A 63,305-nucleotide genomic window follows, 5' to 3' on the forward strand; every position below is an offset into this window, starting at 1 on the left:
ATATATCTTTTGGAGTATTTTTTGGGCCAACAATATGTGGACAACTTTTTTTGTGCATTTTCCTCCTATTTTTTACCATGTGTTGTGTTATAAAGAAGCTATCTTGGGTATTGGGTTTTATAAAAATGTTATTTTTGATTCAATGAGACAAACTATTTTGATGAATATCTAGAAAAGTAGGTTCTTAGCTATTTTTGCTAACCATATTGTAATCTAGAGAGGAGAATTGATTTAATTTAACTATGACATTATTTTACAACTTGCTTCTTTGGGTTCTTAGCTAAAGAAGTAAGACCTCTACAACAAGTGGCTAGAATAAATCAAATACCATTTTTTGCAACTAGATGAAGACAATGTTAGATGCTCTAGACATCTACAAAAGTTCTTCAATTTTCAAGTATAGGTTTTGTTTAGCTAGTTTATATTTTGTTTCTAGTTGGAACTAGTTTCCTTGTAGATCCAATTGATGTATAGTTGCATTTATTCTTGTAACTTGTTCATTACTATTTGTGTTACTGATGCTATGCAATGTACAATAGTTTCTCTTTATTTTTCCTTTCCTTTTGCAGTTATATTTGAATTGCCAATGTTATATTGTAATCTAATTTGTTCTATACAAAAAAAAACTACTTGGCTTATTTATTCTACTTGCATAAATAAATAACACAACCCAAAATAATGGGACCTACCTCCACATTGTTATCTTTTAAAAACCACTCTCTAATAATAATTGTAAATGCTAAAGCACTTGGCTCTACTAATAGGTTGTGTATATCTAGTCCCTAATATCACTTACAAACCTTCCAGACACCTCAAGTCTTCTATTCTTTTCCAAAACCTAATCTATTTAAAAATTTACAATGTACTCAACTTTTCTCAAAATATTTTAGTTATGTGTGTTGTAGATGTCTACTTTGATGACAATATGAAGGAATTGATTATGTGTTGCATTGATGTTTTATCATTGATGTCAAAACTAGCTGTTATGATTGGTTTCTGGAAAACAGGTTTTGGTTACGAGCAGAAGATCTAGTGTTATCGGCAGAAGGGACTATCAATTGGACACTATCGACATGTTTGGATCAATGGAGTATGTTTGGTTTGATGTGTTACATAATTCTAGAGCATGTATGGTCAGTTAGTATTGACTTGGTGATCAGATGCTATCATACACTCGAGCAAGCCTATACCAATACAGGTTTAAGGTTTTAACAGCAGAGCTTTTATTAAGAATCTTTGACAGGATGCATAAGTAGTGATTGTGTAGATTCTAGATGGAATTCAAGATGCGAAAGATGATCTTTGTTCATTCCTCAACTGATTGAGACATTGCTTTGGCGTGGTGGACCCAGATTAGGTCTGGTACCTATCTAGGTTATGGACCGGTATCATGTATCGTGTTCTCTATATGTTACCGCGATGATTTATGGATTGGTTAATATTGTTTTGTACTAAAGCCGACATGGCATATCATTGTAATGTGGATATATGTCGTGATCTTATTGTAATATCTTTTAGGTGGCCGACCTGATTCATTTAGGTCTTAGGGTTTGTATAAATTGATGTAAGATCTCATTGTAGATCATGGTGATGAAATGCAATGTGTGAATAATATAATATCATTCTGGCAGGAGATTTGGTTGATACTTGAAGATCAAATTGGGTTAATGTAAGAGGTCAAAGGCTTTTAGTATTGAGTTGTTACTGTGTCATTTATCCTTAATGAAAAGAGTAAATCACCCTATAAAATTTCACTTGGACTCCCTATTTTTCTTGCAATACCTCGGTTCAAGTCCTTAGTCTTTTCAAAAATTGTCTTTAAATAAAAAATGTTGAGCTTTGGTAATTGGTTGAACTCTATGAACACATGGAACCATCTTGAATTGGGTTCATTAGGTTCATTTAGGTTCTGCAAAGTTTTTCGGTGTCTTGGGGGTTTTTCACACTAACATTCTTTAAAGTGTTTTGCAGCAGCTCTTTATTGGTCTTGTTCAGTGATGTGTTATGTTACCTCTCTTCAGGTGTTGAACTCTTTGAACCTAGTTCAAATTGTTCAAACATGTTCAATATGTTCAGCACTATTCAAATGGTCAGCGACACATGACATAGTTAATCTTCTCACAAAAGTTTTATCTTGGGTGCGATGTACGCCTTGAACTACTTGAAGCAGTTCAAACAGAATTTCTTCATGTCTTCGTATCTTATATACTATTTGGTGTGAATTAAGGAGATAACCTAAAGCAACCGATGCTGTCAATGAATTGAGCAAGGACGCTTATATGTCGCTTAAGCTCTCTCTTTTCTCGCCCATCTTTCTCTGACCTAGTGAACATTTTCTTTGCAAATACCTAAAAGAAATGATTATCTGAGTCTCTACTCATGTTTCCCAGCTCCACCTTAGTGACCTCAAAATCTTCTACGCTAACTTCCTTGTCTTCTTATTTGGGCTTGTATGAGGCAATCTTGGCAACCCACTTTCCGGTCCCTTTGTCACTATCCAGTCAAGCAGTTGTTTTGAACCTTTTTAGCTTGGGGCCCTTCTCTGTGTACTTAACGACCATATCTTGAATTGGAATAGTCATGGGAATGGAACTCCATTTTTTGTTCACTGAAGTAGTCAGCCACTTAGGAGTTGCAATGGAACTAGTTGTTCCTGCAGTCATTTTAGAGGGTGGTGTTATAGCTACGGTGACCACATGGGAATCCAAGGCATTAGCAATGTCACTGTCCAAATATTCAACCTCAAATATCTGAGCTTCAAGAATCTTATCCTTCATCTCTATATCCTTAGCTTGATCCATCCTTCTTTGAGCATCACTTCGTGACTGGGTATGTCGAGGAGTGGAGAAATCCAAAGCTGGATTAGACTTGTGCCTAACCCGAGGTGGCTTTTTATCCTTACCTACATGAACAGGCATAGAAGCATTATTAGAAAAATGATTTGGTGAACATAGAGCAATCTCATTATTTCTCGCAGAGTTAGACTTGGCACCTAATTTCACTGCTTTCTTTATTTCAATCCATTATGCGGTTCTCTCCAAAACCCCTTTTGTTCTCAACTGTATATCATCCTCTTCTTCTTCATCCCAATTGATATAGGACACTTTGGTTTTTGCTTGAGCTAGGTATCCAGGTTCAAACAATTCTAAATAATCTTCTTCAAGTTCGTCTATATCAAGCTTTACTTGCAATGAAATAACTTGCTCCAATACCATCCTCATTTTCCCCCTTTTGAACACCTCGAGTTCATCATTGCAATCCTCCCAGAAATCCTCTAATTGTGGAATTGGGAGACACAGCATTAGACCAAGACTTTGGGAGAAACCTTTCTTATCAAAACCATTCCTTTCATGGTACATGGGAAAATTAAAGTTCTTCAAGTCTGCTCCAATGCTCAATGCATCCGACATTGAACTGTAGGTTAGCATACCTAATTGAATGGGAAAATGACCTTCCCATTTGTCCCTGGGTTGAGCCTTTTTATCACAGTAGTCAGTTGCCTACATATTTCTGCTAATAAAAAACAATCTGAATAGAAATGAGGAAGCTTAAAGGGCTCTTCCTCAAAACCACCTATCCTTATATAACAGAAGTAGGGAAACTGGGTAAAGAAGCTTCCAAACCTTTTCACCAATGCTTGTGCATCATCAAAAATTATTTTGGTTTTCATACTCTTCAACTCATAGCACAAATCCCCTAGAAAGGCATTGTGTACCCTCTGAAAGTCCTCCAAGGCATTATCCCTCTGCAACATAGGGTAAAAATCATACACGGGGACCTCCTCCTTAGTGGGATGTCTGGGTATTCCAATTATCTCCTTAATGCACGCCAAACAGTATATAAGATACGAAGACATGAAGAAATTCTGTTTGAACTGCTTAGCCATACTCAGCTGCTCCCTCATTGAATCAGTAATCAGCTCTGCCCAGTCAAGGTATCGCTTCCCTTCTAATACCAGCTGCACATAGCAATAAATCCATTCATCGAAACTGCATGCTTCCGCAAAGCCTCTAACTCAATGCAATAGTAACATGATGTTGTGAATGTGAAGCAGCATATGATTCTTATTGGGATTCTTGGGCAATCTAGAACCACCCCTTTGAGGAACCTTCAACCAATATTTGGCTACATTATTTTGATGCCCAGTTCTATCTACATTCAAAACACAAGCAATTACTTATCGGTTAATGGCAAGGAGAGTTTCACCATTGTCTCTCCTAATGGTTTCAGAGGCTGGGTCATACCTAGCAATACATTCCCTAACCAATTCCGGGCAAGGGATAGTTGGGGGAAAGGTTGCCGCCTCTATGAGACCACTACTCAGAACCTCCACTCCAAAAGAACAATTAATTCCCATAAAAACTCTTTCTTTTAAAACTTCAAGATTTTCCCCTTTTAGGTCGGTATTGCTGACTATGGGCTCTGTACATGCAAGGCTAAAAATATTCCTGAACAGGTACAACATGGACTTCAGAATTCATAAATGGAAAACCTTATTTTCTTTCAACAAATCTTACTATGAGAGAAGAAAATCAGGTAAAAATACTAGAGAGAACAAGAAATGGACTCACCTTCACAACTGAGAGAAACCAGATGACTACCAGGAACAAAACTTCTATCAAAGAAAAATAACACCGCAACGATGAGGAACAAATTTTCAGAGAATAAATCTTCTCATACCTTATAGCGAGAGCAATAATACGGATCTGTTAAGTGCAATAATTCCAATCATCAATTTGAGTGTATTGAGCTTGTGGATTGGACATCGCACGCATGCATTGAATGCATGGTGGTGTTTTTGAAGTAATCGCCAGTTCCCATAATGATTACTTGCTTTCAAAACTCCAACAATTGTCATCACCCAAGATATGGTTCGCCTTCCTCATACTCGACAATAAATGCACCATCAAATCCTTCAACTCACGGGACCCACCAAATTTGAATACAAAAGAACATTCTGAACAAACTTCATTGGGGTTCAAGTACTTCAAGGCATACATCGCACCCAGGAGAAAACTTTTGTGAGAAGATTAACTATGCCATGTGTCGTTGACCATTTGAACTGTGCTAAACATATTAAACATGTTTTAACCATTCAAACTAGGTTCAAAGAGTTCAACGCCTGAAGAGAGGTAACATAACATGTCACTAAACGAGACCAATAAAGAGCCGCTGCAAAACACTTTAAAGAATGTTAGTGTGAAAAACCCCCAAGACACCGAAAAACTTCATGAAACCTAAATGAACCCAGTTCAAGATGGTTCCATGTGTTCAGAGAGTTCAACCAATTACCAAAACTTGACATTTTTTATTTAAAGACAATTTTTGAAAAGACAAAAGACTTGAACTGAGGTATTGCAAGAAAAACAAGGACTCCAAGTGAAATTTTATAGGGTGATTTACTCTTGTCATGAAGGATAAATGACGTAGTAACATTGGCTCTGACTGGGGATTGTATTTTGTGAAGAAAAATGCAAAGAACTCTAAATCTGTGGTTTCGCATGATCAAAAATGGATAAAGGAACGAAGGGAGACCTACACCTCCACAGACATGAAACAAAGCACCTAAACTACTATATATAGGAAATCCTAGTCACAGGTTTCACAATTTGTAGAGCTTGAGATCTTGCCCATTGTAAGTATAGGGCATAACCGTTCCATCGGAGTAGTTGAGTCTAAAAGCATTTTGTCCCACCACTTCGCAGATCTTGAATGGGCCTTTCCATAATAAGTCAAATTTTCCCTAGGTACCCTTTGGTTCTCTCCTTTTATCCCATAACAATACTTCATTGCCTTTAAGGAAACCTCTTGGTTGAGCTCTCATGTCAAAAATCCTCTTCACTCCATTCTGATACTCCATAATTCTATCCACCCACTTCTCTCTTTCTTCCTCCAACTTCATTAGATACATAACCCTCTTCTCTAGAGCATTCTGAAAAAATGAATCCTCCACTACTGTCTTAAGCTTGGCTGCTGACAATTCCATGGGTAAAGAAAGTTTCACACTGATCCCATATACAAGCTCAAAAGGTGCCATTCCAATGGCTCTTTTAGGTGTAATCCTGTCTGCCCACAAAGCTTTGTATACCTTCTTATGCCAATTTCAAGCATTTTTGTCAGCCAACTTCTTCATAATCGCTATCAGGTTCTTGTTGCTTGACTCTGCTAATCTATTACCTTGTGGAAAGTAATTAGAGGAATGCGAGAGAGAGATTTGATGTTCATAACAAACCATAGTGTGTTCTTCAGAGAAGAAGTATGATGCATTATCGGCAATAATCTTTTGAGGGACCCCAAAATGAACCAGAATGTAATCCTTGAGAAAATTACACAACCTCTGAATTCGCCCTTTTAGTGGGAATGGCCTCCACCCACTTGGTAAAATAATCCGTTGCTATCAGAATGTACATGTGACCAGCACTTGAATGCGGATTTACTAGCCCAATGAAATCAATACCCCACTAGTTAAAAGGTTCATCTATTACTACAAGCCTCAAAGGCAGAGCGACTAAATGTGGTTTCCCAGAGAAAAGTTGGCACTTTTCACACCCCTTAACATGAACATATGCATCCCGAAACATACCGAGCCAGTAAAAAAAATTTCTTAGAATCTCAAAGGCGGTCACGAAGGAGGAAAAATTCCCACTACAGGCTTCATTATGATAAACTTCCAGGAGCTTTTGCTGTTGAGGCTTGTCCACACATCTTAGATAGGTACTGGATCCAAACTCTTTTTGTGTAGGACATCCTGCCAAATAACATACTTAGCTTCTTTTAACTTAAGATTCCTTTGCTCTTTGGCTGACAAATGACTTGGGCAACTGTCGTAAGTCAAATAGTAGGCTACATCAGAAAACCATGTATCTTGCAACCCAATAAATAGAGTTAGTGGTAATTCTTTTTCTGTTTCAATTCTATTTTCTGCTATTAACTTGTGCAAGCCTTGTCCTTTAACTGTCTTTGTAGGATGAATGTTAAAGGACAAGGCTTGTGCCTAACCGGAGGCAGCTTTTTATCCTTACCTACATGAACAGGCATAGAAGCATTATTAGAAAAACGCTTTGGTGAACATAGAGCAATCTCATTATTTCTCGCAGAGATAGACTTGGTGCCTAATTTCACTGATTTGTTTCTTTCAATCCATTCTATGATTCTCTCCAAAACCCCTTTTTCTATCAGCTATTTATCATCCTATTCTTCTTCATCCCAATTGATATAGGACACTTTAGTTTTTTCTTGAGCTAAGTATCCTACTTCAAACAATTCTAAATAATCTTCTTCAAGTCCATCTATATCAAGCTTTACCTGCAATGAAATAACTTGCTCCAATACCATCCTCATTTTCCCCCTTTTGAACACCTCGAGTTCATCATTGCAATCCTCCCAAAAATCCTCTAATTGTGGAATTGGGAGATACGGCAATAGACCAAGACTTCGGGAGAAACCTTTGTTATCAAAACCCTTCCTTTCATGGTACAAGGGAAAATTAAAGTTCTTCAGGTCCACTCCAATACTCAATGCATCTGACATTGAACTATAGGTTAGCATACCTAACTGAATGGGAAAATGACCTTCCCATTTGTCCCTAGGTTGAGCCTTTTTTATCACAGTAATCAGTTGCCTACATATTTCTGCTAAAACAAAATAATTTGAATAGAAATGAGGACGCTTGAAGGGCTCTTCCTCAAAACCGCCTATCCTTATATAACAGAAGCGGTGAAACTGGGTAAAGAAGTTGCCAAACCTTTTCACCAATGCCTATTCATCATCAAAAATTCTTTTGGTTTTCATACTCTTTAACTCATAGCACAAATCCCCCAAAAAGGCATTGTGTACCCTCCCAAAGTACTACAAGGCATTATCCCTCTGCAACATAGGGTAAAAATCATACATGGGGACCTCGTCCTCAGTGGGTTGTCTGGGTATTCCAATTATCTCCTTAATGCACACCAAACATTATATAAGATACAAAGACATGAAGAAATTCTGCTTGAACTACTTGGCAATACTCAACTGCTCCCTTGTTGAATCAGCAATCAGCTCTGCCCAATCAAAGTATTGCTTCCCTTCTAATACTAGCTACACATAGCAATAAATCCATTTGTCAAAACTGTATGCTTCCGCAGAGCCTCCTGAATGTTCAGTAACATTGTCCCTTTTTCTTTTAAGTTGCATTTTAAGAATACTAATAATACTACAGAGTATGAGGCATTACTGCTAGGATTAAATGAAGCCAAGGGTAAAGGTATTAAATTGCTCAAGGTAAAAGGGGATGCGGAGCTGATTGTCAAACAGGTGAGAAATGTTTATTCAATCAAGAATGATAGGTTGAAACATTATAGAAACAGGGTTTGGGATGAGATAGAGTTTTTTTATACTTTTTCAATTCAGGCAATACCAAGGGATCAGAACACTAGGGCAGATTCATTGGCAGTTTCATCTTCTCTTTTGTTGCCGCACCTGGATTTTGAAGATGACTCATATAGGATTGAAATGATCTATAGGCCTAGTGTTCTCGATAATGTAGATAATTGGCAGGTTTTTGATTCAGATGTACAGATCAAAGACTTCCTGGAGGGCGTTCATTCTTTTTCTCAATCTTATTTTGAAGGATCTAAAGATAACTGCAAGGAATTTAGTCTAGATTCGAGTGTTGATTCTAAAAACAATTTCATTCAGCTTAAAGGGAACAAAATTCTGAAAGGGCTAGTGACTTTGGAGAGATTTTTCACCCGAAATGATGCATTCACAAGCAAGAAAGTTCTTGGGGATGATGGGAAAGGAAGTTATGAAAAAATTAATCTCGGTGATGAATCTAATCTTAAGATGGTAACAATTGGATTTAATGTTGCTCCTCTGAGGAAAGACGAATTCTTGGTGAGCTATTGAAGGAACACATTGATGTTTTTTCTTGGTCCTATGATGATTTAAAGGAGTTTAGGGATGGGCATTTTCAAATTTTAACCCCATGATGGCAGATGCAATTTTTAAAGAGGTAGAGAAAATGCTTAAAGCAAGAATTATATATCCAATTCATCACTCTACCTGGGTAGCCAATATTATGCCCGTGAGGAAAATGAATGGGGAAATTCGGATTTATGTGGATTTTTGCAATCTGAATCAGGTGAGTCTTAAGGACAATTACGCCTTGCCCAATATGGATCACATTCTGCAAACCGTGTCGGGGTCCGAGATGATGTTGATGTTAGACAGTTTTTCTGGTTACAATCAAATTAGTGTTGCAAAGAATGAACAGCACAAGACAACCTTCATTACTCCATGGGGAACATTCACATATAATTGTATGCTGTTTGGTTTAATAAATGCTGGAGCAACCTTTCAGAGGGCTATGGATTCTTCTTTTAAGGATTTTCATGATAGGATTATCATTGTTTACTTAGACGACTTGACAGTGTTTTTTAAGAAGAGGAAGGATCATCTCAAGGATCTGAGGGCGGTTTTGCAACGTTGTCGTGAGCATGGAATCTCCTTGAACCCAAAGAAGTCAGTTTTCTATGTAATAGAAGGTAAGTTATTGGGGCATATCATTTCAAAAGAAAGGGTCAAGATTGATCCTAAGAGGGTCAACGTAATTCAACATCTCAATTTACCTTCAAACCGGACCAAAGTAAGGTCTTTCTTCGGCCAGATGAATTTCCTAAGATGGTTTGTGCCTGAATTTGCAAAAACTACGAAGCATATTATCAGCTTGTTAAGCGAGAGACATCCTTTCAAATGGACTGCAGAAGCCAAGGAAGCTTTTGAAAGAATCAAGAGTTTGGTTGCTAATGCGCCCACTCTTATCAATCCTGACTTCAAAAAGGATTTCATTATATATTGCCATGCCTCAGAACATACAATGTCAGGGATGTTGTTACAGGTAGATAAATCTGGGATTGAGGTACCCATTGCATTTATGAGCGTTCCTCTCAAGAAGCATGACCTTAAGTATTCACTCTCAGAGAAAAAAGCCTTTGTTGTGGTTAAAGCAGTCAAACAATTCCAATACTACATTTTGCACTCTCATTCTGTGGTTTTTGTTCCAGATTCAGTAGTGAAAAGTATTCTAACTCAGCAGGAAGTCAGACTCAATAAAAGGGCGACATGGGTAATGAATATTTAGGAGTATGATTCATCCTACAAAGATAGTTAAAGGACAAGGCTTGTGCAAGTTAATAGTAGAAAATAGAATGGAAACAGAAAAAGAATTACCACTAACTCTATTTATTGGGTTGCAAGATACATGGTTTTCTGATGTAGCCTACTATTTGACTTACGATAGTTGCCCAAGTCATCTGTCAGCCAAAGAGAAAAGGAATATTAAATTAAAAGCAACTAAGTATGTTATTTGGTAGGATGTCCTGTACAAAAAGGATTTGGATGGTACCTATCTAAGATGTGTGGACAAGCCTCAACAGCAAAAGCTCCTGGAAGTTTATCATAATGAAGCCTGCGGTGGGAATTTTTCCTCCTCCGTGACCACCTTTAAGATTCTAAGAAATTGTTTTTACTGGCTTGATATGTTTTGGGATGCATATGTTCATGTTAAGGGGTGTGAAAAGTGCCAACTTTTCTCTAGGAAACCACACTTAACCACTCTGCCTTTGAGGCCTGTAGTAATAGATGAACCTTTTAAATAGTGAGGTACTGATTTCATTGGGCTAGTGAATCTGCATTCAAGTGCTGGTCACATGTACATTCTGACAGCAATGGATTATTTTACCAAGTGGGTGGAGGCCATTCCCACTAAAAGGGCCAATTCGGAGGTTGTGTAATTTTCTCAAGGATTACATTCTGGTTCATTTTGTGGTCCCTCAAAAGATTATTGCCGATAATGCATCATCCTTCTCCTTTGAAGAACTCATTATGTTTTGTTATGAACATCAAACCTCTCTCTCGCATTCCTCTGATTACTTTCCACAAGGTAACGGATTAGCAGAGTTAAGCAACAAGAACTTGATAGCGATTATGAAGAAGCTGGTTGATGAAAATGCTTGAATGTGGCATAAGAAGGTATATGAAGCTTTGTGGGCAAACATGATTATGCCTAAAAGAGCCATTGGAATGGAACCTTTTGAGCTTGTATATGGGATCGGTGTGAAACTTTCTTTACCCCTGGAATTGTTAGCAACCAAGCTTGAGATAGTAGTGGAGGATTCATTGTTTCAGAATGCTCTAGAGAAGAGGGTTATGTATCTAATGAAGTTGAAGGAAGAAAGAGAGAAGTTGGTGGATAGAATTACGGAGCATCAGAATGGAGTGAAGAGGATTTTTGACATGAGAGCTCGACCAAGAGGTTTCCTTAAAGGGGATGAAGTATTGTTATGGGATAAAAGGAGAGAACCAAAGGGTACCCATGGCAAATTTGACTTATTATGGAAAGGCCCATTAAAGATCTGCGAAGTGGTGGGACAAAATGCTTTTAGACTCAACTACTCTGATGGAATGGTTATGCCCTATACTTATAATGGGCAAGATCTCAAGCTCTACAAATTGTGAAACCTATGACTGGGATTTCCTGTATATAGTAGTTTAGGTGCTTTGTTTCGTTTCTGTGGAGGTGTAGGCCACCCTTCTTTCCTTTATCCATTTTTGATAATGCAAAACTAGAGATTTAGAGTTCTTTGCATTTTTCTTCACAAAATACAATCCCCAGTCAGAGCCAATGTTACTGCATCATTTATCCTTCATGACAAGAGTAAATCACCCTATAAAATTTCACTTGGAGTCCTTGCTTTTCTTGCAATACCTTAGTTCAAGTCTTTAGTCTTTTCAAAAATTGTCTTTAAATAAAAAAGCCAAGTTTTGGTAATTGGTTGAACTTTGTGAACACATGGAACCATCTTGAACTGGGTTTATTTAGGTTTCGCGAAGTTTTTCGGTGTCTTGGTGGTTTTTCACACTAACATTCTTTAAAGTGTTTTGCAGCGGCTCTTTATTGGTCTCGTTCGATGATGTGTTATGTTACCTCTCTTCAGGCGTTGAACTCTTTGAACCTAGTTCAAATGGCTAAAATGTGTTTAATATGTTTAGCACAGTTCAAATGGTCAGTGACACATGGCATAGTTAATCTTCTCACACAAGTTTTCTCCTGGGTGCGATGTATGCCTTGAACTACTTGAACCCCAATGAAGTCTGTTCAGAAAGTTCTTGTGTATTCAAATTTGGTGGGTCCCGTGAGTTGAAGGATTTGATGGTGCATTTATTGTCGAATATGAGGAAGGTGAACCATATCTTGGGTGTCATCAATTGTTGGAGTTTCGAAAGAAAGTAATCATTATGGGAACTGGCGATTACTTCAAAAATGCTGCCATGTATTCAATGCATGTGTGCGATGTCCAATCCACGATTGGAATTATTGCACTTAACAAATCCGTATTATTGCTCTCGCTATAAGGTATGAGAAGATTTATTCTTTGAAAATTTGTTCCTCGTCGCTGCGGTGTTATTTTTCTTTGAGAGAAGGTTTTTTGCTGGTAGTTGTCTAATTCATCTCAGTTGTGAAGGTGAGTCCATTTATTGTTCTCTCCAGTATTTTTACCTGCATTTCTTCTCTCGTAGTAAGGTTTGCTAAAAGAAAATAAGGTTTTCCATTTATGAGTTATGAAGTCCATGTTTCACCTGTTCGGGAATGTTTTTAGCCTTGCATGTACAGAGCCCATAGTGTTCAAAAGAAAGAGTGTTCAAGGGAATTGATGGTTCTTTTGGAGTGGAGGTTTAGAGTAGTGGTCTCATAGAGGTGGCAGCCTTTCCCCCAGCTATCCCTTGCCCAGAATTGGTTAGGGAATGTATTGCTAGGTATGACCCAGCCTCCGAAACCATTAGGAGAGACGATGGCAAAACTCTCCTTGCCATTAACTGAGAAGTAATTGCCTTTGTTTTCAAGCTACCCGATTACCAGTTCTCAAATTTTTCTCCCGCTCAATCAATCACCGAGTTTAATGTAGATAGAACTGGGCATTGAAATAATGTAGTCAAATATTGGTTGAAGGTTCCTCAAAGGGGTGGTTCTAGATTGCGTAAGAATCCCAATAAGAATCATATGTTGCCTCACATTCACGACGTCATGTTACTGTTGCATCGAGTTAGAGGCTCTATGGAAGCATACGGTTTCGACGAATAGATTTATTGCTATGTGCAGCTAGTATTAGAAGGGAAGCAATACTTTGATTGGGCAGAGCTGATTGCTGATTCAACGAGGGAGCAGCTGAGTATGGCCTAGCAGTTCAAGAAGAATTTCTTCATGTCTTCGTATCTTATATACTGTTTGGTGTGTGTTAAAGAGATAATTGGAATACCTAGATAGCCCACAGAGGAGGAGGTCCTCGTGTATGATTTTTACCCTATTTTGCAGAGAGATAATGCCTTGCAGGACTTTCAGAGGGTACATAATGCCTTTCTAAGGGATTTGTGCTATGAGTTGAAGAGTATGAAAACCAAAAGAATTTTTGATGATGAAAAAGCATTGGTGAAAAGCTTTGGCAGCTTCTTTACCTAGTTTCCCCACTTCTGTTATATAAGGATAGGCGGTTTTGAGGAAGAGCCCTTCAAGTGTCCTCATTTCTGTTAAGATTATTTTGTATTAGCAGAAATATGTAGACAACTGACTACTATGATATAAAGGCTCAACCTAGTGACAAATGGGAAGGTTATTTTCCCATTTAGTTAGGTATGTTGACCTGCAGCTCAATGTCGGATGCATTGAGTATTGGAGCGGCCCTGAAGAACTTTAATTTTCCCCTGTACCATGAAAGGAAGGGTTTTGATAACAAAGGTTTCTCCCGAAGTCTTGGTCTAATGTCGTATCTCCCAATTCCACAATTAGAGGATTTCTGGGAGGATTGCAATGATGAACTCGAGGTGTTCAAAAGGGGGAAAATGAGGATGGTATTGGAGCAAGTTATTTCATTGCAGGTAAAGCTTGATATAGACAGACTTGAAGAAGATTATTTAGAATTGTTTGAACCTGGATACCTAGCTCAAGAAGAAACTGAAGTGTCTTGTATCAATTGGGATGAAGAAGAAGAGGATGATAAATAGCTGATAACAAAAGGGGTTTTGGAGAGAACCGCAGAATGGATTGAAAGAAAGAAAGCAATGAAATTAAGCGCCAAGTCTAACTCTGCGAGAAATAATGAGATTGCTCTATGTTCACCAAAGTGTTTTTCTAATAATGCTTCTATGCCTGTTCATGCAGGTAAGGATAAAAAGCTGCCTTCGGTTAGGCACAAGTCTAATCCAGCTTTGGATTTCTCCACTCCTTGACATACCCGATCACGAAGTGCTTCTTAGAGAAGGATGGATCAAGCTAAGGATATAGAGATGAAGGATAAGATTCTTGAAGCTCAGATATTTGAGGTTGAAGATTTGGATAGTGACATTGCTAATGCCCTGGATTCCCTTGTGGTCACCGTAGCTATAACACCACCCTCTAAAACGATCGCATGAACAACTAGTTCCAGCACAACTCCTAAGTGGCTGACTGCATCGGTGAACAGAAAATGGATTTTCATTTCCATGACTATTCCAATTCAAGATATGGCCGTTAAGTACATAGAGAAGGGCCCCAAGCCAAAAAGGTTCAAAACAACTACTCGATTGGATAGTGATGAAGGGACCGGAAAGTGGGTTGCCGAGAATGCCTTATACAAGCCCAAAGAAGCAGACAAGGAAGTTAGCGCATAAGATTTTGAGGTCACTAAGGTGGAGCTTGGAAACATGAGTAGAGACTCAAATAATCATTTCTTCCAGGTATCCACAAAGAAAATGCTCACCAGGTCAGAGAAAGATGGGCGAGAAAAGAGAGAGCTTAAGCGACATATAAGCATCCTTGCTCAAGTCATTGACAGCATCAATTGCTTTGGAGCACTTCCTATATCCCATGCTACTGAGAGCTTTGATCCAACTTCACCAGAGAATAAGAAGCTAATGAGTCAAGTTCAACGGGCTAAGAGTATTGCAGACGCTATTGAAAAATGGATTGAAGGAGTAATTAAGGATGGAGAAAAGTATATCACGCACTCCTGAAAATTATGCGATGAGATGCAGAGCCTCATTGCGGAGATTCAAAACTAGGTTTCACCATGGGAGAAAGAGGAACACAAATGGGAGAACATCTTGCCTATGTTCTCTAAAATAGAAGAATATGGAGTTACCAAGTTTTTGACAGAACATTCAATCAAGCTGGTGACAGATGAATGTCAACTCTTCGTGCTGAAGAAGACCATAGTGTGGCAAGTTCTCACTTTTAAATCTGTGATCTCTGATGCTAAGACCTCTGTGTATGAACTCCAAGACCTCCAATGCAGTTTAGTAAATGAAAACAAAGTGGTTAATCCTCACCACGATTGGCAGTTGGGAATTTGCAGGCTGAACACGCAGGATGCGATTAAATTTTTCAGGATATACATGGAGAAAATCAAAACCAAGTGTAACTTCACTCGTGAGGATATAACACGGGTTGCTCGGATCGAATCCATGATGTTCGTCGATAACATTCAGTTACCGAAACATGCTGAAAAGATGGTAAAGCACAAATGGAACAACGAGGCGGCAAAGGCAAAGCTCAATGTGATGAAGATCCTGAACCAATCAATAATCCAAGAACTTGCAATGACCCATGATGCCCAGGAAGGCGGAGAAGAAAATGATGATGGGAAAGCAGCATAACCCATTGATCAAGGCCCTATTTTTATGTGTTTTTCATGTTTATGCAAAAGACTTGGGGACATCTATCCCAATTATACTCTGTTAGTTTCATAACTAATTTAGAGGAGGTCGAGTTTTTAGGCAGACCTCCTCTATTCTAAGACTATAAATTAGATCAAGATGGACGGAATAGGGGTTAGATTTTAGTTAGAATTTTGGTTAGTTTTTGTTTCATTTTTATTGTGGTTGGAAAGGTTCTATTTTGATGAAGGAAGACATCAGATTTTAAAGATCTGGAATTGGAAAGGGTTTTATACTTATATTGATTGTGTCTTTGTTACATGGGATATATAAATATATATATATATATATATATATATATATATATATATATATATATATATATATATATATATATATATATATATATATATATATATATATATATATATAAAGGATCATACTTTTTTGGAGAAATAAAACTTGTGAGTTTTTGAATCTGCACCATAGCATATCTTTGTTTATGTTAATTAAATCAGATGACAGTGATCACCTTTTTAATACAGAATGTTATTTCTTATCTGAGATTCCTTCTTGTGAGATTTCAAGGGATGTGTGTTTGAAAAGAGATTTTGTCTCTCTTTTTTTTATGAACCGTAAAACTGGTGTCCTGAAACTTTGTTTGAGTCACTTCTATTTCTCATGTTGAAATATTTAGAAAGCTTATTTTTCTCTGAAATATTTGTAAATCATTAGCCTCTCATCAAAGAATGAAGTGGGCAGCCTTACGTGCTTTCAGGTTAAAAGCATACTAGTCAAAAATTAATTAGATTATTTTCCAAATAACTAATAAAGGGAGTTGTACCTACAAAAAAAAATTCAGAGGGAAGTAGTATATTACACTTACCCAACTATTTAGTTGAACTTTTTGTCTTTAAAGAAGGTGACAGAGTTTGAAATTTATCATTTATCATAAAGGCAAAATCCGTTCACTAACATGAGCTTAACCGAGACTATAATCAAGCATGGTAGATGCTATCTCTGGCAGTTCATTCTTCTGTATTTTTGTCCAATTATATCACGGTGGTTATAACCTCTCTGTAGTCAGTGAGAATCCTTTGTAATTAGAAGTACACTCTAGGCAGTGTGCCTTCCTGCATGTGCAGTCCCCTCATTGTATCACATACTTTCTACAGAAGTATTATTTGACTGGGGTTAGGATTCCCACCATGGTTTTTCCCTTTACTTGGTTTTGCATGCACAAATCATGCTATTATATGGTATGGTTGTATTGTGTTAATTATTTATTCCATTCTTAAGTTTTATTGCTTACCAGTATATGTTTTTTCTATTTTGATATTTAATGTTTATGTGCTCTAGTTAAAGGTTATAAAGTGGTTTGATTAGTATAATTTATTGACAACTGATTCACCCCCCCTCTCAATTGTCCACTGGTTATTATAACAATTGGTATCAGAGCTTTGGTCCACTTTTGTTGAAGCTTAACTGCTTGAGGTAGATCCTATGGCAACTAATACTTCAAATCCACCGGCAACTATTTTCAGAAGAGAAATCCCTAAGCTTGATGGAACAAATTATGGGATATGGAAAATCCGAATGGAGACTCATCTTATATGTCTTGGCAAGGATGTTTGGGAGATCACAGAGAAAGGATACACATCTTATGATCTGGCATCTCACAATCCTTCTCCTGCAGACTTGGACAAAAAGATTCAAAATGATTGCAGAGCTAGAGAGGCCCTCTTGTGTGCACTCACTAATCAGAAAATCATGGGATTGACTGATAAATCATTTGCAAAGGTTATGTGGGATAAATTAAGAACTCTGAATGAAGGTGACCCTATTGTCAAAATTGCTAAACTTGATGGTTACCAGGTAAGATATGAGAACTTGAAGATCGAAGACAATGAAATAATTGCTACATTTATGGAAAGAATAAATGAGATTGTCATGGAAATTCAATGTTATGGAGGATCTCTGAGTGAAGATGAAATAGTTTCAAAATTTTTGAGGGCCCTACCACCATCTTACATATGAAGGCTACTACAATTAATGAATTTAGAACAATGACAAACACTTCGGTTAACAGAGACATTCTGATTGGGAAATTATCTACTTTTGAGATTGAAGAATTTGGATCTTTTGGAGCTACAAAATCTGAACCTTCTTTTCATGCATCATCATCTTCAAGAAAAAGTGATTGGAAAGCCCTATATGCAAAAGAATTGGAAGATATGAGGAAAGAGAATGAAGAATTTGATCAACTTGAAACCTTATTTTCTAGAAGAGAACCTAAAGGACCGACAGGAAGTAAGTATGAAGGAAAAGCACCTTTTAAATGTTTTGCATGTAATAAGATTAGTCACTTTGCATCTAGATGTCCTGAAAGGAATGAAAGATTTGAAAAAAGATTTAAGAAATCATTTAAGCCTAATAAGAAAAATTATAGATTCAAGGAAAACAAACAATGCTACATAGCGGATGAGGAAGCAGTAAGTGATGATTCAGAGGATGAACCAATAGGATACTCTGCTAGTGGATTCGGTAATGAAAAGGAATGGGTGTTCTATGATTTAAAGGAAGATGAACCGAAATCGGCTATCACAAATGAGGAAAAGGCCCAAGTAGCAAAAGTTGACGAAAAGGATCAATGAGTATTTGATAGTGGATACTCACATCATATGACTAGAGATCAAATAAAATAAATTGTCCTTGCAAGAATTCAATGGCGGTCAAGTTAGATTTGGAGATGACAAAGCATGTATGATCAAAGGTAGAGGTATTATTTCTCTAGATGGTAAGCATAATACTAATAATGTATATTATGTAGAAGGTTTGAAGCATAATCTTTTAAGTCTTAGTCAATTGGTGGAAAAGGGATTCCAACTTCAGTTCAAAGATAAAAAAAAATCATTAACAAAACTGGTTTGGAGATTGCAACCAATACTCGGACTAGTGGTAATATCTTTCACTTGAACACTGGTAATAAGACATGTTTGATTTATCATATTGATGAGAGTTGGTTATCGCATAAGAGGTCATGTCAGGTTAATTTTGATTGTATTGTTAAGATCAGTTCAACAAAGGCAGTTATAGATATACCTAAGATTATAAACCCTCATAATCTGGTATGTAAGGAATGTCAATTGGGAAAGAAATTTAGAACTTATTTTAAGAGCATAAATGATAAATATAATGATGTGCTTGATTTGATTCATACTGACTTATGTGGCCCAGCAAGGACCAGAAGCTTTCAAGGTGATAGATACTTCATGCTAATAATTGATGATTATTCTAGAATGATGTGGGTAACTTTTCTAAGGGAGAAATCTGAGAAATTCAAGATCTTCAAAGAAAAGGTGGAAACAAGAAAAGGATTGAAGATCAAATGTCTAAGATCAGCTCAAGGTAGCGAGTTCACTTCTCGTGAATTTAACAGTTATTGTGAGATAAATAAAACTAGGAGATAATTATCTGCACCCTAGACTCCTCAACAAAATGGAGTAGTGGAAAGGAAGAATATAACCATTTTGGATGCAAAAATAACCATGATGATGGAAGCCAAATGGCCTCACATCTACTGGAGAGAAGAAGTGAGTACAACAGTCTACACATTCAATGGAGTTCATATTAAAGGTGAAACTGGTAAGTCTCCTTATGAATTATGGTTTGGACATACACCTATTGTTAAATATTGCAGAATTTTTGGAAAAAAAATGCTATATCAAAAGGGATGATTCAATTGGGAATTTTGATCCTAGATGTGATGAAGAGATATTTCTTGGATATTCAATTCAGAGAAAAGCATATAGATTTTATAACAAAAGATTGCAGAAAATTGTGGAGAATGCAAATATGAAAGTGGATAAGCAATACAGAGATCAATCTATATCATATGACATAGAACTAGCAGTGGAAATGATCATAATTGAATAAAAAATGCCTTAACTAGTACAAGACACTGAGACAGTTACACTGGTACAATCAAAAAATTCAACTATGACTGATGATCAAAATAATGAACCTGAAGTTCAAAACACACCAAGGTATGTAAGGTTAAATCATTTTGAAGATCAAATCATTAGAGATAGGAACAAGGGTCTTATGACAAGAAGAATATTGGCAAATAAAGAGGTGTGTCTTATTTCTCAAGTTGAACTTATTGAAGCTTGTAAAGCTAAACATTGGTTAAAGGCCATGGAAGATGAATTAGATCATATAGAGAAGAATGAGACTTGGACTTTAGTTCCCCGGCCTACAAATAAGAATGTTATTGGAACTAAATGGGTTTTTAGAAATAAACTAAATGAGTATGGTCAAGTTGTAAGGAACAAGGCTAGACTAGTTTGTAAAGGATATTCTCAAATGGAAGGAAATGATTTTTGGTGAGACATTTGCACCTCTAGCTAGAATTGAAGTTGTTAGACCATTTCTTGCCTATGCAGCATACAAGAACTATAAGGTATATCGAATGGATGTTAAATGTGCATTTTTGAATGGTGAACTTGAGGAAGAAGTATACATTAAGCAACTTGATGAATTTTCACTGACATATGAAGAAGATATGGTTTGCAGGTTAAGGAAAGCATTATATGGATTGAAACAATCTCCTAGACCTTGGTATGCAAGGTTGGCTAAATTTCTTTTGAAGCTTGGTTTTACTAAAGGCAATGCTGACAGTAGTTTATATTATAAGATCACTGCTGATGATATTCTGATTATTGAAGTATTTGTTGATGATATCATTTTTGGAGGTGAAGATAAATTGTGCATGGAATTCTCTAATAATATGAAGGATGAATTTGTAATGTCTATGATTGGTGAAATGAGATTTTTCTTAGGTTTGCAGATTACTCAAACTGACAAAGGAATTTTTATCTGTCAAACTAAGTATCTAAGGGAATTGGTGAACAAGTTTGGTATGGATGATTTCAAACCGGTAAGTACTCCTATGGTGACAACTGAGAAATTATCTATCAAAGACACATTTGCATCGGTAAATTCAAAAAGGTATAAGTGTATGATTGGTGGCTTGTTATATCTAACTCAGACTAGACCAGACATTATGAATGTGGTAAGTATTGTTTGAAGATATCAAAGTAATCCTACAAAAAATTATGAATGTGCAGTAAAGAGGATATTTCGGTATTTGCAAGGAATAATAAAATATGGATTATGGTATTCTAGAGATGATAAGTTCACTTTATGTGCATATACAGATTTAGATTGGGAAGGAGATACTGATGACAGGAAGAGCACTTCTGGTGGAGATTTCTTTCTTGGAAAGAAATTGGTTTCATGGATCAGCAAAAAACAATCATGCATTTCTTTATCTACTGCAGAAGTTGAATATGTTGCAGCAACAACTAATTGTACACAAGTTTTGTGGATGAAGCAAATATTGAAGGATATCAAGGGAAATTGTAGTGAACTGGTAGTTATCTATTATGGTAACTTTGTAGCTATTGACATGTCTAAGAATCTGGTATTTCACTCTAAGACTAAGCACATATCAATAAAATATAACTTTTTGAAGGACAAGGTGGAAGAAAAGGAAGTCAAATTGGTTTATGTGAACACTAAAGAACAGATTGCAGATATATTCACTAAATCATTGTCTAAGGAATCATTTGAGTAATTAAGAGATAGATTAGGGGTATCTACCCCTCCGACAGAAACTTAACTTATGGAGTAGTGCATCAGTCCGGTATGCATCATGAACATTAGCCTTTTCCCTGGATTGATGTAGTGGTGCTAGTACTTAGGGGGAGTAGTCAACTTTGAGATTCACACAATTTTGATATCTATGTCATATCTTTGGCATTGATGTCAAAGGGGGAGAGTTATATGTGAAAAATAATAATGTATAAGGGAGAGATTCATATCAGATTTAGATTGGACAGCACTCCTCAGGGGGAGTTACTGGGATTTTTTAGTTTTTCATTGTTATATCTTTTATGAGAAATGTTTGGCATTTATTGACACTTCTAAGATGTTTTCTTTTTCACATCTAGTGTTGTCATCAATTCCAAAGGAGGATATTATTAGAAATATGAAGCAATTGATTATGTGTTGCATTAATGTTTTTTCATTTAGGTTAACACTAGCTATTATGATTGGTTTCCGACAGACAGGTTTTGGTTACCGACAAAAGATATAGTGTTATCGGTAGAAGGGACTATCAGTTGGACACTACCAGTATGTTTGGATCAATGGAGTATATTTGGTTTGATGTGTTACGTGTTTCTGGAGCATATTTTGGTCAGTTGGTATTGACTTGGTGATCGGATGCTATCATACACTCTAGTAAGCCTATACTGATAAGGGTTTAAGGGTTTACTGGCAGAGCTTTTATTGAGAATCTTTGACAGGATGCATAAGTGGTGATTGTGTGGCTTCTAGATGGAATTTAGGATGTTGAAGATGATCTTTTTTCATGCCTCGACTGATTGAGACATCGCTTTGGTGTGGTGGACCCTGATTAGGTCCGGTACCTATCTAGGTTATGGACCAGTGTCATGTAATGTGTTCTCTATAAGTTATCGAGATGATTTATGGATTTGTTAATGTTGTTCTGGTCTAAAGCCAACATGGCATATCATTGTAATGTGGATATATGTAATGATCTTATTATAATATCTTTTAGGTGGCCAGTCGAATTGGTTTAGGCCTTAGGGTTTGTATAATTTGATGTAAGATTTCATTGCAAATCATGGTGGTGAAATGCAATGTGTGAATAATATAATATCATTCAAGGAAGAGATTTGGTCGATCATTCAAGATCGAATTGGGTTTATGTAAGAGGTCAAAGGCCTCTGGTATTGAGCTTAATCGTGACTGTAATTTTAGGCATGGTAGATGCTATCTATGGCAGTTAATTCTTTTGGATTATTGTCTAATTATATTGAGGTGGTAATAACCTCTCTGTAGTCAGTGAGACTCCTTTGTAATGAGTACTATGCTCTAGGCAGTGTGACTTCCTACATGTGCAGGCCCCTCATTGTATCATATAATTTCTGCAAAACTATTATTTGATTGCGGGTAGGCTTCCCACCATTGTTTTTCCCTTTACCGGGTTTTCCATGTACAAATCATGGTGTTATGTGGTATGGTTGCATGGTTTTTAATCTTCTATGGTTGAAGATATAGGAAGATTCAATGGAATGAAAATGAAGGATAACCTACAACATTGATGATCCACTTTAGTGTATTCGGACTATTGATCAGGTGCCCAAATCAAAATGAAAGACCATCTACGTTTTACTTTACTGTATTTGGACTGTTGAGTAGGAAGCCAAACAAAAATGAAAGATCACCTGCAACATTACCATTTCAATTTAATGAAATTGGGCTGAAAAGACCATCAAGAACAAAAGTCAGTTTTATATCTTACTGATGAGATAAGGTTTCTCCTTTTGCACGCCATGAGAATGTAATTATGAATTATGGAAAGATTCAAAGCAAAATTCATGGTGATATAATTCATGGAAGATCAAGTTTATAGATGTAGATCTAAACCAAGGAGCAAAATAATAGATTTTAGACTTGGACACAATTTTTCTAGATTTTAACCTCAACTTTTTAGCTACTTGGTAAATCAGTTCTATTCATCTCCAACAATACATTCTTTCATCTAATTTCTAACTAAGTACATTTTAATTTTGACATTTATTTATATATTAGTTATGTTATATATTAACAATCTTTCCTTCCTAAATCTCTCCTAATTATTTATTTAATTATTTTATTTATTTGATTAGGCTAAATCTATATATGATAGGTTATTTTCCCTTACTCTAGTACACACTAAAGAAATTATGGGTAATGAGTAAAATGTCCATGATTGTAAAAGGTGGACAATAATGTCTATGGAGGAGAAATATTTACATATCTAGATTATGGGGACCATTGTGATGCACTTTATACTTATGGTTGGTCAAATTTTTTATTAGGAGGGTAAATATTTTTATATTTATGTAGTTTATTTGTATTAAATTTCTTTATTCACCTCTTTTAATCAAAATTCAAAAATTCAATGATATTTATGTAGCCAAATTCACCAAGAATCAAATTCAAACTCAAACTCATCAACAGAGCCAAAATATATCGTAATGTTGTAGATATTTGCAAAAAAAGAGCTGAAAATGAGAAAAAAATATATGTTTTCTTAGTGATAATTTTTACAAATGGAATGATTTGATATGGATTTTAATCTTTTATATCTTGGGATTAAGAATAAGGAATATTAAAGTGGTAATCACCTCTTAATTAAAATAGTACATGTTGACATTGTATAAGGATTAATCTTGAGGATTAGATATGAGTGAAATAATACCATGATGGGAGAATGTTCACAACGATGTTAATATATCTATATATCAAATTATTTCCTCAAAATAATGAAAATTTGAGTAGAAAATAACATAAATATATATATTTCACTATAAAAATATATTATTTATTTATTTAATTGATTTAAAATGGTTCCTTCATTCCTCCTTCAACATTTCTTCATATAAGAATATTTAAAAAAAATTGGGCAAGTTCCTTTATTGTAGATTCAAGATGTAAAGAGATTTAGAAACTACTCAAATGTTATAAAAATCTAACAATTCCTTTACTTTTGTATATTTTTGTATGCTTCCCCTCCAATGTAAAACCTATGTGGAAGAAGTTAAGTGCTCAAATATGGAAGTCTAAAGCATAAGCCAATGCTCAAATTTTGACATGGAAAAACCTACACATTAAACTTCCCATTGGGAATAGATTAAAGTTTTTATAGATTTTCCTAGCTAAATGTCCCTTTTGCAAGCATTATGAAAGGATATTTAAAATATATTGTTTGGAGTTTTTTTTCGGGCCAAGAATATATGGGAAACTATTTTTGTGCATTTTCCTCCTATTTTTAACCATGTGTTGGGTTAGAAAGAAGCTATCTTGGGTATTGGGTTTTATAAAAATATTTTTTTTATTCAATGAGACAAACCATTTTGATGAATATATGGAAAAGTAGGTGCTTACCTATTTTTTCTAACCATATTATTTTCTAGAGAGGAGAATTGATTCAATTTTACTATGACATTATTTTACAACTTGCTTCTTTGTGTTCTTAGCTAAAGAAGTAAGACCTCTACAACAAGTGGCTAGAATAAATCAAATGCCATTTTTTGCAACTAGATGAAGGAAATGTTAGATGCTCTAGGCATCTACCAAAGTTCTTGAATTTTCAAGTATAGGTTTTGTTTAGCTAGTTTATATTTTGTTTCTAGTTGGAACTAGTTTCCTTGTAGATCCAATTGATGTATAGTTGCATTTCTTGTTGTAACTTGATCATTACTATTTGTGTTACTGATGCTATGCAATGTATAATAGTTTTTCTTTATTTTTTCTTTCCTTTTGCAGTTCTATTTGAATTCCCAATTTTATATTGTAATCTACTTTGTTCAATACAAAAAAAAACTACTTGCCTTATTTATTCTACTTGCATAAATAAATAACACCACCCAAAATGATTTTGAATTCCCAATATTATATTGTAATCTACTTTGTTCAATACAAAAAAAAACTACTTGCCTTATTTATTCTACTTGCATAAATAAATAACACCACCCAAAATAATGGGACCTACCCCAACATTGTTGTCTTTTTAAAACCACTCTCTAATAATAATTGTAAATACTAAACCTCTTGGGCCTACTAATAGGTTGTACTCATCTTTTCTCAATATTTTAGTTATGTGTGTTGTAGATGTCTACTTTAGGTTTACAATATACATTTAATATTTTATGATAAAATAAAAAGTTAAATAATTACACTTTAAAAAGTTAAGATGATTGGAATACTTCAAGATAATTTCAAACTATTATGTAATTAAACATTTTCTTATTATTAGTGGATTTTATGAAATGACTACTTGATAAAAGCTATTTTTTTAATAAAATAACGTTGATATTTATAAAATGGATGCTTCTTGGAAAGTAGTAGTCTTGCCTATAATCTATAAACAACTTATTTTATTGAATTTCTCCTAAGATAAAGCCGACAACAAGATGCCTTATACCATCCTACACATTATTCAACATCTAAGTAATTGAATCTATCTTAGAGACTCTTCTAGTTGCCATGAATTCAATTTGATCATTTTATAGATCTTATAACTGTGTTTGAGAAATAAATGGTGTTAGAAACTATCTTTGAGATCTACTAAATATGGGGAAGAGAATTGAATTACTTTATAGCAATCAATATAATAAGATAGAAAGATGGAAAATCATAAGATGTTCGGATCCTATCAATTTGATAGTCTCAAAAACACTGACTCTTACCAAGAACCAATTGAGAAGTTTGTAGACTAAGAAAATATAGGGCCAAAAGGTAAAATCCAAAATCAATTGGCTACAATAGGGATATAAAGGTTCCAATTTTCTTTTCAATTTGGTGAGATGAATATAATTTAAGGAAAGGAATTTGATTGAATTTGTGTTATGTATAGTATCTTTTCAAATGGAGATTTTTATGTACTTTTCTCTTGTCTGAAAAAATAAATAGAAGTTGCATTCTAGAGTTTGAATAATTATAATGTATGGGAAGTTCAATCAAATTGAAATATATGAAAATGCTTGAGACTTATATAGATTATGATCAATTTATTTTTAAAAAAGAATGATTTTTCTTTGAATATTATTTACATATATTTTTTGTGTTGAAAGAGTATGTTTTTTCAGTGGTCAAGTGCTAAACTATGAAACTGTAATATTGGCAAAAAATTTCCTATTTTAAGTCCTTCCTAATGGTAGGAAAATCTCTTGAACAATTACAAATAGCCAAAGTAGGTATCCAGTTTGGAAATATTATTGAATTGGAACAACATCCTAAATGCAAAAATGAGAGATCAATTGTAAAAAACATAGCTCACAAATTGTTGTATCTGATGGATTTCTTAGGAAATATTTGAGTTAAATTCAAGTGGATTAAAATGTGTCACTTGTTTATTATTGAAATTTATATGCTGAAGCAAGGCTCTTGTTATGTTTGCAGGATTTTTACAAAGTAACCACTTATATGCTTTTGGTTTGGGGTAGATTCTAACTCCATTAAATCCTAAGATGAGTGAACACATAAAATATACCTATAGCCACATCTGCCTGGGAGGTCTGTATGTCATGATATTTTTGTCACTCACCCCTTGTGATTTATAAAATGTAATACAGAGCCCCAAGTTATATACCCACGTGTCTTTTGTCATGAAGGATTGCACCCGTGATGCTAACTATGAAACAAGACAATCCTATGAAACATGCAAACACCTTTGAACATGTGGGTTGCTCAAGTTGAAGGTAAATCTCTGAAGACCAGGTCGACTTCCTATCTTGATAGATCTCCTACAACTAACTTATTATAAGAAAAGGGTAAAATGGCTTGTATGTGAGGAAAAACCTATCCAATGGAGATGATACACCAAAAATTGCTTCTGAAATCTACAACCGCTTAACCCATGTAAAATATTTAAAAAATAACTTTGAAAGTTTCACAACTCAACTAAACATGTGAATACATAAATATTTCATAGAAGGGGACTGATTAGAAAGCTTGCTTGAAGAAAAATAAACTATCTTCACAACTACAAACACATCAAAATTAGATTACACAAACTATAACCTACATTAACCATGTATCCTCCTGAAATAATACTACTTGAAAGAGATAAAATTAAAGGATTGGAAGAATAAATCACCAGTATCTTTCATTCAGCACTAGACAAGAAGTATCAAGAAGGAATCTGCTGCTATTTTAATGAAAATAAAGGAATTGTTGTTGTTACAAACTAAAAAATGTGAACTATAATCATGTCCTTTAACATGAAAGGGTCTGAAAATAGTCTACAATCATGCTAAGGAAAGAAAACAAATTCCCTAATAATGAATAGGAGAGAATATATAGAAGAGAAGCTGAAGAAATTTGCATCCTAAAACCCTAATATGAAAAACTGCATTAGAAAAAACATTGGGCGGATTTCCTCAGAATTACATTAAAAACTCATGCAAAAATCTGCCAAAAATAGCTCCTGATGCTGAAAATAGGTCTCCAACTCAAACTACATGAAAAAGACACCCTCCTACATGAAAATAGCTCCTGATGTCTTTGGAATTCTTTTCATCCTATTGATGAATCACGAAGTGTGATTCGAAACGTTGATGGAAAAAAATGCACACAATCAAATCCAAAAAATTACATCAGAATAGAAAATGGATTGTGAAAATCTCATAGCTTTAATAAATATAGAACTGTCAACTTTGCTAAAAATAGCCAATCTGAAAAAAGCATCATTTTTTTGAAAAATGTTGCATGAAACCCTGAGCCAAAAACAACGCTAAAAAAGAAACACCCAGTTTACTGAAACTTTGCATGTCATGATGCCAAAAATAGCACTTTCCCTTTATCTCTCGAAATAGTTTGTTTTAATAGTTAAAATATAAAACAATTCATTTTATATTTAAGTGCTAAAATAAATTATTTATTTTCCTTTTATCTTCTTTAAAATAGTTTTATTTTAACACTTCAAATATAGAACAATTCGTTTTATTTTTAAGTGCTCAAATCAATTATTTATTTTCCTTATCATAATTTTATTTTAATATTTATTGAAATAATCTACTTATTAATTTCAACAAATAATAAAATAAAATATTAAATATTTGTTTTTTTTAAACATAACTTAATTAAGAACAACCAGTAGTTCCAAATTGATCTTCCATCTTGAAATCTCTATCAATTGCATGAATGATTCTCCTTGGGTCGAATTTGATGAAAAAACATGCAAAATTGAGGTGAAAACTAACCCAAACTGATGTTGAACTGCTCAAACTGACAATCAGGTTCTGTTATTTTTTGGTGAAGGTTTCTTGAAAACTACAAACTAGGTTTACACAAAATTTAATGGGTTTATTTTCCTTTAAGTCTTCTAATTTATGTGTAAACATCGCAAAAACCCAAATCATAAATTTTCAGATATGATTGAAACACGACCGTTGCTTTTAAAACCCTTTTTACACTTTGTTGTCTTAATTAAGCCAATTAACTTTTGATCAATGAAAAGAGGCCACCAAATTTAGCTATAGCAAAATTTAGGTAATAGTGTCATGCTTGGAGTCCTAGGTAACATTCTTATTGTCAGTCATCTTTAACTTTTCCTCAGGCCTCAAGTGCACGGTTGACAATCCTTCTCCATCACAAGGTTTAACCTTGTTTATATTTGTTTCCCGCTAATGATGAAAATATATTTATATGAACCTTATCATTAAAATTTGTGCTAATTGTGTTGAGAACATTTTGAACTGCAAATGGGATTGATCACGTTTTCTTCATCTTTGGCCCATTGGATGTTATCATGGGCTAGAATAATTTGTAAGTAATCAATTTTAATATACATCATAACATTTTATCTTCAATCTTCAACTAATTAGGGTCAAATAAATTTTTGGAATCATTTGTGTAGTTTTGATACTATCAAATATGCAGCATTATCTTCAAACTTATCCCTTATGAGTGTAGAGAGACTCACAATGTCAGACAATATAAAAGTCATGAAATTGATTTCAAAATACACACAGTAATATACTTTGAATAGTCATTTTCTATATTTTGAATACATACACCGTAATATACTTTGAACAGTCATTTTTTATACTTTTTTTAGTGAGTAGCTTGTACATTGAGACTATATGCAATTTATCATTCCTATCTACTTTCTTGCCCCCAGAAGATCGTTCAAAATATATTAGCCAAAATCTGGTTGTTGCTAACGTACTCTCCATCATAGGAAGCTATATAATCCATTAATTAACTTAAAATCACAAACAACACCTTAACATAAACACTAGTCAAAAAATTAGTAAACAAAATATGTAGTAATTGAGTACACTACCCAATTGCTTCAGTCCTTAAAGGTCATTATCAAACCGAGTACTCCATCCATCTTTTTGGTTTTAGACTTTTTATTAATTTCAGTGGATACAAGTAAAACAGACTCTCAGTTTCTATGAGTGACATCAACAACAAGTTGGGTTATTCTTTCAAGCTTGTCATTAACACAACAAAACAAACACACAACTATTCTTGTAGTCCTTAGAAGGAACTTTGTTGCACTGCAACCCTTGTTGTTTTTGTCCTTCCTTCTGAGTTTTTCTTTTCAAATACCAAAAAATGTGCAAAAAATAACAACCCTAGAAATTTCATGATAATAGGCATAGCATAGAAAAGCCTTAAACTCAGGAAGATTGAGTACATCGAAAAAATTATAAAAGAGAAAAAAATGCAAACAAGAAACTTGGAATTGTTTTAACACAAGTATACAATAATTATTATTCATTTAAATTGATTACATGATGTGATCAATTGATCTAAGATCAAATATAAAGAATGTATTATAATTGTTTCATTATATAGAGGTCTTAAACACATTTAAAATTTTCTAGAAACTTATCAGGCAACTCTATATGTAAATTACAAACACAAAGAATTATCATGTAAAATTTATTTTGAAAAAATCTATTTTTAACCCATGCAAGACTATAGTTCTTCTCGTGTGACGTGGGACTAATTATAACTTATTGCAACATTCCCACTTAATTTTGATCACTAATTGCTTTAAAACAAAACTGAATATATTTGATTTTCAGATCTTCTCTTAATGATGGCTTGTTTTGTTTCGGCTCAAATTGAATGGGTGACAACTACCAAAGAATCATCTAGAAAAATTGAACTTTAAAAAGGATTCTATACCCACTTTTACAATTATATAAAAGATTGAATGAAATACAAGTACATATGTATATACATGAATTCTCCTATACTTTGATATTATGTTGCAAAGTAAATACATTGTCTATGCTATATTAGCTAAGAAAAATGACTCAATTTTCTTATACATAACTTATGTGTCACATATAGACAAGTAAGTTCAACGGATCAAGGAGCCTAGATTGGCAATTGAATTAGAGTTTCTTTTATTTGGTAGGATAGCCTAAACTAGCCATTTACTAAATATTCAATTAATCCAAAAGATGATTCTACTTTCTTTAATAACAAGTAAAACAAAATAAAATATTTATCTAACTATCATCTATCGTAAGATCAAATAGAATTTTTTTTTAATAGGATCATAGAGAGGTATAAACACTTATCTATTTTACAATGATAGTTTGATAATATAAATATACTTAAAAAAAGTTAGAATGAAAAAACTATAATTTACATTGAATAACAAAATCCCTATGTTTTTGAAGTTGGTTTGGGATTCTTACCTAAACCTTGTTGTTCTAAACATGAATCTAATGTAGGGTTGGGATGCTCATTCTCATCAGTTTGTTTCTCTAGCCAAAAGGTTCTATTTCAAAAAAGGGTTTTCTCTTTTTTGGTTATGGTTGTCTCACAGCTTGTAAGATCATCCCTCTTTTTGCCCGATTGGCTACTATGTAAAAGTTTGGGCCTCTCTCACTTTACCTAGTCTTAAGCCTAATTCTGAATATTGAATAACAAAAGATTGAATTAAAATTCTAGTCAAGGCTATAGTATTGAACAATGTCTTGCCACATGGACCAGTCCTAGATTGATTTATGTTGCACATGGTTTTATTCCATTGTCATGGTTTGAGATTCATGCAATATTTGAAGATTGACTTGCCTTTTATCTTGTAAAATATACTTGAAATTGTTTTGCATTAAAATGTAGTGTATGACTTTCTTCGAGGTGGGAAGTAAAGAGTTTGGCTTATCTTAGATGCAAGTCAAGTTCATAGAAGGTTGGTGTACATTTTTCTAGACAAACCAGACAATAAATGCAAGAAGATGACGTTTGATGATGTAGAGATGATGCTTTAAATTTATTTGTAAGGGAACTTTTAAAATCTCTCTTGTGATTTTCAAATTCCAATGATTTGCATAATTTTTGTTGACCAATGATTGTCTATAAATACATGTTTCTACCCATCCAACTCAATCATTTTGGTGTGTAAATTGATGATATAACAACTTACTTTTTATAAATTTTAGATTAAGGGTACAATATAAAATTTTAAATTATATACATTAGTCAAATTGTATGGCACAAAATCTATAAATAACCAACATAATATATAAGACATTTTTTTCCTAATAAATTTAAATTATATAGTTTTATAGATCAAACTAATGAAAATAAACAAATTGCAATCTAATAATTATAGAACATATACGAAAAAATTATGTAAAATTCAAAAATACAAATGCTTCTCTTAACTAAGAACAAAGATAAAGATTTATCTTTAAATTAAGTTGAATAAAGTACAACTCATTGTAAAATTGATTTCAATGAAAAAAAAAAAATTGTTGAATAAGTATGTAACATAATATAATTATTTGCAATAATCTTGAACACTAAAACTTAAAATGATATACAGTTTGAGAAATGTAGATTAAGTCACATCATATGACTTAATATACAAACAAATTAAAATTATATAATATTAACAAAATTAACAAAGACTTTTTGAAATACAAAGAATTGTCAAATCACAACGATAAATTTGTAATATATAATATATAATATTATATAAAACACAAAAAATAGAAACATTAAGTAGAAACTTTTTTTTATTCTTCTGAAATAATCTACAATTTATATTTGAACATAATATTAAAATTATTTATATACCACTACTTTGAATGAAATAATTCAGAACAAATAAAATCGATTAATGCCAGCAAAAAGCTGAAACATCTCACTACACCAAAATTCACCGTAATAAAAATGTTCACATTCACCGTAATAAAAATGTTCACCCTGCTGAAGAATATCATGGTAGCGCTCTTCTGATGTTTGAGTTTCTATCATAGATAATGGTATTGTTTGCACCTTATTCTTTGTCTTGATAAAGTTTTCTTCCTCTGCCATCACAAATAGAACCTTTGAACAACCATACACTCTTATCTTCTCTACACTCTTCAAATTCCAATAACACTGTGGTAGCCTCTGCAATGCCTCACACTTCATTATTGTCAATGTTTTAAGTGAAGGCAGTGCTCCTTCTTCCACTATTGGCAGCTGCTCCAGCTTCCTCAGCTTCACCACTGAAAATACCTCCAACTTAGAAAATCCCCCCTGCTTGCCAAATTCCTCTGGAAATTTCTCAATGTTGGGGCACTTAACGATATGCAGGTGCCTTAGACTTGGAAGATTGTGCAAGTTAGGTAGTTGTTTCAACATGCCACAATCGACCAAACTAAGATAACCCAGATTTTGAAATTCACAAAATGTATTTTCTATCTGGAGTAACTGAGGACATGTTAATAAAAGTTTTCTCAATTTTGACATGGAAATTATGTCTTGTGGTAGGCTTTCCATACCCGTCAGATGCATACATAGATATTCCACCTGCTTCATGGTTCCCAACATTCCTTTCTGAATTATCTCACCATTATTATGAAGCCCCAACCTTTTCAGTTTGTTTAGGGTGCCCAAATCACTAATTGGAAGCCGATCCCTCCTGCACTTGTTCCACTGTATATTTGAAGAAGCAAATGCATCCAGGTACTCCAGGGACGTAAGGCGTGAGATCCCATAAGGCATGCACTGCAGATGTTTGCAGAAACTAACGTCCAACAGTTTTAGAGAAGTCAACTTAGAAATGCCGGACGGGAGTTGTGTAATATCAGATCGATAAAGATCTAATATTTGGAGGTTTTTAACAGCAGTGACAGAGTTAGGCAGTCTCTTGAGTGGCAAAAAGGATAACCCGAGGTAAACTAAACGCTTCAAACATCCCATGTTTTTTGGCAACGACTGGAGGGCAGTCCGTGACAAATCCAGGACCCTGAGAGCGGTCATAGTCCTAATCACTTCTTTTGGAATTTTCGTCAAAGAAGGATTGGAAGAGAGTAGCAGGGAGCGGATATAAGGAGCTCGGAATTCTTTAGGAACCCTAGTCAATCTGTTGTCTTCTAAAGAAATTCTCATATGTCCTGCACAATCGACCATAGGAAACTCCTGTAAGCCTTTGCTTGCCTGGAGAAGCATTTTTCTTCCTTCTCAGCAATTTGTTGTGCTAAGTCATGCAGAACATCATGTCCCCTGAAGCAGATTACCTTTCCATCATAATCCTTCTGGATTGGTTCAATAAGGCTTCGATCCGCTAACAGAATGACGTATGTGTCTCCGATTTGAAGAGGATCCTTCCCGGCCACCAACCCTTCTCCAATCCAGTAGTCAATGGCATCATTAGCATAGATGACATGACCTTTTGAGAAAGCAGCAACGCAGAGGAAGCACAACTGCAAGGAAATGCCATAGCCAGCCACGTCGGCCAAAGCATCGTAGCTTAGCCTCAACCTGCCATAAAGAGAGCGTGTAACATCATTCTGCAACTTCTTGACTGCCAATACCCATTCATTTGACAGAGTGACGCTTACCATTGCCTTCCCAATTACTTTGATAGCTAAGGGAAGGCCCCCACACTCCTTGCAGACAGTCGTCGCTATTTCGTGGTCAATGCTCACCGGCAAAATTCCATCGCTGTGTGGAAAAGCATAGAAAGAAAACAATCTCCAACCGTCATGCTCAGTCAAATCTTGCATTTCGATGAGTGATGAAGGCCGGACACCCAACTGTGAGAGCACACTACTAGTTCTGGATGTGGCAATGATGATGTTAGACTTGTGGTGTGGAGAGTGAGGCACACACAGCTCCTCTAACAGCGAGGCAGCACTTGTTTCCCAAATATCATCTAAAAATACGGCAAATTTGTGCTTTCTCATGCATTCATTCAACCAGATTTTCACATGGTCTTCCTCTCTACTCTCCAATCTTTCATTTACTTGAACAGTTATTTGTTTCACAAGATCATCTCGGAGAGTATTGAAAGATGGATTCTGTGAAACAGTAAGCCAAAGCATCAAATCATTGCGAAAGAGACTCTGTACCTGGTCGCTGTTGTAGACTCGTTTGAGTAACAGAGTCTTACCGGCCCCACCCTTCCCAAGAAGTCCTAAACGAGACACATTTTTGTGCTGCTGTGAATCGATCAGCTCCACAAGTCTGTTTGATTCAGAATCCTGTCCCACAATGACTGCCTCCTCAATATACTTCTTGTTGGAAGTGGCCGAATAAATGGATGGAAAGAGATCTCCAGATGCGCTGACCATTGCTGAAGTACTATGATTAAGATAATCCAATCTCTCTTTAATCTGCTCAAGCACTTGCCCATTCGCGACATGCTGCTGCAGTTGGTGCAGAAAAGAAATGGAAGGCGTGGAGGCTATATGCTTTTCTATATTGTCAATGAGGTGCCTGATCTTTCTGCTCGTTCTGTAACGAGAAAAGAGATGAAAGTATGAGCGTACAGTGCAGTGCTGGGCCAAATCAGATGCTTCCTCCAGAAGGGCATTCAATTCGTTCAACCAGCTGTTGACTGTGGATGGCAAAGGATGGTGAGGTGACGTACTCATTTTGCCAGAGTTCAAAGCTTTTCGATACTCCTGCAATTCCACATTCATTGCTTGAATTCTGGGAAACAGAAGTTTGAGGGCATCCAACTCTTTCTTGCATCGGATGGCAATGTTGATGTGATGGATTATCTGATCCCAAGCCAACCGAATGGCATAACCAGCAAATCCAGTGATGAAGCCAAGTTCACCCATTTTGGGGACACCTTCCAAGAAAATTGAAATTCTAATGAAAGCGTTTTACACGGGAAATATAGAAAAATAGCAGTGAAAGCATTGGCGAGAGAAGCAGACTAATCTGATGGCTTGTATGAAAAGCTAACGATATAAATGCTATTAAAATTTAATTTATAGCTTCACATAGACCTGAATAGCTTTACAACATTTTATATTTCATTTCACTTACTAAAATAGATAAATATCTTACTTAGTAAACATAGAAAATTAGGTTCTTTTACCAGGCAAAGCATTTTACACTACCTTTTGAGTAAAGCAAATTCAGTTTGACAACTTTTACATGCATTTCCGTGCTGTGGTGCAACATACACTGACAATAAGATGATACGCCAAAACTTTAAACAGGAAAGAGAGCAATGTGAAAGGGTGATAATGGTTCATAAGTCAAGTCTGTGAACCCACCGGCATCTCACTATTGATTTTAGTCCGTGAATAGACAGACCAAAAAAAAATTTATTTTGATTTGGGCATGGTTCTACCTGCCCCTTTGTACTAATTTTTTTTTTTGTTATTTTATTCAGGACTTATTTAATTGACAGGGTGATAATGTCAAGTATCTAGGGTTTTGTTTTATAGATTAACTCAAGTTAATCTACAAAGTAGAACTCTACAAAAATTAAAATGATTTTATTTTTATAGGTTAATGAAAAAAATGTAAAAGAAAAGTAATCATGTTTTGTTAGTGTTGTTTACATACTCTTTTCTTATATAGATTTTTTGCAATTACTATTCTTTTATTGTATATTATCTTTATTCAATAAAACAAAATAAAATATATATTTTCTTAAAGAATAAGATTAATATATATTAGTTTGCATGTCAAAGATTTTTGAGTTATGTGTTTGGGATTTACATTTAGGAATATTAGTGTAAGTTATATTAATCTAAAAAAGAAAAACATATTGTATATGTAATTAGAAATGGTCTAAGATTTGATTGCATCGATGTCAACATCTTATGATTTTGCATATTGTTACTTTGTTATATTGATTTCTATCAAGTAAGTCAAATCTTCTCTTTATCTATAATAGATCCCAAAAATACTTTCTATCAGAATTTATTTGTCAAACATTGTTAGGATCTATAAAGGGATCAATTTGACTTCATGGCAACAAGAAAAGGCTCTAAGATAGATTCAAATGCTTGGACGTTGAATAGATTAAGAGAAATTCAAGAAAATGTGTTGTTTATAGCTTATAGGCAAGACTAATAGTACCTAAGAAGCAACTATTCTATAACTATCATTATGATTATTTATTAGATTTGTGATAACAAGATGGATTCTTATTTGGTATCTTAGACTTGGTTTTTCATTATAAAATATTAAATGCATATTGTAAAAATAAAGTAGACATATACAACACACATAACTCAAATACTTTGAGAAAAGTTTAGTAATATTTTTAAGTTTCAAACAAATTAGGTTTTGGTAATTAATAGAAGAGTGAGGTGTTTGAGAGGGTTGTAAGGGATATTAGGGACTAGATAAGTACAACCTATTAGAAGGCCCAAGAGGCTTAGTAGTTGCAATTACTACTAGAGAGTGGTTTTAAAAACAAGTAAACATGGAAGTGGCTCCAATTACTTTGGGTTATGTTATTTATTTATAAAAGTGGAATAAATAAGGCATACAATTTTTGTTTTGTATTCAACAAAGAATATTACATTTTTTCTTTCACTTTACATTACATCTTTTCATCCATAGTACTCTTGCATATTGAATCTTTAGAATTTCAAAGATAGTTCCTACTTGTAAATCGTATAACAAAAATTTTATCCATATTGTATGTTGTTTTATGATGATATTTTTAAAGAAATTGTATTAAATATCAAGATCATATAAAATATTTCATAGATAATGTGCTGCAGGAGCATCCCCAGTTCTTTGCAATCTTGCATCAACCAAAAATATTTCCTTTCTATTTTGCTTTATGTTTTGCAGTTTCAACATTTTCTGGTATTGGCTCTCCGGATCTCGAGGAGTTGGATTTTTTCTTGAAGACTTGTTCATTTACCTTATTCCCAAACTACAGAGCATTTAGATCATTTTCTAGCAAGTTATCGCTACCGGTTTCCGAGACAGTTCTCTGGAACTGATTGCTTAGACCTATTTGCATTTGTAATCTAATGGAATCTACCAGATCCCTTACACAACTTGTAGAGCCCTAAGCATTGATTCTGATGTTCCTTGGCGTTTGGTCGACCTTCCTTTGATCTAAACTTCATCCTTTGTATTTTTTGGAGGAATTTCTTTGGTAGAGGCCGACCTTGTTATTTTTACACGTTAGGTCTTGTTCTTTGATATTTGATCCCTTTCTAGGTTGACCGGATCCCCTTGGATCCTATAAATTATTGTAATTGAGCATTGGAATGAAGATAAGCATAGATCAATTAAGATGTAGAACATAGAAGATAGATCCAAAGATTTGAGGTCCAAGTTGCTACTTGTTCTATAATTAAGCATGTTTTAGTAGGCCAATGACAGTTTTTGTAACCTAGTTGTTACCGGTTGATTGCAAATAGTTTTCATGATATAATTCATCCAGTTCTACATTGCCTCCATCATATCCTTGGGTTTCCGTTGTGTTTACTCTTACTAACTGGTCCAGATTGATCTCTTTGAGGTCCCTCCTAATCAATGACTACACCAAGTGGTATCAGAGCGAGCTTTCATTCTGGAGATTGTATTGTCCTAATAAATTTTGTTGTAGGGTGACAGACTATGGATCCAGCCTATAGCTATAGAGGATTGGCATGAATATGGTACGAAAAGGAAATAGGAATGGTGGAGTGTGTGGGATTGTAGACCCTGTTGTGATGGAAATATTATGAGGATTTGCAGCCTAGTTGGAAGTCATTAAGACATCCCAGAGAAGAGGCAGACATATTGAAGATGTGAGTGAATGTGAAGGAGAAGAATCCCTGACAGAACAAGTAAACTCACCGACGATTGATCCAAACGAAGAAAGGTTTTGAGGGTTTTGAGTAGGGTGAATACTAAACATCATTTTACCCCATTGAAATATGATGGAAAGTTGGATTCAGATGAATTGATGGATTGGCTCTTGAAGATGGAGAAATGGAGGTAGCTCAAAACCTGTACAGATAAGAACAAGGAACATAGAAGATAGATCCTAAGATTTGGATTGGATCTCGAAGATTGATTTTGACATAGATCGTATAAATCATTGTAATTGAGCATTAGAATGAAGATAAGTAGAGATCATTTAAGATATAGAACATAGAAGATAGATCCTAAGATTTGAGGTCCTGGTTGTGACCTGTTTTTTAATTAATCATGTTTTAGCAGACTAGTGATCTAGTTTTTGTAACCCGGTTGTTACCGGTTGATTGTAAATAGTTTTCATGATATAATTAATTCAGTTTTGTATTGCCTCCATCGTATCCTTGTGTTTCCGTTGTGTTTACTCTTGTTGACTAGTCCAGATTGATCTCTTTGAGGTCCCTCCTAACTAGTGACAACACCAAGTGGTATTAGAGCGACCTTTCATTGTGGAGATTGCATTATCCTAATAAATTTTGTTGTTGGGTGACGGACCATGGATCCGACCTGCAATTGCAGAGGACTAGCAAAAATATGGCACAAAGAGGAAATAAGAATGGTGGAGTGCATGGGAATACATAACTTATTGTGATGTAAATGTTGTGAGGAATTGTATTCTGGTTGGAATTCATTAAGATAGGTCAGAGAAGAGACCAACATATTGAAGATGTGAGTGAAGATGAAGGAGAAGATTCCTCGACAGAACAAGTAAACCCATTAGCGATTGATCTAGATAAAGAAAGGTTTTTGAGGGTTTTGAGTAGGGCGAATACTAAACCTCATTTTACCGCACTGGAATATGATGGAAAGTTGGATTCAGATGATGGATTGAATCTCAGAGAGGGAGAAATATTTGATTTTGAGAATGCTATAGAAGAAAGAAAGGTGAAATATGCATGTACCTAGTTGAAAGGTTGTGCATCTCTTTGGTTGGAGAATTCGCAAGATGATAGATCTAGATAAGAGGTAAAGAGAAGATCAAAATATGGGATCAGATGGTTGCTAAATTGAAATCAAAATTTATGCCAGCTAATTATCAAGTGAATCTGTTCTGGAAGTTGTAAAATTTGAGGTAGAAGGAATCTAGTGTGAAGGAGTACACCAAAGCATTTTACAAGTTGAATATCAGATCTGCACATATTGATGATGAAGTTGAACAAGTTGCAATATATTTGAATGGATTCCGGATGTCTATATAAGATGAACTCAGTTTGATCAAATTGCACAGTGTTGAAGAAGCTTACTAGTATGCTCTGAGAGAAGAAGAGAAGCTAAACAAATGACATGAGCAAAGACAAAGAGGTAGAGGTGGAAGGTTTTTTAGAGGAAGATTTCAATGAGGAAGAGGATATAATGGAGGTAGCTCAAAACCTGTAGTGATCAAAACAAGGAAGGTAATTCATACTAGAAAGATGATATAAATTTTTACCAGAGGAGAGAACCAGATGGCTACATGAATGATAATTTTGGAAAAGATGATAGAAGACAAGACAAGAGAGTTTTAAGGAGAACTTTCTATAAGTGTGGAGGAGAAGGACATTGTGCTTTTGAATGTAAGAAGACAAAGAATACTGGGAGAATAGCAGTGGTAGAAGAAGCCCCATCGGATCAGAAAATAAACTAGAAGATGGAGAACTATTGATGATGAGGAGAGCTTTGTTTCATACCGGAGGAGATGAAGAGCCCTTGTAGAGGAAGAATTTTTTCAAGACCAGATGTAAGGTATCCGGTAAGTGATGTAAAGTTGTTATTAATAGTGGTAGTTATGATAATCTTTTTTCAGAAGAGATGGTAAATAAGTTGAATTTGAAAAGAATGAAACACCCTAAGCCTTATCAGATAGCATGGATTCAGGATGATCATTGTGAGATTTTTCCAAGATCAAGAGGCAATGGAAAGCACAAATAAGAAAGAACAAAATATATGATAGAAATAAACTATATTCTATCAAGATGAAAATACTAATCAACTAGATCTTCAAGCATTACATACAATGAATATGAGCCTCTTTATATAGGCAAGACTATATGGATATATGAGAACACAAACATGACGTGTGGCTCAATAAGAAATAAGGGTAGGTAGGAAATAGGTGTGGTAGGTAGGAGAAATAATAAAATATTCCACATGAGGTGGATCACCCATTGAAGGTTGATTGTAACAACAAGATAAGATCAACACCATAAAAGGTGGAAATTCTCCTACACACACCATCCCAATGTGGAACAAACACCCAAGTGTCTCATACCCAAACTATTGTGAAATGCATTTCCTCAGTAAACTTAAGTAAGGTGTAATAATATCCATGATGAATAATTATTTACACCAACACCGCCCCTTAATTGCAACTTAGGGGACTGCACCTAAGTCTACAATGCAACTAAGCAATACAAGAGGGGTCCTGGCTACAAGGCCATGTTAGGTACCCATGTACAAATGCAAATGCATGCAAACCAATGAAATGAAATCTCTCGCAACGCGGGGAAAGAGAGAAAAACACAATGGTAAAAAACCCTCCCCCAAAACGAAGATGAAAAATAGATAAAAATAATTCTCATAGAAGTATGTGAAGGACAAAACCCCATGTGAGGAAAAATTCCCCCCCATATGAGACAAGAAGAAGAGAGACTAGGAAGCCCCCCTTAATGTTGAATCTACACTAATGATAGAAGCTCGATGATGAATGAAGAAACTACTCCACGAACATCAAACCACGTTCCTCCCCTTAGGAAGAAACAAAACCAAACGTGTATCCATGAAGTCTCCCCAATCACGAAGGGAAGATGAAAAAAAAATACTTATGATGAAAGGAATCTAAAAATAGCTTGTGTCCCCATGTCGATGTTGAAGGTTACCCCTTCCAAAGGTGGTAAACTGCTCCACACTGTCGAAAAAGGAACTCCACGATCTAGTGGAGAAAAATGTAGAACAATATCCAAAGACACATATGTCTCCGCAAAAGATAAAGAGACCTCCTCCAAGTGTTGTACAAAAGTATCCACAATCATGTCAACCTCTAAAGATTGATTATGTAGAGAATGCACAAGAGGGTCAAAGTGATCCCTCGCAACAATCAAGGAAGGATCATCTTCATCAAGGAGAAGATGAATGTAATGAATGATGTCTCCCAAATTTGTAATGTTGAACTCCACAAACAAACCTGCAATGTCTGTCAAGTGGGCATCCCAATCAAGAAAAGCTGGAAGACATGAAATATCCTGCTGCACTGACGCACAAGAAGGAAAAGTTGTCACACTAGATGCATCATCAGGTGCAATAGGTGGTGTGATATCAAGAGAAGGAGATGATATGCAAGGCTCAAGAATGTGGTCACATTTGAGAATCCCCAAGTTCAAGTGCCCAAAGTTCTCCTGAAAATCCAAATTATCAACATAGGAAGTATCAACCTCATCAATAGGACCAAAATGTGAAAAAGAGTACAACCGAGATGCATGATCAGCCACCCTAGTCACAATGATAGATCCATTCTCCAAGTCTCTAATGATAACTGAATCAGGTGTGAACTCCACAGTTTTCCTAGCTGCCCCATGTGTGATTTGATAGATGGAAAGAAGATTATTTTTCAAGTGGGGTATACATAACACATCATGTAAGTAGTTATCCCCAATGGCAATAGATCCTTTCCCAATCACATCCATATATGTATGATTACCCATCAAAATTTGCGGCATGTGGCGAGGCTCAAATGTAGAAAACATAGACTAAGAAGATGCCATATGATGAGAAGCCTCTGAATCTAGAATCCATCTCCTTGAATCATGACTTGTAGAAGCACAAATAGCTTGTCCCTTTCCTTAATCTATCCCAAAAGAATGATCCTTTCCCTTAGAAGAAGTCAATGTAGACATTCTGGAAGGTAGGTTGATTTTTTCCTTCTCAAGAAGATTCTTCAACTCATCAATATCTTTCTTGTAACAATGATGTTCATCGTGTCTCGATTTCTTGCAATATCCATAAAAAATATTGTCCTTATATGATTTCCTCTTAGGTGATAATGGTGAATCACCTTGTTCTGGAGAGAAAGATTGTGCTTCATCTTGATGTGGTTTTGACTTAGGTTGCTTTTGATTCTTGCCTCTTCCTTGATTGCTTTGATTCCCTTTATTAGCCATGAAAGCTTGTGACTTTGAAGATTTAAGAATCTCCATCGTGGTCAACTTAGATTGCTCAAGTACCAACATCTCCATGAATGAATCAAATGAGGGAGAAGTGTATGAGTAACCTTGAGCTAACCTATGTGTGTGAAAGCTAGATACAAAGGCTGCATGCTCTGAAGGAAGCTTGTCCAACAAGTTGTAAACCAATTGAGCATCCTTTTTGTCAATTCCACAATCCTTTAGCTTTTCTCTTAGCTCATTTTATTTTGTGACATAATCTTAGATTGTATCAAAATCTTTGGGATCCAAATTTGTGAGTTCACTATCAAGCTTGGAGCCTTTAATCTCATCAATTTGACCATACAATTTCTAAAAAATATCCCAAGCCTCTTTAATTGTGGTACACTTATCAATGTGAAAAATGAGGTTATCTGATACATACTTTGTAAGAGTTCCAATTGCCATAGCATTTTTAGTGAGCCATTCACGTTGAGCATTACGACCAGCCTTAGGATCAGGTGGTGTTGTAATAGTTCTAGTTACATAATGAATGAGTCTTTTTTCCATTAGTTTACTCCATGCCTTAATCTTCCATGATGCAAAATTATTAGGAGAACCCATAGCACCAAAATGAAAAAAACACAAGATAGAGAGAGGCACAATCACACAAGACACACCCCCCCAAAAAAATCCTCAATCAAGAAACCCCCCAAAATGGTGATTTGACACTTTATACTTCGTGCATATACAATGGGCCACTTGCAAAAGAAGGCAAAGTGGACTTCTGATTTCAATTTACAACTTCTCAAAATGAGATATAAGAGACTTCCACAAATACTTCTAGTGATCTAAACTGAGATACAAGCAAAATAAAAGTACCAAATAGGCCAAAAAATGACCAAATACTGAAAGTACAATTTCCACTCAAAATCACTGCAAACTAATGGTAGATTATGAAAGTAGACAAAAAATAATGCACTCTAAAAAAAAGAAACCTGAAAAGGAGTCAAAATGAGCCCAAATGAAGCCTCCAAAGTTGTAAAAATTGGGATTTCATGATTTCCAAAAAACCTGTATCCAAAAAACAAAAAACTCCTACACCACTATACAAATCCCAAAATTCTACCCCAAAATTAAAAAAATTGCTCGAAACAAAGAGTCCAGATGAGTAAGATATTACTATTTGAAAATTGCCTGTAAAATTATACTTTCTAGAAAACTTTTGTCACAACTTCAAACTTCAAATACCTCTAGATTTGGCCTCCGAAGTCCGATTTGGATCAAACAAAAAACAAAACTGACTTTCTTGGACATCCTCAATCCAATGGTGACCTCAAATTTCACCCATCAAGCTTACATAATAATCTGCAATAGAAAGTTCCAAAAAACAAACCCCAAATTTCTCTCAATTGGCAAACCATTGACACTCTAATGGCTCTGATACCATGTGAGATTTTTCCAAGATCAAGAGGCAATGGAAAGCACAAATAAGAGTGAACAAAATAAATGATAGGAATAAACTGTATTCTATCAAGATGAAAATACTGATCAACTGGATCTTCAAGCGTTACATACAATGAATATGAGTCTTCTTATATAGGCAAGGCTATATGGATATGTGAGCACACAAACATGACATGTGGCTCAATAAGAAACAAGGGTAAGTAGGAAATAGGTGTGGTAGGTATGAGAAACAATAAAATATTCCACATAGGATGGATCACCCACTAAAGGAAGAATGTAACAACAAGATAAGATCAACACCATAAAAGGTGAAAATTTTCCTACACACACTATCCCAATTTGGCACAAACACCCAAGTGTATCATAACCAAACTATTATGAAATGCATTTCCTAAGTAAACTTAACTAAGATGTAATAATATCCACGATGAATAATTATTTACACCAACAATCATAAGTGTTAGTAAGTGAGCAATGTTTGGTGAAATTAAAAATTGGGAATTATAATGATGAAGTCTTCTGTGATATTATGCCAATGGATATTTGTCACTTTTTGTTGGGTAGACATTGGCAGTTTGATACACAGGCAATACATGATGGGAGGAAGAATACATACACTATTGTGGCCAATGGGATGAAGCAAACCTTGTTTCTCTTGGATGAGCCTTTGGAGAGCAAAGTCTGTACGAATGCTAGAGTTTGTTTGGTGGATGGAAGGAAATTCTTGGATGGAATGAGACATGAGAATGTGTGTTTTGCATTAGTTCCTACGAAGATTGAGAATCCGAAGCATGAAGAAGAACAATCGGAAAAGATAAAAGAGTTATTGACAGAGTATTAATACATCATATCAGATAATGTGTCTGATGGATTACCACCTATGAGAAGTATTGGTCATTTCATGGACTTAGTTCCTAGAGCTAGTTTGCCTAACAAAGTTGCACACTGGATGACACCGACTGAGAATGAAGAGTTGAATAGACACAATGATGGAGTTTTTCCCAAGAACATTGATCGAGAAATAGAAAGGTGTATTTGCAAGGAGTGTGGAGGGCTTCCATTAGCCATAAAGGTAGATGGGCAGGCAATGGAAGCCATCTCTTGGTGAAATGAATGGGAATTCGCACTCCATAGGTTGCATAAGGATGTTACACACTCCCTTTCAAGCATGTTAAGATTAAGCTACGATACTTTGGTCGACTTGGGGGGCTACGGATTTTCCTTGCAGTTGTGCTTCCTTTACCAATCTACTTTCTTAGAAGACAAAGTCATCCATACTGCACTTGCTACTAAGTACTGGATTGGAGAAGGGTTAGTGGTCGGGCTGGATCCTCTCCAAATTGGAAAGATATACATCAATTCGTTAGCGGACTGATGCCTTATTGAACCAATTATGAAGGATTACAACAAAAAAGTGCTCAATTTCAAGGTGCATGATGTATTGCACCACTTTTTAGCACACCAAATTGCTGAAAAGGAAGAAAAATGCTTCTTTCAGGCATGCAGAGGTTTAGGAGAGTTTCCAGCTGATGTCTGTGGGCGACACATCAGAATTTATTTAAGGGACAATGGTTTGATAAAGGTTCCAAAGGAATTCAGAGCTCCCCATATCCCCTCCTTGCTACTAGCTGGTAATACTTCTTTGGCGAAAATTCCAAAAGAAGTAACTGGGATTATGACCGCTCTCAGGGTCCTCGATTTGTCACGAATTGCCCTGCAGTTTTTGCCAAAAAATATAGGATGTTTGAAGCATTTAGCTTGCCTTAGATTATGTTGTGTGCAAATCAAGAAAATACCTTACTCTATCACAAACCTTAGAACCCTTCAAGTATTAGATCTGTATCAATCTGATATTACACAACTCTGATCCATCATTTCTAAGTTAACTTCCCTAAAACTTTTGAATCTTGCTTCTTGTCAAAACCTGTAGTGCATACCTTATGGGATCTCCAACCTTAGGTATCTAAAGTACCAAAATGTAGGTGGATCTAGAAATATAGCTTGGAATGAATGGAGAAGAGGTCTACTTTCAATTAATGATTCGGGTACCCTAAACCAACTAAAAGGTTGGCACTTACATATAATGGTGAAATAATTCGATAAGAAATTTTTGGAACCATGAAGCAGATGCAGCATATACATCTGTATCTCACAAATATGGAAAGGCTACCTCATGACATGACTACCATGTCAAAATTGAGGACAATCTATCAGTATGTCTCACTTACACCAAATAGAGGATTCAATTTGTGGATTTCAATGTCTGGGCTACATTAGATTGTGCAGCTGTGACATGTTGAACCAACTACCTCCGTTGCAAAATCTCAAGAATATTAAGCACCTAGAGATCATTAAGTGCCCTAATATAGATAAGTTACCAGAAGAATTTGGCAGGGGAGGAGCGTTTCTCAAGATAGAGGCATTAATAATGGTAGAGGTGGAGAAGATAGAGTAGCTACCAATAGTGGAAGGAGGAGCCCTACCATCTCTCAAAATATTAACAATAATGAAGTGTGAGGCATTGCAGTGTTATTGGAATTTGATGAGTGTAGAGAAGATAAGAGTGTATGGTTGTTCAAAGGTTTTACTTGTTATTGCACAGGAATAAAACTTTATCAAGACAAAGAGTAAGGTTCAAAAACCAACATTATCTACCATAGAAACTGAAACATCTGAAAAATGCTACTATGATATCCTTCATCATGGTGAACATTTTTATTATGGTGAATTTTGGTGCAACGAGATGTTTCAGTTTTTAGATGAAATTAATCGGTTTTGATCTTCATACATTTTGTGTCAAAATAATGGTATATAAATATATATCATTATAATACAAAATACAAAATTTTAATATTATGATGAAAATAATTTTTATATATTATAGATTTATTATTGTAGTGTTTGTTTTGATTTGTCCAATTTTTAGTTCCTCCAAGGATAAGATAATATTGCATTCATTGAATTTTTATTTTAAATTAGTTTAATCAATGAATGAACATAATTAAAAAAAAATCATTAAAAATTCTATAGTTTCAATTTAATTTGTATTTTATATGATTATTAAAAATTATGAATGGAGTAGATCACCCATTGATGATAGATTGCCCTAAGATGCCAAATAATCACACAAAGGGTAAGGATGACAATTTGTCTTCATGCACTCAAAAGGAGGTTTTGGATTCTTCAAAGAATGTGAATTTAGATAAAAATGCAGTGGTTGATATGGAAACTATTAAACAGGTACCTACCATAGGTTTTCCTAATGATGCTTCTTTAGTTCAGGAAATTAAGAATTTGGTGTCTAATAATTCCCCTCTGAATGTTGAAATTAATATGGCTAATGAATCTTCCTTAGGGAATAGTAATCCGTTAGAGGTGTTCCCTGTTATTATGCCAGATGAGAATTCGGTTCAACAAGTACATGATATTTTTAACAATCATGCACATCAAATGGATGAGGGTATTACTGATAGAGTTATTTGTTCAATTGAGAATGATTTGGGGGGTATAAACTCTACCCTTCCAATTTCTACATTTGCTAATCCTTTTGTGGTTTTGGCTACAATAGAGCTAGGTTTTGAAGATAATTCATTTATCCTGGCTTCTCCAAAGTCATGCAAGAGTTTACCAATTGTCCAAACAACTCCAGTTTTTTCTCCATCAGTGGTTTCTCCTAGGAGAGGTAGGCCTCCAAATAATCTTAAGACTCAAATGGAAATTGATGATGCTGGAATTCAAAAGACTTTGTCCCTTTCTCCTGCTGGTGGGCAAGGGAGGCATTCGGTCTCTCTTGGTAGGCCTAAGAAAACATGCCTAACTCCTGTAAGTGTAAAAAGAAAGAGAAGTAAAAGATTCGGGACTAGTCCACCTATGATAAGATCAAGGGTTGTGAAACGTAATTTGCAAGGTTGCTTTGGGGAAAGCAAAAATTCTCCGATTAATGGGGAGAGGGGAGCTTCAGCCTCCCCTCGAGGACAATGAGAATTATTTCTTGGAATGTTAGGGGCTTAAATTCCCCTAACAAGAGATGCTTAATTAAGTCCCAATTGGACTTAATTAAGTGTGATATTTTTATGTTGCAAGAAAAAAAGTTGTCAAAGGAGTCTGCTGATTTGGTTTTTTAATCTTGGAGACAATGGAATTTTGTTTCTTCTTCGGGTTGTGGTGCTTTAGGAGGTTTGGCACTACTTTGGAATAATTATAATATTGAGGTATAGTTAGTGGCATCTGCTACAAATTGGATGTTGGCTTTAGTTATAAGCAAGATTTCGAAGGTTAAATTCTGGCTTTCTTACATTTATGCTCCGTCAAGAATTCAAGGGAAGAGTAAGTTATGGGGTGAATTAAAGAGGATTTCTTCTCACTTAAAACATGGTTCCTTTATTATCTTCGGGTGTGATTTTAATGCTATCACTGATTTAGATGAGAAAAGAGGAGATGTTTTCCCTAATAAAAGGATTATGGATGACTTTGGGGATTTCATTTCTCATATGAGCCTTTTTGATTGTAAGTCTCAGAATGGGTTTTTCACATGGACAAACATGAGAAGGGATTTTTCTTAGATTTCTTAGAGATTAGATCGGTTTTTGTTATCTGAGAATTGGATTGATTCATATTTTGAATTCTTTTCCTCTATTCTACTGGTCTCAGGTTCTGATCATTTTCCAATTTTCCTTTCAGTTATTGAGGATAGGGCTTCTTTTAAGTCTCCATTTAAATTTGAGCCCATGTGGTTTAGGGATTCTTCCTTTTTACCTCTACTTATGAAATGGTGGAATTCAGCTCCTTTTTGTTCTGGGTCCTGTATGTTTCAGATTGCTAAGAAGTTAAGTTATTTGAAATTGAATATTAGGGAATGAAATATGTCGCATTTTAAGAACATTTTTCAGGAGAAACAAAGGATTAAAGATACGATTGAGTGTTTTAATACTCATGTGCTTCAACATGGTATGGTAACACAAGTTTTTGATGAATTGAAGTCACTAAAATTACAGCTTGAGGAGGTGTTAGCTAGAGAGGAAATCTATTGGAGACAAAAATCTAGAGAATTATGGCTTTCAGATGGTGACAGGAACACAAATATTTTTCATTCTTCAACTAAGATTAAAAGATGTAAGAATAGGATATCTTGTATTCAGTTTCAGAATGGGAATTTATTGATAGAGCCAGAGGACATTGCTTCAAAGGTAGTTAGGTTTTTTAAGTCATTATTATCTTCGGAAAAGAGAAATCTCAGCAATGATATTATATCTAATATTCCTCCTTTAGTATCTTTGGAAGATAATAAGATGTTGATAGCTCCCTTTTCCTTAGAAGAAGTTAAGAGTGTTGTCTTTTCCATGAACCTGGATAAAGCCCCTGGACCAAATGGTTTTACTCCTTTATTTTTTCAGAAATGTTGGGGTTTTGTGGGAAATGATGTTTTATTGGCTCTTGAGGAATCTAGGAGAAATAGGTCCATTTTAAAAGAACTTAATACTACAATGATTGCAATTATTCCTAAAAAAGAGGATACTAAGACTTTTGCTGACTTCTACCCCATTGCTTTATGTAACGCTTTATATAAGATATTTACGAAGGCAATTTCCCTTAGGTTGGCAAAAATTCTACCTAGGATCATTTCATTGGAGAAAGGTGGTTTTGTTCCCGGACGGGAGATGACAGAGCATGCAATTGTAGCACATGAGGTGTTGCATTCTATTTCCACCCAAAGAACCTTGACCATGATAATTAAACTAGACATGATGAAGGCTTATGATAGAGTAGAGTGGGGGGCTTTATGTGTTGTTCTTGAGAAGTTAGGTTTTTCCAAGGCATGGGTCAAATGGATTCGTGCATGTATTTCTTCTGCAAGATTCTTGGTTTTAATTAATGGTTCTCGTTGTGGTTTTTTCACTTCCTCTAGGGGTTTGAGATAGGGAGATCCCCTTTCTCCCTTTTTGTTTATTCTCCTAGCTGAAGCCTTTAGTTGGGCTATTAGGACTGCTAAAGTGGGGGGCTTTGGAAAGGTATAAGGATTCAGAATATTCCCCAGAGTATTTCTCATTGTCTCTTTGTAGATGATACTCTATTATTTGGACATGCTTCGTTAGTTGAGGCAAAAGCGATTAAAGGAATAATACAAAATTATGCATCATTTTCTCATCAAAAAGTGAATGATGATAAATCAAAGATTTTTTTCCTTAATACATCACAACTGGTTTAGCGTAGGTTGGAATCCTTTTGGGGATTGGAGACTAGAAATCTTCAATGTACTTACCTTGGGATTCCTTTCTTTGTTAAATAGGATAAGTTTGGTTTTTGGGATAACATTATTTCGGTCATTTCTAAAAGAATTCTCTCATGGAATCATAGATGGTTAACTTTGGCGGGTAAAATTGTTCTCATCAAGTCTATTTTGAACGTTGTTCCCATATATCTCATGTTTATTTTGATGTCTCCAAAAGCAACCATTGTTAGTTTACAGGATACTCTTAGAGATTTTCTTTGGAACAATAATAAAGATGGCAAGAAGAAACTCCCTTTAGTTGCATGGGATAAGGTATGTTTTCCTAAGGAACTTGGGGGAATAGGAATTCGGAGTCTAGAGAATCAGAACTTAGCATTAGGTGCTAAGTTGGTTTGGAAATTATATGACAAGCCTAGCTCCTTATGGGCACAGATTATGTTTGCCAAATATTTAAATAATGGACCGAGAGAGTACATTTTTAAAGTCTCAAGTTTGCCTTCGGGTTCTGCTATTTAGAATTTCCTTTGTAAATGTAGATCAGTTATTTTGCCTCATCTCTCATGGATTGTTCATAATGGTAGAAAGGTCAGATTCTGGGATGAAGTATGGACTGGACACACACCTTTGGTGAATATTAGGGATTGGTCTCATCTGATCACTGTTCTTTCCTCCCTTTGGGGTGTTTTTGTACCCGATTATTTTGAAATTGTGACTAGTGGACCCCTTAAGCTAGCTAGATGGAAGTCGATTGATTTCTTAGACGTTGATCAAAGCACGAAATTAGATTTTGAAAATATTTTGGGGGATAGAATTGTATTTCTTTCTGATTTTGAGGATGAACTTATTTGGACAAAGAATATTTCTGGTAAGTACACTGTTAAAGATGGTTACAACTCTCTTATGGTTGCTAAAGATTTATCTTCTTGGCCTTATAGGTTGTTTTGGCATTCGGCTTGTCTTCCCAAAGCTGGAGCCTTTGCTTGGTTGGCAGTTCAGGATAGAGTCCTTACAAGTATAAGACTAGACAGGCTTGGTATTTCTGTTGTTTTCCCTTGTGTCCTTTGTAACAAAAATTTGGAATCTTCTTCACACCTGTTCCTACATTGTGATTATGCTTATGAATGTTGGCAGTGGTTGTTTGAGAAGTTAAATATATCATTTCTTATTGGTAAGGATCTCATTTCCTATGTTAGATCTTGGCCCTTTATGTTTGCCTCATCTTTTTATGCATGCCTTTGGATCATATCTCCATCTATTGTGATTTGGAATGTTTGGCTAGAGAGAAACAACAGGATATTTAAAACAACAAGGTCTCCTGTGTTCGAGGTTCTATTAAAAATTGAGTCTTCAATCTCTGAGGTTTCTTTGTCATTTATTTATAAGAATTTGGAAAATCTTACTTCTTTTTTGCACTGGGATAGTAGAGTTACTAGAGTTTGGAAGTTGCTGTCATTTTTACCCTCTCATGGTTCAATTTTAAAAAAGAATGATGCAATAGGTAAGAGATGCTCTACTAGATGGAAACCTCCTCTGCAGGGGCACTTTAAACTGAATTTTGATGGGGCCTCTCATGGTAACCCTGGACTGGCTGGGGTAGGCATGGTAATTTATGATCACAATGCAAATTTTATTTGAGCTAATTGTCATGCTATTGATTTTAAAACTAAAAATTATGTGGAATTTCATGCTTTTTCTTTTGGATTGGATATGGCAATCTCTTTGGGAATTAAGGACTTAATAATTGAAGGTGATTCTATGGTGATTATTCAATGTGTTATGAAAAAGAAATTCTAATTGTTGGAATTTGCAGTATATACTTGATCCCATTTTACAAAAATTAGAATTGTTTTAATCTTTCTTGGTATCCCATTGTTACAGAGAAGTTAATAAGATTGCAGATTATTTGGCAAATTTAGCCATTGATAGCAATGTTAATCAGCGAGAGGAAGGTTTTGAGGAAATTCCTTCTAGGGTATGGGAAGGTTTGCAGCAATAGTCATATGATTTTCTTGAGTAACGTCAATGTAAAATTTTATGATGATAATTATTCACACTTTCCCCTTTCATTTCAAGTATTCATGTTCGTTGTCTGGAGAAGAGTTCGAGGTCATGGTATTTGATATAATAGTGTTTTTCCAAAGGTTTTTTGATACTTTCTTTTTTGGCAGGAAGGTTTTTGGCTCATGGGATTTGGCATAGGGATTTGGAAAAAAATTTCTTCTTCCATTGATAGCAGCTATGGAGTCTACATTGAAAATTATCCAATGGGTTTTTTTTTGGCAAATTGTCATATGGGCTCTATGCAAAACTGATATTATATGTGTTGTGACTGCATTTTGTATGTGGTTTTGGGAGGGGTGTATAAATTTATTCGTTAGATACTATAGCTTTATTTTATGAGCTGTGACTGGAGGTTTTCTTCCCAGGGTTTTTTCCTCTAGTATGCTCTTTGAATCCTGTGTAAAAAATAAAAAATATTAATAAAAAAGTTTAGTGGAATAATCCACTTTTATTGAAAAAAAATACTAATTTTAAATCTTTTTATTGTTTTGTGTACATAAAAGATTATTTTTTTCTCAAAAAAAAAGAGATATCTATTGTTGCTTTTGGTTTTGATTGTGATGTTTTTTGCATCAACATTCAGATCACACTCTGTGATCCATCATCAGGATGTTTAGAGAATGACATGATAAGAAAGAAGGTAAATTGTAGACTAAGACAAGCTCAAGGCAGTATATGAAGGTTTGGGTAGAGAGAAAGGCCAAAACACTCAAATTTTAATTGCTAATGACATCACTCTCATATTTTTATTGTATATTAGTTTGGTGCTACCATAAAATGAGAGAAATGTCAAAGGAAAGGCAACAACAATAATTTTGAAATTATTTTAAACATTTCACATTAAAAAATGTACATGTCATCTTAAGGCAAATCATTTACCCCTGTAACTATTAAATAAATGTTTTCTCAAGGTACATTAATAGAGGTCATCTTTTATCTCGGTGCCATTTTGTCCTAAGGATAAAGTTAGATGCCCATTTTTATTCTATATTAAAACTAGACAAATACTAAAAAATATATTAAAATTGGCAAAGAAGAATACATAAATATTAATTCCATACAAGAAATATTTTATTGAAAGTGCACCCTATTCTAATTTAAAATTCTATATGATTTAAATAGTGTGAAATATAATTTATGTTTTAGATAAGATCAAATTTTTCTGTACAAACTTAATCCTCAAATTCAAAACACCAATCGTAAATTCAAAACTCTAATGTGAACACTTACTGATGAGTTAATTCCAAAATAAACTGTGATGTGAGCATTGACCAATGAGTGAAGTCAAAAATAAACTCTGATGTGAACATTGACAAAAGAGTCAAGTAAAAAATAAACTAGGATCTAAACACTTACCAATGTGTAAAGTAAAAAAAAAATTGTGATGTGAACATTGATTGATGATTCAAGTCAAAAACTAACTATGATGTGAAGACTAATGAAAGAGTCAAGTTCCAAATAAATCACAATGTGAACATTGACCAATGAGTCAATTCCAAAATAAACTACAATGTGAACATTTACAATAAGACAATTCCAAAGTGTGGAAGCATGCAATAAGAAGTGGACACCTTTATTTTCGAATTGTGTGTAGTTTTCTATGAGCTTTAATAATGAGAATAAAAAGTCTAATTTTTTTTACATAAAATTTAATTTGATTTGGCCAAAGAGTCTCAAATAGGTATCGAAGATCATCATAAGTGTTTATGCATGGCTTTAAATGGTGTATTTTTGTCAGTAATTGCACAACTAACCAATAATAAGTTTTATGTTGGAATTCCTTAATTGCACTTGCAATAGTGAAGGTTTGAAGATGTTCTTTGTTCCACTAGGAAAAAAACTATATTCCATTCCTTGTCATGGGATAGAATTATGAAATAGAGAAAGTGTTACATTGAATAAATTGAAGGTCATTTCCTAATTAGAGCCTAACTAGCTACTATACATTATGTCAAGTGACATTTTTTATGGTTGAAATCCCCGATACATCCAATGTCCAAGAATATAATTAGAGGGAATCAAAATTCTAATTCCCCAACTCTAGTAAGGGGGTATATTTTCATTATTTCTATTATGTTGTGTTTAGTTAGGATTTAGGCAATATTTATTGTTTAGTTAGGATTGAGGCAATATATTATGATGTAACTTTATTTAATGTATTCAATTTTAATAAATTCATAATGATGTCATGGTTGTTTTCATCAAGATTCAAAATTGTATTTGGGTGTTATTGTTGGGAATGCGATCTCTCATGCATTTTTTTTTACTAGTTCATAGTTCTATTGAGTCAACAGTGTTTGCTCATCTTTTTAATCAACTCAACATTGATATTTTAAGTGGTGTAATGGTGAAATTTGCATAGGTATTTACATGTTAATTCTTACTTATCTTTTAGACTTATTTGACACAATAGCTTAATTATGGAATTACAAATTAAAAAGTAGTGCAATGTTATATTGAGTTGGGATAATTACTTGAACCATCACTAATTCATGCTCTGAAACTTTCACATGCATTTACTCTTATCTCATCTAAATTTACCCATATTCTAATATATTTGATATTTATTACCCCCTATGTCTAGAAATACATTTTGACAATTAAATTTGGTATACCCTTATATTAGGTCAATTCTCTAGTATAGGATCCCAAGCCATACAATTGATCCTTGAATTTAAAATATTTGATTTTAAAACTTGTTGGTTCCCCACCATCTTATTCCCTCCATGATCTAGCTTGATAAATATTTCACATTACTAGCTCCTTCTCTATTAAAATGTCATATCTAATAAATAGTTTATTCATTCATTTAATTGAGAGGAGTTTTAGTTTTATGATAAAGACTTATTATCAACTATTATTTATGGCAATCTTGTAATTCTCTAGTTTAATTTATTCTTGGTTTGAGAGATGTTTTCGCTAAAATTATTGAAGGAGCAAATTCATAAAGTAGGGCATTATAATCTCAATGGACATAAGTTAATTTGATAGCTACACATATAAAGGTGAAATAATTCAAGAAGGAATTCTCAGAACCATGAAGTAGATGGAATCTCTATTTCTAGATCTCCCAGAGACGGAAAGGCTACCCTATGGCATGATTGACCTGTCAAAACTGAGGACAATATGTCTAATATGTCCTAACTTAATACAAATAGAGGATTAATTTTGTCAATATCAATATCTAGGCTACATTAGACTGTGTAGTTATGACATGTTGAAGCAATTGCCTCCATTGCAAAAGCTTGAGAAAATGAAATGCTTGGAGATCCTTAACTACCTCAACATAGAGAAGTTTCTAGAGGAATTTGGCAAGGGGGGGGGGGGGGGGGATTTACCAAGCTAGAGGCACTTGTAATGGTAGAGGCTCTACCAATAGGAAAAGAAGGAGCACTACCTTCACTCAAAATATTGATACTAATGAAGTGTGAGGCATTGCAAAGGTTGCCATAGTGTTATTGGAATTTGAAAAGTGTAGAGAATATACGAGTGTATGGTTGTTTAAAGGTTCAATTTGTGATTGCAGGGAAAGAAAATTTTATCAAAATAAAGAGCAAGGTGCAAACAATAACATTATCAAGCAAGGAAATTCAGACATTGGAAAACTGTTTCTATGATATCTCGCGATGAGGTGAACCCTTTTTTTACAACAACTTTTGGTGCAGCGAGATATTTCAATTTTTGGATGAAATTAACAAATTTTGGTCTTTCTATCATCTAGTGGAAAATAAATTTTCAATATCATGTTGAATATAGGTTATAAATATTTGAAAATAATAAATCTAATTGCAAGAAGAAAAATATTTATCTATTTTAATTTTATTTGTCAAATTCATAATATAATGTGTTCTTTCAAACTAGTCCATTATGCTAGGCAACTTCATATTTATATATTTTTTCTCACAGTTAGTTACATTATTTTGTCAATTTGTGCATTCAAACACTTGGACTAAGTGACTAAGGTCATTTATTTATAACCATATCTAGTTTATTAATATGACAATTAGGAATGTAGACACCTAAAATTGTTCTAGTCTAATTAAATAAATATTTATTTATTTAATTATTTTATCCTAAGTCCTCTATTAATTATTCAAATTTTTATTTAGTTAATTAATTCATTTATCCTTTTCTATCTTTTTTCTAATTAAAATAAAAAAAATTATTTATTTAAATATATCTCTTCCTGATTTAAATAAATATTTTTTATTTATTTAATATCCCTGCTCTTAATTTAAATAAATACTTTTATTTATTTAAATACCTCATTTCCCAAATTAAATAATATTTTAAATATTTAATTGGCCCCAACTTTTATATTAAATAAATAAATCTTTATTTATTGAATTAATTCATTAACTTTTTACCTTCATGACAATTGTTATTCCATATCTTAATTTACCTTTAACCACCTCTCTTATACTTTTCTATTTCCTATACCTACCCTCTAATCTGAGTCAACCATTTATCCCTTCACCACTTAATCCTAGTCCTCCATTTTAAGGGTGTTTTGTATAAAAGAGACATCTTCCCCTGTCTTTTCATATCTAAGCAAGCAAGTAACTACACTCTATCGGATTTTACAACCACATTTCATTTTCTATCAAGCTCTTGTGCACACAAAATTTGAGAGAAACCATAACACATCAATCAAGATCAATGGAAATGGGAAGACAATGAAGAAAAGCCCTTGGAGCATGCTTATAGTATAATACTTCTATCTTATTTTCATGTTTGCCTGTTATTAGGATCTTCATTGGTTTTATGTTGGATGCATTGTAGAACTAGGTTTAGTCATTGAATCCCATATGTTTTACAATAATTTTGGTTTCCAATTTCAACATAAACATTTTGGCATGCTCACTGGAATACTAGTCCCTAGTTTTTGACATTTTATTGTTGTTTAAGTGATTGTAGGTTTGCATATTCAAAATTTGTTATTATTTTTAGGTTCTGTCATGTCTATGGTATGTTCTATCACAACTATGGTTATGTCAAAGCTATAAGTTTTCTAACATGTTTTAATAGGTTCTTGGTGTAATTCTCACATTTCTGTCGCATCTAGGGTTCTTAGAAATTTTTAGGGTTTTTGGTAATTTCTAATTTTATCATGTCTATAATCAGTTCTAATGTGTTTTTGTAGGTTTTTGATGCACCTATGGTACTTTATGCTACATTTTGTTGTTCTTAATGCATTTATGTTAGATCTTAACTCCTTTTTGTGATTTTTTACCAAATTTTGATTCTATCTTTTTTTGAGTAGCAGGTTTTTGGTACGTTTTTGTCAAGTTCTATCATGTCTACGATATTTTATGTTGCATGCATGGTTCTATTCTTTTTTATTTCTACTAACTCCTAATGTATTTTTGCTTTTTTTTTTCATGTTTGTGTTCTACATGTTGGTCAAGGTTTGAATTATAAAAATCAATTGTAGAAGCCTCTTTTGAAATAATTTTGTGATCTAATCTCTTTGGTTGCAGGGTGGGGTATATTTAAAAACTACTAATGCATTTGTGCTTGCAGGGGTATTATAGGAGAGTGTTTGTCCTTTTAAAATAACAACTTGCTTGAAGTGTCTCAGGTGCTTTCCCAATTTGCTTTAGAACCATAGGTATTCAACAAAAGTATCATCTGCCCTTGCCTTCATGGATCTTAAGTGTTAGAGAAATAATTGAGCATCTCTCTTTTTTTTTTTTTTTTTAGAGAGCTTGCCTTGTTGGAAAAAAATACTCATCCCAAGAGCGACTCAAGTGGTAATTTCTTCAAGTCCTCTATATAAATAAGGATTAAGATGAAAGTCATAATCCCACTGGCATTAGCCTTTGTTGTACATGTCAATTTGAAAAAGAGTTTCTATACTCTAAGGGTGGTTTGGATGTTTGCAGGGTAGTGGTAAACCTAGATTATGACTAAAAAACATAGTAGTGGCCCACCCTATTTTGATCGAACATTGCGGTAATTTCAGTGCAAAGGCATAACTAGTTTTGCCTCCAAAATACTCACCATATGGTTATTCAAAAAATGACCTCCTAATACATGCAATCTATGTGTCTGTGGGAATTATTAAAATGAATTCAGTTGTATGGGATGGAAGAATAAGTGGGGCCAACAAATATTGTGTCAATTCTAATTTCAAGATTTGGTGTTTACAAGGCTTTGGATAGATGATGATTCTTATTAGCTCAGTGTTGCATGTTATGGATTATCTAAAATTTAATGATTGGGTGCTCTTTTCTACAGTTGAAGGCTTGTGTTGTTCATGCTATCTTTCTACTTTTGGTTATTTGTGTAATGTTTCTTATCCTTATTCCTAGTTTTACTCTTTCCAAATGACATAAGTCAATTTGTGTAAACAATAAAGGGAAAAAGAGGTCGCCTATCTAGACTCTACCTTTGAAAATTTGAAGTTAAGAATTTCTAAAAATGAAGAAACTAAAAAATAACTCAAAGAAAAACTACACCAATCAAATTTTTTTTGTAAAAGATTTAATAGCTCGAATGGCATTTGTACCTATTTGTTCTACAAATATCCTAGACATTTGATATCCCAGAGTGAGGTTGATAACTTGTAGGTGCTAAAATGGATGGGTCAAACATTGAATAGTTGGATAGATACAATGATAAATGAATCTTATCAACAAATAAAATTTGGTTGTAAATATCAATGACAAGCTACTCATGTATATCAAATCATGAATCAGTTTCTGAATCTAATAATTACATGATTATTATATATATCTTAAATAAATCTAAAACAATTTTAATTTTTCAATTTATTCAATGTTCATTCTATTTTTGCCCATGAGGTAGGTTTGAGCAACTGGCCTTTATTGTTTCTATCTACCCTTTTGACTTTTTCTGTTCAAATACCCAAAAATATGCAGAAAATTACAACCCTAGAAAATTCATGATAACAGGCTTAGCCGTTGGAGTGGGGGTGGAATCTTCTTTGGAACATATTTCCTCAAGCATGGCTTTCACACGTAGTCTCGTCAAGTAGAGAAAATTGGTCCCTGCATGACCAAAGAAGCTTAGTGATCATCATTTTAGTGGACAGAACAACAAAGAAAAAGTAGTCAGTAAGCAAAGGGAATCAAATTTGTTATTTAAAAAGTTCTATAATGCCTTGCCTCATCAAATTGATTTGTTTCTATAGGTTATTTTCTTTACTTACTAATTAATTTTATTGTCTAACAAGGTCTCTATGAAATATCAAATGCTGAGATGATGTTTAACTTTTAAGACAAGCTAGTGGATTACTTTGCTTATCTGGCAAGACCTTTCGCTCCTATTGGTTTGTATTTTTCTTTGCTTTCCATGAGAGAAAAATCTTGTTGAATAACTATGTAATACTAAATAATTACGTACAATTATCTTGAATAATATAACTCAAAATGAGAATTGTAGATTAAGTCACATCATATGACTCAAAATACAAACAAATTTGAGTTATATAATATTATTTAAATTAACAAGACACATATTGAAGTGAATCGATCTTAACACAATGTATAACAAAAAATTGTCAAATCACAATGATAAATTTATAATATATAAAGTTATATAAATTACAAGAATAAAAACATTAACTAAAAAACTTTTATTTTCCAATTACATATATTATTTTGAAATAATCTTCAACTTTTATTAAACATAATATTTAAATTATTTATATACCACTATTTTGAATGAAATAATTTAGAACAAATAAAATCGATTAATACCAAGAAAAAGCTGAAACATCTCACTACACCAAAATTCACCACAACAAAAATGTTCACCCCGCTGAAGAATATCATGGTAGCGCTCTTCCGATTTATGAGTTTCTATCGTAGATAATGCTATCTTTATCTTGATAAAGTTTTCTACCTTTGTCATCACAAGTAGAACATTTGAACAACCATACACTCTTATCTTCTCTATACTCTTCAAATTCCAATAACACTGTGGTAGCCTTTGCAATGCCTCACACTGCATTATTGCCAAATTCACATGAAGGAAGTGCTCCATCTTCCTCAACTTCACCGCTAAAAATACCTCCAACTTAGGAAATCCTCCCCTCTTGCCAAATTCCTCTGGAAACTTCTCAATGTTGGAGCACTCAATGAGATGCAGGTGCTTTAGACTTGAGAGATTGTGCAAGTTAGGGAGTTGTTTCAACATTACACAATCGAACAAACTAAGATAGCCCAGATTTTTAAATTCACAAAATGAATTTTCTATTTGGAGTAATTGAGGACATGTTAAGAAAAGTTTTCTCAATTTTGACATGGAAATTATATCTTGTGGTAGGCTTTTCATACCCATCAGATGCATACATAGATATTCCACCTACTTCATGGCTCCCAACATTCCTTTCTAAATTATATCACCATTATTATAAAGCCCCAACCTTTTTAGTTTGTTTGGGGTGCCCAAATCACTAATTGGAAGCCAATCCCTTCTGCACTTGTTCCACTATATATTTAAAGAAGCAAATGCATCAAGGTACTCCAGGGATGTAAGACATGCACTGTAGATATTTGCAGAAACTAACATCAAACAGTTTTAGAGAAGTCAACTTAGAAATATCGGAGGGGAGTTGTGTAATATAATATCAGATCGATAAAGATCTAATATTTGCAGGTTTTTAAGAGCGATGACATAGTTGGGAAGTCTCTTGAGTGGTACAAAGGATTACCTGAGGTAAACTAAACACTTCAAACATCCCATCTTTTTTGGCAACGACTGGAGGGCGGTCCATGACAAATCTAGGACCCTGAGAGCGGTCATACTACCAATCACTTATTTCATAATTTTCGTCAAAGAAGGATTAGAAGAGAGTAGCAGGGAGTGGATATAAGGAGCTCGGAATTCTTGTTGGAATGTGTAATCCCAACCCCCAACAAACCTGTAGCTGCCATCATTGCAGACATTCAAGAAGCGACAGCTTCAAGATTGAGAATTTCAAAATTCTCATTTATAAACCTTATCTCTATCTACAAACCTTATCCTGACTCACCACAAATGTGATTTATTATGTTGACAGTAGCTCCTACATAGACCTTCTGAATAATATTGAATAATATAGAAACTCATCAATATTTGTATGAGAAATGGCATTATCAATATAGATGCTTGGGTAGCATAGACAACACACAGAAGAAACAAACATAAGTTTTGTTTTACATGTAAGAGCAGCAGCTTATCTTATGTCTAAGTAGATTCTTGACCTATTTTATTTTTTAGAGAAGAAGTTCTATTTTCTATGACTTCGGTTTTAATTGTAAGAGCAAGAGTTCTTTGTATTTTGTGTTCTACTGAATATGAGTTGTTCATCTAATTTATTTGTGGCATGGTAGAAATATTGTATGAGTCTATTTACCTGATTTGAATGATCATGTATCTATTAAGATCTTATTTCTATTGTATGGAAAAGAGAAAGAGATGAAGCTCTATAATGTTCAAATAAGGTTGTGTGTCAGTTAGTTATTTGCATTCTCTCCCTTGTGTTTTACCTTCATTTGGTATTGGAGCCAAGTCAATGGCATCTTCTTCTAGCAAAAGTCTTACAAATCTCCAGATTCCCCAGTTTAGTGGAAATAAATATGAGTATTGTTCAATTTCAATGAGGGTTTTGTTTTGCTCTCAAGATATATGGGAGCTTGTACAAAATGGATTTGTTCAACCTAGAGATGCAGTAGAATTTGAAGAACTACCTCAAGCACAAAATTGAAGGATAATAGAAAAAGAGATTCTAAGGCTCCTTTCTACATTCTTTAGGTAGTACATGAAAGTATCTTTCCAAGAGTTGCAGCAGCAAGAAAATCAAAGGAAGTATGGGACATCCTTTAAACTGCATACCAAGGTATGGATAAAGTGAAAACAGAAAAATTACAAATTTTAAGAAGAGATTTTGAAACAATGTGTATGATGGAATCTGAGTCTGCAGATTCAGTTTTTACTCAAGTTATTGGACTAGTTAATCAGATTAGATCTCATAGTGAGATCCTTGAAGATAGAAGAATAGTTGAGAAGATTTTAAGGAGCCTAGCTACAAAGTTTGAATCTATTGTTGTGGCTATTGAAGAAACCAAAAATATTTCTCAGTTTTCTATAGATGAACTCCATGCCTCTTTAATTTCTCATGAGCATAGGATCAGTCATTCTTCTAACTATTCTTTGGAGCATGCTTTTAAGTCACAAGTTTCAATTAGTTATGCTAGAAGCAGAGGCAGATCTAACTTCAGACATAGAGGAATAAATTCATACAAAGGTGGACACCCTAGTGTTTTAGTTTAACATATTGATGAACCATGTATCTGAAAATGATTCCTATAGAACTACCGAGCACAACGGCTGGTTATGCATGTGTCTCGATAGATGAATCATTTATATATGGACTCAATAATTAGTGTAGGTACTAAAGGAGAAGCATAAAATTCAATGAACATAACCTAGAGTAATGAATTAGAAAGTGTGTGCAAAATAAATCAATTTCCCCATCAATTTTTGAAGTTTGTGGCCAACAAAAGCCACATGTATAAAAGTTTTTTAGTAAGCTGAAACCACTTGTATGCAAGTTTGAGGTCATCTAAAACCACTTGTATGTGAAATTTGTGGTTATTTAAAACCAACTATATGTGAGGTTCGTGGTTAGCCAAAACCCCTTGAGTGTAGAGTTTATGGTCATCTAAAAACCATTTCAAAATTTTATTAATTAGGGATAAGATGCAAAATCTTAAGGTGATTATGATGAGAGAAAGAGTAAAATCAAGTAGCACACTATAGCCTAGTTTAATAGAACTTGTATTTTGAAAAGAGAAAAGGTTGAAGATAACTAGAGATAAAGAGAAGATAGTTGAAGAGTATAATGAATCCATTCTTGAAGGAGAAATCAATGGTTTGTATTACTGTAATAACACTCGGAGGAAGATTAAAAAAGAAGAAGATATATGATAGTAGTTGTGATTAAGGGGGAGTGTTGGAAAATATAATCACAACTACCA

The 63,305-nt window shown here is 34.3% G+C and overlaps 1 protein-coding gene across 1 annotated transcript; it reads right to left on the reverse strand.

Annotated features, from left to right (window-relative positions):
* Positions 1-33,656: 33,656 nt before the first annotated feature.
* Positions 33,657-35,339, reverse strand: LOC131876261 (probable disease resistance protein At5g63020). The gene has a single exon (XM_059221162.1). The coding sequence runs from the start codon at positions 35,337-35,339 to the stop codon at positions 33,657-33,659; it is 1,683 nt and encodes a 560-aa protein (XP_059077145.1).
* Between the last annotated feature and the right edge of the window lie 27,966 nt (positions 35,340-63,305).

Source organism: Cryptomeria japonica, chromosome 5, assembly GCF_030272615.1.
Source record: "Cryptomeria japonica chromosome 5, Sugi_1.0, whole genome shotgun sequence".
NCBI classification, from domain to species: Eukaryota; Viridiplantae; Streptophyta; class Pinopsida; order Cupressales; family Cupressaceae; genus Cryptomeria; species Cryptomeria japonica.

Bases quoted from the DNA above. Each gene is read 5' to 3' on its own strand.
- LOC131876261 (XM_059221162.1), bottom strand. From the start codon at position 35,339: ATGGGTGAACTTGGCTTCATCACTGGATTTGCTGGTTATGCCATTCGG.